The 66,686-nt window shown below is 36.9% G+C and overlaps 1 protein-coding gene across 4 annotated transcripts; it reads right to left on the bottom strand.

Moving 5' to 3' along the window:
* Nucleotides 1–12,744: 12,744 nt before the first annotated feature.
* C1QTNF1 (C1q and TNF related 1) lies at nt 12,745–56,889 on the bottom strand. Of its 4 annotated transcripts, none has more exons than XM_074260292.1 (5): nt 56,716–56,881; nt 56,453–56,590; nt 26,114–26,306; nt 22,635–22,780; nt 12,745–21,784 (listed from the first exon to the last, which is right to left on the bottom strand). In XM_074260292.1, exons 3-5 carry the CDS (start codon nt 26,293–26,295, stop codon nt 21,234–21,236), a joined length of 879 nt encoding a protein of 292 aa, XP_074116393.1. In that variant the 5' UTR covers nt 26,296–26,306; nt 56,453–56,590; nt 56,716–56,881; the 3' UTR covers nt 12,745–21,233. The 4 variants fall into 4 exon arrangements, with proteins under 4 accessions (XP_074116393.1, XP_074116394.1, XP_074116395.1 ...); XM_074260293.1 differs by lacking the exon at nt 56,716–56,881 and adding an exon at nt 41,436–41,622 and having other exon boundaries at nt 56,453–56,700; XM_074260294.1 differs by lacking the exon at nt 56,453–56,590 and having other exon boundaries at nt 56,716–56,889.
* Nucleotides 56,890–66,686: the final 9,797 nt, after the last annotated feature.

Genomic DNA, 66,686 nt, shown 5'->3' with positions numbered 1-66,686 from the left:
GATGTATTCTGATGGAAGTGGAAATCTTCAACATAAAGAAGATCCAACTCACTTCCAGTTGATCAATGATGGACAGAGGTAGCTACACCCAGAGAAGAAACACTGGGAAGTGAATGTAAATTGTTATCACTAATATCTGTCTGCCCAGGTTGCATGTACCTTCGGAATCTAAAGTTTATTGTGCAACAAGAAAATGATATTCACACACATGTATTGTACCTAGACTATATTGTAACACATGTAAAATGTATGGGATTGCCTGTCATCGGGGGGAGGGAATAAAGGGAGGGGGGGATAATTTGGAAAAATGAATACAAGGGATAATATTATAAAAAAATATATATAATAAAAAATTAAAAAAAAAAAGATTTTTAGCAAAAACCTCTAAGAATCTCTACAAGTAAACTTAGATTGCTGTCTTCAGAACTTTTTGGAAAACAGGACTTTTCAGCAAGTCAAAAGGAGAAATTCTCAGGAAAAATCATAAGACTTATCAAGAAGAGATTTTTTTTCAGAAACCAGATGTCTACATCAGACATCTAAGCTCTAAGATATGATGTGTTGATGACATGTACATTGGGAAAAGTTACTAAGAAAGAAATTTGAAGGTTCACTCTTAACCTCCCATTCCTTTCCCATGTGCCTGCTGTCTCTGTAAGGTTGCTAGTTAGTGCCTTCAGGTTTTGTTTTGTTTTTTTTTTTTTGTATCCTGGTGAGTCAGGAAAAAGGATAAATTTGATGTCATTTGATAATTGACTATTGGCTAGTAATTTACTGAGGAAATTAAAGGGGGAATTGAAAAGATCAAAATTAATATGACCTCTGGTTTCTACTCTATTTTCTTTATGCTGTATTAATTTTTATAATTGAATTAGTATTTGTGAACTTACCTTGCTCAGAAATGCAGTTTTCTCTCCAAGTTAGTTTAAAGGTATAAATGGAAGAGAATATTATCACTCACACCATTAGCCCTAGAGGAACATCTGTTTATTGTATGTAAGATCCAACCAGGTTAAGTTGGTACCATCCTCCAAAGACTTATTGTTTGTCCTTAATTGTCTTTATGCAATTGTTGATCTTCCCCCAGCATACTTTGTGATACTGATTTCTTAACCAAGATTACAAGAGACAGATGAGTCCCTAATTGTCAGAGAGGCATGTGATTAGCTGTACCTGAATGCCAACCTACTTTTCCTAATATAACTAATTTTTTCCCTCCATTGCTATATATAAACAACAGGGGTCTCCCCATCTTCTCATTGGGGTTGGTGGACTTACTGAGATGGCCAGTCTGACCTGCTTTGTATGTCATTGTTAATAAACTGCTTATGCTCAGATTCTGTACTTTTATTGTATTTACTCATCACATTCTGAAAGCAATATGATGAAACTCCTGACCTACAAGAACTTACTCTTTCTCCACCTTCTGTTTTGAAAGTTCAGGGTTAGGATGTGACTTCAGCTCTCCAATTACTGGAGCTCTCACTTGCATGTGAGTAATTGATTAAGAGACCAGTTGATTTCAGGACTATTTATGGGAATAAGTGATGACTTCTCTAGAGTGGTTCTTATCCCAGATACTACCAGCTTTGGGCAATTTTATTATAAGTTGCACAAGTTTCCCTGAGATAGATGATCTCTCTCCCAGTCTCCATTGGCTTCTAGAGTCTTTTTAGGCAGTTCTGAAATGGATGAAAGAAATTTCTCTGTGGTTACTCTTAATTCAATTTTAATTCCTTTTCATATATTTGCTAGTATCCAAGTGGGACAATTGGATTCCTCTATAACTTTTAATGTCACTAGGGGTTCTCAAATTATGGCCCGAGGGCCAGATGCAGCCTGCTGAGGATGTTTATGCGGCCCACCAGATTATGGCAAATGGGCTGAGGGGTGGAGACAGAGTGTGAGTTTTTGTTTTTACTACAGTCCGGCCCTCCAACAGTCTGAGGGACAGTGAACTGGCCCCCTATTTAAAAAAAGTTTGAGGACCACTGTACTATACCAAGTAATTTCATCTTAGAAAATTGGCCACCTTCTGTGTAAAGGCAAGAGTTATATTTTCTTTTCTTAGTTCCTTTAAGTCATCCTTTTCTATCCTTGTTTCTTTATTAATGAAACAAATAATCCTATTTCTCACCACTAATAATAGCTTTTTCATCTATGATGAAATGTGTATTAGCCAACCTACAAGAATACTGTTAATAAAAACTATTATTCTTAAGAATATATATGGTTGATTTACTCAGTTCCAACCTATTTAAAATAAGTAAGAAGGTGCCCAATCATTCATAGTCCTCAGACTAAGTATGAAAAAAAATTTTGACACTATTTGATCAAATGAAATAATAATACCAGATAAGAGGCCTGTTCCAGTATTCTGAGGGATTTCATTATACTCTCTGAGTTCTGTATAAAGGCATTAAGTTTGCTAGAATTGGGAAGTTCCATGAGTAATAAGTTACAAAGGAGAAAATATTTCAATAGAGATAGAACAGAGTTGGATCAGAGAAGAAAGAAAGAGCGCCAATAGATATCTGAGAGCAGAAAGGAAAGTCGCTCCAAAAAGGTTTTTGGTTTTTTTTCATAATTCCTCCTAGTGCCTATCTATTCATAGATATTATAACATAACCTGGTATTTCATTACCATTTTCAGGAAACTTTGTGGAAACCACAAAGAGAACAGCAGTTAACTAGAGATAGACATAAATGTAAATTTAGGCAGAGATCTACCTACCTCTGTTTTATTTTTAGGAATTTTCCTAACATTGTTGGCAGCTTAGAGTAGTTGTGATTGAATTCAAAATTTGTTTAAAATAAATTTCCAGAAGTCAAAAGTAAGGCCTTTAGAGACCAATATATAGCCCCTGAACTTAAAACAATTCAAGTAATATAGTAGTTTGTTACATAAAATTTCTCCTTTAGAGAAGAAACAGGGCTACTTTCTTAAAGGAATTTCCCCATATTTTTATATGCATCTGTGTTTTTCTGAGTTCCTTCAATAAGGTTTCTAATGGTCAAAAAATTGTGGTCCTTGAGAAAAAGGAACAGAAAGCCAAAGAGACTGAAAAAGAGAAAGCATTTTGTTTACAGGTGCCAGGAATGTATGCATTGGAAAATACAAATAAAAGCAAGATTATTATTTCCTTCAAATATCTTGCATTTTAATGGATATAGAGAGCAAGCACAAAAAGAGGAGCCAAAAAGGTGAAGGAAGCAGTAGAGTACAAATAGCATGGCAGGTGTCCTTAAGTGGAGGATAAGTACTGATCAAGATAAGGCCAAATGTGGCCTACCAAAATCTAGAAATTTTTTTTTTTTTTTTGCATAGAGACTACTGGAAGATAATCTTAAAGGAAAAAAAAAATCTGTTTATTCAACTTCATTGAACTATCCTGGTATGGCTTAACTATATAAATTTGCAATATCTATACCCAAAGAGAATGTATATATGTTGCATCTTCCCATTGTAACTGATTTATGATTTTTTTTTTTGTTAGTCTGGTCTCTCTCATCTGTGAAGTGCTCTTCCAATGGCCAAAATTTATCTCCAGTAGGAATTCTCACAAGTTGAACCTCTCTTTAGCAAAGTAATCTGTGAATTATGTCAGGAGGATTTTGACTTGAGAGTTCACAATGGTTGGGTTTGATAACAGGTAGAAATGGCACTTCTGCTTCTGTGTCCTGAATAGCTTCTCTTTTTCTTTTCTAGTTACCTATGAAGGGAAAAATCCATGTCTCCTTTTAATTTCTCATTTCTGACCTTCAGTCATGTGAAAATTGACCCAAGGACTAGTAGAGCCTTACTGAAAGTTAATGATGTCCCTGTGATGGGGGTTGAGGTCCCTTTAAGATTTCCTCTCTGATTCCTCAACCCCCATGGCTGACCTTTGATTCACAAATCCTGGTCAAAAAGCACCCTTTTGAATATCCGGGCCCAGCCCCCACCAGATCTGAGCTGGCTTGGGTTTTTCAGCCCCCACTATCTACTCAGGTTTCCCCAACCCCCCACAAACAGTTTCTTCCTTATCTGAAAAGCCCACTAAGAACTTAGGGTATTGCCCACAAGCCCCTTTTAGGTATAAAAGAGCCAAGCTGGAGCTCTCTCTTTGCAGGAGCCCTTCCCCCCCAAACATGGGGGGCCCTTCTGGCCATGTAAGGGTTCCTCCCTGCCCAATGACCACCTTTGGCCCTGGCGTCTTTCTACCTTAAACTTACTTCTAAATTCCTACAATAAACCTTTTTATCAATCTAGGTTTTCAGGCCTATAAATTCATTTGCAGGGGACACTGCGCCGTCACGGTCTTTGTGCTGACTAAAATGGGATTCCCCCTTTCCTATCTCTCATCATTTGGTGGCCTGTATGAGGATCCCGAAAATTGTTACCCCTAAAACTAACCTTAACCTTTTCAGTTCTCTCAGAACCAATCTTCGTCCTTAGCAGTTCGCACAGCTTCCGGGAAGAATATCTGTGTTCCTTCACTTGTCTCACTCTATCTCTAAAACATAGTGGGCACCCAGATCAAGTTTGGGCTGCAAGCAAAAGTCTCCCGTGGAGACTACTTGCATTTCAGGAAAAAGTCCTTTTGTCACACTCTATTTTTAGAGATAGCAGGACCAAGGAAGCCAGGACTCTGGACAAAAAATGCTCCCAGAGATAAAAGACCTTCTTTTCCAAGGCATTTCTAATCCCTTTATTTCTCCAGAAAACTGGCCTGAGGGCCGGAACTCTGAGACACACCAAAGAAAGTGTCTCTTCTTCACCCCTCCCCCCTCCCCTCTCCCCAACGTGGCCATTCTGAGGATCCCATACCTCTTGGGTCCCAGGCCAGCAGTCTCCTTCATCTGTTCTGGGTGAGAAATCTGTGTTTGAGCCCCTCTCGCACTTCACTGTAGTGATCAGGCTGTAGCCACGAGGAGAAAAAAGTCTCTGGATCGGAGTGAACTTGGAGCTATGTCTCTACCCAACCTCGTGAGCCATCATCGCCACCAGAGAAGCACTGGGGTAAGAAAACATCTCTCCCTTCCCCCATCCTCTCTTTTTTTTGAACCTCTCCCATGTGGCTTGGCAACCTGTCATTTAAATGTTCCCATCCTGTCTCCTTCTTAGGGTACAGTGGGGAGATTGGGGACTCAATCTTTTCAAGATCTCTACAAAAGTTTCCTATTAACTTTAAAAAAAAAAAAAAGGTACTTTGCCACAACTCTGTACACCCCTCCCATAGCTTTTACCTGGCTCTTAAAGGAGCCAAGGCTTTCAGCCCTCTCAGAGAACTAGCTTGCTCCATACATTTTAAAACAGGACTCGGTTTCCCTGATTTAGTCATCCTGTATTAGAACAGAGCCTCTAGGGAAATGAGTGTAAACTGTTAGCATTTTTTGTTTTTCTCCACAGGTTATTTTTACCTTTCGAATCCAATTCTTCCTTTGCAACAACAACAACAACAACAACAACAACAAAATTCGCTTCTGCACATATATATTGTATCTAGGATATACTATAACATAGTTAATATATATGGGAATGCCTGCCATCTAGCAGAGGGGATGGAAGGAAGGAGGGGAAAATTCAGAACAGAAGGGAGCACAAGGGATAATGTTGTAAAAAAAAATTACCTATGTATATGTGCTGTCAAAAAAATGTTATAATTATAAAATTAAAAAAAAAAAAAGAGAGAACAGAGCCTTTAGTCACAGCTTTTCATTGTAGCAGCCTTTCATTACTAGATTTTTCCATGATTTTTAAACTGCCCATTTTTTTCTAAGCCCAGGGCACACTTACCTGCTCTCGAACAGATAAAGCCTAGACAGAGAATTTAAACAGCTCAGCCTTTCTCTGTCTCAGTAACCTTGCAGGTGGGACACTCCTGACTTCTTTCTCTCCGTCCAGGACTTTTAGCTCCTAACACACTCTTCTATTTTTCTCGATTGGCATTCTATGCCTCCTGAAAACAATTAAAGATTCCCTTTCTAGTTTTAATCCTGGCCAGACTAGAACTTCAGAAAGGAGATCTTTGTAATTTGTAAAATTCCGAATCCAAGGCAAATTGTTAAGAGAGTGAGGATAGTTTCTTTTGTTTTTTTTTTCTCTCTCTCTCTCTTTTTTTTTTTTTTTCCTCATCCCTACTGCAGGCCGGAAGTGAATTAAAAGAAAGATTGAAACTATTTAAAAAACACTCCTTAACTACTTTTAATTTGGTGCCTCTCTAGAATCTTTCTCTGTTCTGATGTGCTACAGTTCTCTTTTTTATTGCCTCAGTTTCCTTAAACTGATCTCTTTCTTACCTTAACTTCTCTGGTATTTCAGTCAAGAAAGCCCAGGGACTATAGAATAAGAATAGATTCTCCTTCAAGCTGCCTTTTAGAGAATGACTTAATTAACACCTGAATTCTATGTAGAATTCCATCTCTCTCTCTACTCAACCAATCTCCACTTTCTTTTTAGGCATCGTGTATCTCCAATTAGGGTAAATGCTCCAAATGCCCCTACACCCTACTCACTAAAGGATGGGTGGGGTAGGACCTGAACAACTATTCTCTGCATAAGTACCTCATAGCCTGAGGTAAATGCTAGCTGCCTTCCCCTCCCTCTGCCTCTTCTAACAGAGTAGAGAGGGGCCACGTGGGATTTCTCCACACCCACCTTCTGCAGAGAGGCTTGGCTTTGTAAAAGGCTCTTTGAGATAGGCCCACCTTAAAATTAATTGATCTATTTTTTAAAGACTCATTAAAACTGGGGGACTTGCTAAAACTGTTTGACTATTGCTCTGTATGAAAGAAACTGTTTAACTATTGCTGTATAAAACTGACTATTGATCTGTATGAAAGAAACTGTTTAACTATTGCTGTATAAAACTGACTATTGCTCTGTATGAAAGAAACTGTTTAACTATTGCTGCATAAAACTATTTAACCATTGCTGTATAAAACTGACTATTGCTGTTTCAGGAAATTTACTAGTCTGTTATATATGATCTGATAATTTCTGCAAACAGGGGAGGGAGGAAACTGAAATTTCAGCTGGTTAGGAAATTGGGAAAACTGATGTATCATTTCATTAAGTTCAGGCTGAATTGGAAACTATTTTACTCCTTGTTTAAAATTTACTAGACTATGATTTTCTGGGTTAGGTTTTAACTTTGAAATCCCTTATTCAGTCTTTGGGATTATTCTTTAGAAACAACCAAAAACCAGACACCTGTCCTTGGACTGGCAGCCTCTCTGATCTGTTTCTCCCTTCCTGTTATCCCAGTTCCTTAATTATTATTTCAGCATTTCCATATCAGGACTCTAATAGTTTGGGGTTGTCTGTCTTGGTCTAACTGCATAATTTGGTCAGAAATCTGTCTCTTGGTACCAGCTCCTGTCCAATAGAGAAGAGAGTGGAGTTCCTCGAAACCTCACTTCTTCCCTCTCTTTAGGGTGCCCCTCCTAGGGCAGCAGGACTGCGTAGAGCATTGCTACTCAACAGAGGCTGAGTTAAATGCACAAATGACCACAGACCTAAAGACTGTCCATCTCTGGCTGAGATGCACCCCAACTGCAGAGATTCGAACATGGAGGCTTGTGTGTCTCCCTGAATGAGGAGTGCTGTTTGATGCTAATAATTCTGGGGTTATCGGGGAGAAACTGGTCCTTGCTACAAGTCCTTGCATTTTCTAGTTTTAGTCTGGTTTATTTGTTTTATTGTCCTGACTCAGTTTCCCTAATTATCCTGCCTCAGTTTCCCTGCTTCTTAGTTCTGCAAAACCTCCCCCTTTTATCAGAATACTTGATAAGGGTAAAAGATCTTATGTTTCAGAATAGCAGAATGTCTCTCCCATCCCAAGCTATCGAAATGTCTTATCAAGATGCTGTCTCCACTGATTATTTCATCTCTCTAGAGACCTACTCCAATAGTCTGATTGCTCTTGCCTCTATTTCAAGTCTTCCTGATTTACTGTTCATGAGGTAACATAAACCCCCACCTCTATCAGCAAGGTGGACAGCTCAATTTCCCAGGACTTGATTGATGCTGTCTGGAGCTCAAAACACTCAGCTGGATATTTCAATTATAAATATCTCTGCAGAATAGAGACAAAAATTAAAAGTTTTTGTCGAATCTCTCTCTCTTAGGGACGCCTAAAGGGAATGAAAGCTATAGAGTTGGGGTCCGGTTACTGCCTCTCAATAAACTCCACTGAACGATTAACTAATCTATCTCCACCCACCTTGACAGGGCTTCCCTGCTGCTACACCCACCAAAGCTAACAAGGTTGGGAAAGAGCAATAAAATTCAAAAATTAGCCTGGGTTTCTGTGAATGTCATCCATACTTCGTTAGGATTTATTTCTAAAAGTTTAACTGCTAACTTCTTGAATTCTCTTATGTGGAATTGGACATTCTGTATAAGTTAAAATTGAATGTATGATTGTATTGCATTGGATATTTTAAAAGCAAACTGATTTGTATGAATAATGTTCACTTATGAAACATCTACTTGGATATGAACTTATTGGGACAAATTCCTTACTGCTATCAATATAAGGTTATGATAAATATTTGTTTAGAATTTATGTTCTTGCATTTTTTTTGTTCTGTAACTGATTTCTAAGATCAGAGCAATTGTCAATAGAAATTGTTAATGTAGTTCAATTATGTCATACCTTGCTGTTTCCAGCGTGATTATATGTAATCATTGTATCCTAAATACTTGAGCAAATAAGTATTTAGCCTGGTCATCTGTCTGTTACTATACAACTAATAGAGATCTGTAAGACCAAAACTGATTTCTAACACCTGTTGGTTTCCCTTTATCTCGCTAACCTCAGACTCTCAGTTCTTCTCTTCTCAGGGCAACTTCTGCCTCCAGACACTCAGAAGCCAGAGGTGCCCTTTTAATGCAAATCTCTTCTAGACTTAAGCCTTAGAAGACCTCAGTCTCTGTCCTGAATTTGAGCAGGAGGAACTGCCTTCTCACCACCACAGCAAACACCACAAGGGCTGAACTGTCCCCCAGCATCCTGCTTCCTGGTAGGAATTTAAGGTTTGGCCCTGTTTCCCTATATCTCAGGACAGCCCGAACACCTCAAGGGCCGGTAAGCTGGGTAGGCTATGTTGATACTGTGCACCCCCTCTTACTCCTTTCACCCCTCCCCTATAAAGAGTGGGGAAACTAGGAAGGAAAAGATTCAGGATCTTTGCTTATTGAGGAACCAACTCTCTTCTTTAAAAAAACAAGAACAAAAACAAAAACAGTACAGTTTTTCCAACATTTCCAAGACCTTAAACTGCATTCTTATCTTGATCTGCAGCCCTGACAACAGGGGATACACCCATCCCTAGACCCTTACAAAAAAGCAGTGGTTCATTAAATCTACTAGATATTAAGGTCTCTTGCCTCCTCTGACTTCTGAGTCCATACCCTTTAATCCCAACCCCAGGAGGAATTAGCTTTCCTGGAAATTAAGGATGAAATAGCTAGGCTACAAATAATCTTTTCTCTCAGCATTTTCTCCTATTTCTCTTGATAATTAGATGGGCCATCAGACAAGCAGCCCACAGAAGGGACCTGATGCATTTCTTGCTAAAGGCCCCATTCTCCTGAATGTCACCATCTCCACCCTGGATGCCACCCCACTTTTAATCTGTTCCCAAGATCTGTTTTCTCTAGGCTTCAAACTTTGGATTCTCAGGCGCCCTTCAGCCTGGAGAACATTAACTGGACAAATGACTGGGAACAACTGACCGGGACACTCCCTAGATGCCCTGCTGCCATCCTCCACACCTCACACCTCACCTCCTGGCATGAAACCCCAAATCTCTACCACCCTTGTCAGCTCAAAGCAGTTAAGAGGAGATCGATGCCCCTTTTCCCACATGCATCTGGAGGTGATGGTTTGAGGGAGGAACAAGACAAGGGGACCCCCCCCCCCGCTACTCTGAAGATCTTTGGAGAAAAATCTTCAACCTTGCCTTAAATGAAGGACACTGACCCAAATTTTTTTTTAAATGAATTTAAGTCTTAACTGTTTAAGGGGGGAAATGATGGGGGTTGAGGTTTCCTTTCTGATTCCCCAACTCCCATGGCTGACCTTTAATTCACAAATCCTGGTCAAAAAGCACCCTTTTGAATATCCAGGCCCAGCCCCCACCAGATCTGAGCTGGCTTGGGTTTTTCAGCCCCCACTATCTACTCATGTTTCCCCAGTCCCCCACAAACAGTTTCTTCCTTATCTGAAAAGCCCACCAAGAACTTGGGGCATTGCCCACAAGCCCCTTTTAGATATAAAAGAGCCAAGTTGGAGTTCTCTTTTTGCAGGAGCCCTTCCCCCCAAACATGGTATCCTTCTGGCCATGTAAGGGTTCCTGCCTGCCCAGAGACCATCTTTGGCCTTGGTGTCTTTCTACCTTAAACTTACTTCTAAATTCCTACAATAAACCTTTTTATCAATCTAGGTTTTCGGGCCTGTATATTCATTTACAGGGGACACTGCGCCATCGCAATCTTTGCGCCGACTAAAATGGGATTCCCCCTTTCCTATCTCTCATCACCTGCAAGTCTGGAAGTCCTTACATTGTACTACTTTGCCTATTTAATGAATTTGTGAGGGGGACTTATATGTTTAAGTAAGTTGCCCTAACTTTCATATTTATGTTTTTACTAAGTTCTAGTTCCAGTGTCTATATAATTCAGCTATTTCTCACAATTTTAAGTTTTCTAGACAAGCAGGTTTGATAGGAAGTATCGTCTAAAAATAAAACAAATTTCTTAACCAAGAGCTTATAAAATTTAGAGTATTTAGCAACCTAAAAGTGAAATTGAAAAATGAATCAGAGAAATTGACTGCTCCTTCAAATTCATCTTTCTAATGATCCATCCAAAAGTAGATACTGAGGTTCAAAGTTTCACTAGAACAACAAAATAAACTTCAAGCAAATTTAAATGATTTAGCTTTTGAGAGAAAGCTTAATCTATTTTAACTAGCTTTGAAAATAAAACAAAACCCCAACAGAGTAAGATTTTGATTTAGTAGGGGAGTCTCAAAACCTGGCATGGATCTCTGGAAAAGAATGCTTGCTGGGTTAGCAAGTTTGCCAGTAAAAATATATGGATTGTCTTTTTGTGTGTATTTGTTTATGTTATGTTACCAGTTCAGTGAAAATGCTACAGAATTTTTAGCTTAGGTGTGGTCAGTTATGGAAAGAGCAAAGTAGTACTTATTGAGCTCAATCTTGAATAATATAATTTTCACTTTCTGTTTTGAACTGGTCAAGCAGAACAAAATCAGGGTGGGAATGGGAGGGATAAAACATAAATAGGGAATGCCTCCCTTTTCTTCCAAGAATTATTTCAAATTATACTTTTTTTTGTATGAAAAGGGGAGAATATTATAGCCTCAAGCAAATTAAATAGTTTAAATAAGTGTTTAAAAATGGGAAACATATTTCTCTTACTATAAATATTTATGTTAATGTGAGAAATACTGAAAAGTTAGGTTTCCACAGAATGTAATGTAAGATACCAACTGTAAGTACCACTGACCAATGAGTTTTCAGAATGTGAGAAATTGAGGAAAGTTACATTTCCACAAAACAATTAAGTTTCAGTCTCTCACAAGCTTTGAGTAAACAAGGAATTGAGGAACTAGGAAGGCACAGATGGACTCAACCAATCAGAAAGAGTCTTGTAGTTTTGAGAAAATCACAAGCTTAAGATAATAGCTGATCCAGCTCAAATTGGTTGGGGTCAATGACCTGATGACCAAATCGCTATTGCACTTGCTTATAATAGGTTAATTGAATATTAACACACCCCATTAGAGGAACTTTCTGCCATTTTTGAACATGGGATGTATGATGAGGAAGGGGAGACATATTTAGAGGAAAACATACAATGGGCATATCAGAAGGACTGTAACCAAGAAGGTAACAGACCAATCAGGTCTCTGAGGGGAGGGACTGTGCCCAAGCTAAATAAAGATTCTTTCACTTCTGTGCTCAGGACTTACTCTTCCTAAAGAGGAGCAGAGCCACTTCTGGCCAGCCACTTCTGGCCAGAAACATTAAGACGATTTCTTAAGATTCTTTAATAAATTATCCTTGATATCTGGTTTTTAGTGTCAAGTGTGTTTCTAACATTGAGAATTAAAAACTTAAATATTTGTGGTCAGTTCTTTTGGATTGATTCCTACTAAGGAAAATTGCTTTTATTTCTTTATGGATGTTTGCCTATTCATCATAACTAATGTTTTCCTAATATAACTGAGATGTTTTGCATTTGAAAAATTTTGCATTTTAATGCCTAAAAGATAAGCCTTGTAAAATTTAAACTATATGTGACTTGAAAAATTTCAAATAAAATTTTAAATAAAAATGCTTCATTTATAACTTTGAAATTGGAAATAAGTCATGACTAGAAGTAAGCTGGAATAATGTATGACTTAGGAGTAAATAAAAGTTGTTTATCTAAAACCAAGCTTCAAGGAGATAAGAAAACACTAAAAATTCCCACTCCATCTTTTGTAGCTCTTCTAGGAAAATAGGTTTTAGTCTTGAGAATTACATTTACACAAATAACAAAGTTCCCCCAAAACCTTAAGATATTTGCTTTAAAAACATTTAGCTATAAACAAAATGGCCTTTCATTTTGGAAAATGATTATTTAATATTTACACATGTGTAACTTGGTGAACTGCTGATAAGACACCTGAAAAAAGGGAGAAAAGATATCAGTATCTGTAGGAATGAGTTTGGGGACAAGAAACATTTTTGTGAATCTTTTACTTGAGAACATGGACCATGACATGTAAAAATTTAATTTGAAGTTTCAGTTTAATATCTACATTATAAAATGATACATGAATTTTTAACAAATTATATATTTAAATATGAACCTATTCAAATAATTCCCCACCAGATGAAACTAAGACAACTTCCTCTTTACATCAGACTGAATCAGAGTGGCAGGCTGGAGAAAGTTATTGGTCATTTAGTTCAGAGGGCTTCTTAAACTTTTCTTACTCCCAACTCATTTTTGCCAGAGAATTTTTATATGATCCTAGATATATAGGTATATAAATCAGACATTTACTGATAGTAAGTCATAATTTTGCAATTCCCACATTCAATTATGATACTCCATTCTGGACCATGACCCACAATTTAAAAAGCTGGGATTTAAGAATAATGTAGTTCAAACGAGCTGGGACTAATTATAACATAAATTGTACACAGATTGATAATACAGTATATGTGAGAAACTTGATCACTTGTGTACAAAAGGTAGTTAATTGTTTTTCTTTGTCAGTATCTATATTCCTGCAGAAACATATTCCTTTACAAGTAAGCACACTAAGGTTTTAGGTTACTGGGTTTGTTTGGTTTGGAGGGGAGGGGGAGCAGGATGGAGAGCAAGCGCAAGGTTTTTTTTTTTTTTTAATTATTATTCTAAAGTAACCAGAAGGTGTCACTGTGAAACAAAGTTGCACAAAAACACTCTTCCATTCTTATTCCCAAACAAGAAAAAGAGGGAGGAGCTGATTTCCCCCCGCCCCCCAGACTACACCGTTCTCCTGCCATTAGACTACCCGGAGGCATAATTTTTCTTCGGATCTCATTTTATTCCCTATTCCGGGCACTTCCAAAGAAAGTCCAAACTTTGGCTGATAGTCCTCTAGTTTGAGCAGTCACACCCCATATGGCAATAATTGAGCTGACTTTCTAATCCAGGAACAAATAATACTCTTTCTCCTTTGATCCCTTTCTCTGCCAAATTAGGGAATTTCTATAAGAGAAAAGGTTGTTAATAAAATAACAGCGCAGAGCCCCCATTTAGGAAAATATTTAATTTCAGGTAAAGGTTTAGATCTCTGATCTATTTAAATTGTATGTTTTTCCAGCTAATCTCTGATTTGATCAATTGCCCTTTACTTAATATATACTAAGCTTAAAGATATGAAATACACAGAATTCATAATTGAACATGGAATTTTATATGAAATAAGGATCAGGATAAAAACAGCAGTTAGTATATATAAATACCTGTTAATAAACAGGTTCCCAGGAACAGGGAAGAGAATTTATGGAGAGAAAAACTTTTTGGAGCTTTCCTTTTTTAAAGTGGTGGTTGTAAGCTGCCAGCAGCATCATTTTGAATACATTGTTTCAAGAGGGATGCAGGGATCTGAAAGGTAATTTGCAATTGCTTCCTTAGCTGTCAACCACTCTTCTTTCTGCCACAGCTCAGTCCACTACTCTACTCTTCCTGATCACCCATCATGATCACCCCTCTGCTGTCAGCTCCTTGATTCTCTCTCAGTTCTGTCACAGACAAGACAATGTTTCTAATAATTTTCCAGCTGACTTCAGGGAGACTTTCTCATCTGCCTGGGAATAGGCAGTCTACTCTTCAAAACTCTCAGACTAAAACTAGTCTGCCCACTTCTAGCAACTAAAAGATCACAATAGCATAGTCTTATCAGAATCATACATATACATATGTGAATAGATGATATATAAAGTATTGCCCTTAACTTCATCCCTGACCAACCTGAAAATATACATAATTTCAACTAGAAAAAATGAAATTTAACTTTATGAAGATATTAGACCTTGGTTTATTTCTATTTTTTGGTTTTTTTTGGTAATGTATGGTTCCACAACAAGGAAAGAAGTACACAGCAGCTATGCTACAGTTGTTCTATGCAAAGAACTTAAGAAAACAGAAATAAGGAATTTAGTACAAGTTGAGGTTTTACAGAAACCATCATTGTTTTAATTCTTATAATATTTATAATATTTTTAATATCAAAACTTTCATCTAGGAGCATAGATGAACTTCCTAGAACTTCCAATTCATTCTTTATTTACTCAAATGTATTTTCTAATCCTCCAAAGAGAGGATTATTGATTATAGATTGTAAGTTATCAAATTTAGATTGTTGACTTTGAACGATTATTGAAATGGAATTATTGAATTATCATTGAAATCATTATTAAATATTATTCCTACCACTATATATTTATTGAAACTGCATAATTATTCAACACTTATTTTTCCTCATAGACAATTATTTTCCTTATGGTATAATACAAATTGTAAACTAAATGCCATTTTCCAAAGTTTCTTGCTCTATCAGTTAATCATAATGTTGAGAAAAAGAGGAAAAATAAAGGAACAGCAAAATACATGTATACTTTTGTGGATGAAAAGTTGTTTTAAATTGTTGTAAAACATTATTATTTTATTTTAAAGACTTTCATTCCCAAGCTTAAAGTCTCCATGACAAACATTAAGGAGAGGAATCCTCCCCACTTGAAACTTTTTGGAAAAGAATCTCATTAGGTGATCAAATTATCAGAAATGCTACTAAATGATATAACTTTCTCCTTTCTATCCATGAATCCCACTTTAAAAATTCTGTTCTCTACAGAGGTTAATATGAATACATAAGAGCAGAGTGCTTGTTATAATAAATTTTTCCCTATCCGAGGAGAGGGGGAAAAATATAGACCTGACAATCTCAAAGCCATCAAAAACATTCTTGCTAAGCTTAACAGATCCTTTTCTGGTTTGGTGATCACCTATTACTTCTTTGTGAAATCTCATAGTCATTGTTTTATTTTTTACAAATATTAATTTGAATATTTGCTTTGAAATATTATTATGCTTTATGTAATATGAATATAGAATAATACTAATTGCACAAAGGAAAAACTTTTAAAGCATTTAAAAACTTAATGTGATCAATTTTCAATATTATATTATCACATTATATTGCAATTATAAAACAATCCTAAACTCTTCCTCAGTGTTACCATATGGCTCCTATTTATCTTTCAGATATTACTGTTAGTAACTTAGTAATCATATCTTTGAATTCTTTCAATACCCAAAATTTAAGACCAGGTGACTTGAATTCATCACAGGCAATTAGGTGCTTTCTTACTATTTCTGCTTATCTTGGAAGCCTTGTTAGCCATTTTTGCTCTGCCATTTCCTCTACAGAGACCATTGCCCTTGGCAGAGAGAACTAGAAAAATATGAACTCAACAGCACTTCCTGTACTATTTTCAATTATCATCATCCATCCCAAGCAGAAATCCTATCCTTTCTTTGATCTTTCTATTTTTTCCAATATAACTTAAAAAACAAACAAACCAAAAAAAAATTAAAAAAAAACAAAAAAAACCCCAAAAAACAAAAAACAAAAACCCTTATTTGTTATCCTTAAATTCCCTTACTAGCCTTAGCTCATTCTGAACTTCAGCTCTCTTGACATTGTTTTTATAGGACTGTTCCACATTCTTATAATTATCCTCGTTCCCCTGGACTTGCTTCCATCTTTTGTACATTTCTCATTAAATTTAAGTTAGTTTGTGAGGTCCTGTTGCATCCACATACATTTTTTTCTTCATATATTTCTAATTTTTTCTTTTTTCCTTAGAATTATTTTCCCCTGTGTCTTCAGAATTTTATTCTTGAATAAAGCCCCTCCAGGATTGACTTCTCCTTGTAGAATTCCCCTGTAGTCTCTGGGGATTCTATCTATCCTTCCTTTGAATTGTTCGAAATCTGCTTTCCCAAAATCTAGGATATATGTCACCTTATATCTGAATTTCCTTGTCTTCCATATAACTAACTCTAGGAGGGAAAGATTACTTCCTCCTCTGGTTCCTACAATTTTTTTTTCACTAACAAACAGAGGAATTGGTTTCTGGGAGTAAAAGTTATCACTAAAGCAAGTCAAAATGTTTTCAGCACAGAGAAAGCTTCAGCAGATATCTGCAGGATTAGTTTCCTAAACTTAATAAAATAATTGGAATTATGTGATAATTTTTACTTCTCTGGTGCTTTGGAAGGGGATTGCTTCTGGCAAGCCTTCCATGTAGAGGAACTCAGGAATGGATTCAAAGACTGGATACAGGACCTTGACAGCCTCAGTAAGTCCAAGAGCTTGAGCAAATTTCAAATTAAAGATCTCTTCCACCTGCTTACTTATCCATATGTTAATAGTAAAATGCAATGTGTCCTCTTTTATTTTAAGATCCTTTGCAGGCAAAGATTGACGATATTTGATCATACTGTAGGCATGAATTGACCATTTTGTCCCAGATTTCACTAGTCTGAAACAGTATACTTTAGTAAATCTAACTTAACATGAGCATTATCTTATATTGCTAGTAATATCACCCTACACCTCCTCCAGTGGAAGACTTCAGTCAGAGCTATCTTTCAATAGATCCCTACTCCACACTCACATGATATGATTAGAGACATTAGGAAAGCTCCTCAACCCCAATTGGAACCATTTCGTTCAGTCTATCCAGAGAGAGTACACAAAGCTCAATAAACTTGCCCTAGGGCTACTTGGTTCAAGTGCCCATATTTCATTTATAAGCTATATGATCTGGGGAAGTCATTTGACTTCTCTGACACTCTACTTCTCATCTGTAAAATGGGATAACAGCCTTTTCCCTACTCACCTCTTGGAAACTGCAGTAAAAAACACATGAACATGTTATGAGCATAACATAGCTTTATACATGTAAATCATTGTTAACCTAAGAAAATCGTTCTTTTGATTAGGGAGGCAGTACAAGGGAAAGAAAAATGGATTTGAGTTAGGGAATAAAGTCTTGACTCTACCCCCTTATTACCTGGAAAAGTAATTTAATCTTTATGGGTCTCAGTTTCCTCATTTGTAAAATGAAGGATTGGAATTGAACCTCAAGATTCTAGCTCTAAATCTATAGTCCTGTGTTTAAAGAATTAGAATCTTCAAAAGTTATTGGTTAAAACACACTGACCATACATTAAAACTCACTCTGTTAACTGAGAAATTTAAGAGGCATGTAAGAGTTCACCGAAGAGAGGGCTAATATGATCTAGAGCTATGATCAACTATTAACCCTGAGTAGAAAAGACACCTTATTCATTTGTGTATTTTTTGTTGTGCCTTGCACAATTATTTATCCTGAGGGTTTTTTAAATTATATGTTGAGCATATACATGCAAGGCACTGTGAAAGGTATTCAGGATATAAGAATAAAGAGATATGGTCCCTTCCTTCAAAGAGCTTAATGGGAAAAAAGAAGAATGTTGTTTAATGAATGATTTTTTTGGTTCATTCAGTTCAGCAAACATTCAATAAATGAATGATATCCTTTCTAGGGACAACTAGGCAAGAGCTATATAGAAATAAAAATATTGTCATATTGTCAAATATATGTCATAGATAATGTTGATTTGGGAAGAGAGGAGAAGGGAAAAAGATAAATCCTGAGCTTGGAGCACCTTTGTAGGAGTCACAGCTAGCCAAGGAGTAGCACCAAATGCAATAGTAGGGGAGTAAGGCATAAAACAGGAGAGGGATGTTGAAAGGAGTGTGTGAGGTTTCTTAGCCTATTTAATGTGATCCAAGGGTCAGTCTAGTATTTAGCATTTTCTTCTTGAAGCTGCTTCCATCCCTAGAGAGAGGGTGGAAGACAGGCACTTAGACAAAGTCTGACTCACTCTTTTTTGGGGGAAAAAATACAACAACAACAACCAAAAAAAAAAAAAAGCCCAAGTGGCAGGTTTTCCCATGATCTGATTCCAGCTAAGTGTAAACAAATAACAAGCTCCTACATCCAGTGGCTATAAACTGTGGGAGGAAAAGAACAGGTGTCCACTAGCACCAGAGAGCAGTATCACAGCTGCCTGCCCATGCCATGGCTCCAGGAATGTATATACCAGCAGCCTACTTGCCCACGGGCAATAGGCAAAGCTAAAAACAAAACAACAACAACAACAAAAAAAAAAAAAACCCAACCAAACAAACAAACAAAAAGCAGCTGTTGGCCAACCTGCTGGTGCCAGAGGGAATGAAGCAGTTTCTTTATAAACTGTTGGCAGTTGGGGTAAAGGATAGCTGGATACTTATCCTCATTGGCAAAGGGCATAGAGAAGGAAAATACAAAAAGCAGCTGTACCTCCTGGATTTGGTACAATGATGACTTTTGATGGGCAAGAAACTGCCCTCATTAATCCAACCAAGCAGGGTACAGACAAGGTACACCCTGTGCCCAGATTATCTCCTTCCAGGTTGTTTTAGAGGAAGGCTGCCTGGTGCCCTTTTGATGGTAGATGCTATTTCCAAAGAAAAGAAACTAGAGAAACTGCATAATAGACCAGTAGGCTCATATTATGTTGACCCTGTAATGGGCTTCTCTGAATTTATCAGATCAGTCAGCTTTTCAGAAATGACATGTCCCTAGCTAAATTCATGAAATTGCTCTTATATCCAGGGATGAAGAGATCTAAGTCATTGCCATTCTTTCTCTATCCAAAAGGATGAAAGACAAGAAAGTTAGTTCTGAACACACAAATAATTCACCAGACAAGTTCTATATAGTAAGAAAAATTTGTTTCTAATGTTCAATTACGTTTTAAAGTTAATACTTAGGGATAACCAAGAAGCCAACTAACTCTCTGCTCACTAGTTGTTTTGAGAAAAACAATTTAAAACTTGACTTCCAAGTACTGACCCTGACCTCAAGGATCCAGTGCTGATACCTGGAAAGCACAGAGGATCAAACTATAGCTAAGGCTTAAGGTAAAAAAAAAAAAACAAGGTGAGGAGAAAGAGTGCCCATCCTCCAGAGTATAGGCTCTGGAAGACCAAGACACGTGAAATATGTAACTTGACTATGCTTTCCTGTTCACTGAGACCTCAACATGGCTTTCATCAGTTAGAATAAAGCCATATTCATCTTTTAATTCTCTGGCCCAATCCTTTTCCTGGTACCTTACAAAGGTCTGCTTGCCACAGGTAATAGGATTGAAGTCAATATATAAGGAAAACTCTGATGATCTGATAAGCAAAAAGACATTCTTTCCCCTTCGATACACCTAGCCCTGATATTAATCCACATTACCGTTTGTCTCATGTGATCATCTTGCCTTCTGGTTACTGAGAAAATCACTGAACACAGATATCCCACTTCCCTTTCCACCCAGTACCAAGCAACAGGGAGAAAAGCATAATCAGGCACAATATTTCCTGCACCCATGTTTGTCTTGTTTCCACAACAATGATAAGGGTAAGAGGCATCCAGGGAACATCTGTTTTCTTAATTCCAACCCACTCAACTAGCCACTAGGTTCCTGAGACATGAGTGATAAGAGTATATAGAAGAGCTATCTTGTACTATGTCCATAAGTAGTTGTAATATATTCCACAAAGTGGGTGAGAAGTCCAGCAGGAAATCATGGGGACTGCAGGCTTATCTCTAAAATGGTCGCACATATCAGTAAACAACCAGGAAGGCAACTAAAATGACTTAGCTTGTTTCTTTTTGAAGTTACTCATGAGTTCCTACATTCATCTGCCCCAAGTAAAGAGAAGCAAAGTCAGACTTTGCTTGGTTCTTTTAATAACAAGCTATTCTAGATGAGAGTTAGGCAAAGGGATAGCTGCCACCATGTGTTAGATGAGCAGGCAATATTGGAGGGACTTTCCTACCTACACATTCCTCATAGCAGACAAGGTTCAGTGGGTACTCTCTGGACATAACCTTTTTACTTTCACAGTGACATTTTCTATCTTGGCAGAGTCCTGAAAAGGGTATAAGAAGGCAAGAAGTCAATACAGTTAATTCATAAGGAAGGCTTGGTAATGGAGCCAGTAGAAATTGATCTATCCTTATAACAACTCTTTCCCCAACTTTCCTATGATCCAAATACCAGTAGTCCTGGGAGCTGTAAAGAATTTTTCTAGAACTATGTGCTAAAAGCAATTTTTTTCTGGGGTAGAACTTCATTCAGTGGGAAGACAAAATGACTACTTCTCTTATTTTCCATGATTTACTTTGCTCTGTTTAGTAACCCTTTAAATGTTTCCTAATTAGTTCCAGGAATGGGAATGGAAATTTTTTTTCTGGGAAATTCAGCTATATTACTAAGCTATTAAAGGATTTATATATTGTTAGAAGCAGGATATCCCCAGTCCTTCCTTCTCACATGTTCCCTTCCCTGATAATTGAATAAATTTCCAAAGTTACACAAAAGGGCATTGCAAAATTTAGGAATAGATAACATTTTTCATTTAATGAGAATCCTGTGGAATGTAGATGGAGTGGAAGCAGCGATCCAGGAGGAGAGTGGTATTTCAAGAAGGAATTCAGACTGGTGCTTGGATATCAAAGAAGGAAGGTGCTGGTCATGGAAATATAAGATTATAGTCATCTTCTGGAGCTGAGAAAGAAGCTGAGGCTTATGGCTCAGCATTGTGTTTGATCAGATACCCATTAAAAGTGATGTAGGTATCAAACTCATCACTGAAGATGGCATTCTCCCGCTCCCCCTTGAAGAGCCGTACCCAGACTTCATCCTGTTCCTGAAGCTCCAACATCAAGCTTTGGCTCTGCATGATGCTTCGGTCGCTCACCTGGGCATAGAGTATCACCACTTCAGCATCATTCTTCATGATGTGGAGATAGGTCTCCTTCTGGTTCCAGGTGTGTACATTGAGGCTGAAGAAGTAGATTCCAGGCACATAGCAGTAGAATTTACCTGTGAACATGTTGAAGTGACTGTAGAGGTTGACAAATTCCATGTCAAAAATCAGCGTCTGGTAATAATCATTGCTGTGCAAGGGCTTCTTCCGTCCCACTGAGAAGGCAGCATAGTGGTTCTTACATCGGTCACCAGGAGCCCCCATTGTGCCCTTTTGTCCCTTTGGTCCAACATGGCCCCTGGCACCTATTGATCCTGTTTTGCCAAATTTCCCTTGGAGGCCTCTCTCTCCTCTGTCACCCTTTTCACCTAAAAGGGATATAAAAAAAAACATGGTAGTAAGTGGTTTACCCTTCTGTTGTCATCCCAGGAAACAGACTTCACTCTGTCTTCCCTCATACTTTCAGCATCCAGGTTCCCAGATTAATTCTTCAATCCTAACTTCTACTCTGGCTATCCCGTTTTTATTTTTCATATCCTGAGCACAGGGATGATTTGATTCCCAAACAATCCATCAACCCCAAGGAACTTTCTATTTTGATCCAGAACCAACAATTTTTTTTTCTTGAAAGCCCTGGCAAGGAAAAAGGGATCATATGGGTTTGTCCAAAAGCAGCAGTTTCAGTGACCAAGCCCATGGCTCACTTTAAGCGAATTAATTGCAGATGTCGGAGCTCCAGGATCCAGCCTCCTCACCACAAAATCCAGGTCACATGTGTTCCCAGTTAGATTTTGCAGTGTTGTGCAAGGTTATCTGATGCTCGCAGTATTGTGGCGTTCAGGTGGCATTTCAGAAAACAGGCTGGGGAGCACCAAACCTCAAAACAAAGAACAAAGAAACTTGCAGTCAAGAATGCAAGTATAGGTAGAAGGGATCCAAACTGTCTCTATACCTTGCTGTTCTGATCTATATTATTCTGAGGATTCATCTCCTGACCCACATCCTAAAAAAGTATTCACAACCTTGTCTAGAATCTCAAAAGGTAGGAGAAGTTTCCTTCTTTCTCTTCTAGGCAAAAAATCACTATGGCCTTGTAGTCCAAACTGCCCCAGAAGAATTTATTTCCCTTCTAAATTGAATATTCATTTTTAGATATGGGGAGTAATCCCTCCTATACTCAGTTTTGAAGCATTCAAGGAACAAGACCATCTCCCTGACCTTTTAAGATAGTGATATTGATCTGGGGCATTGGCATTGGCATTGGCTGGTACATGGGGATGCCTGAGTCACAACAGCGGAAACACTGAGAGGCAGAGGACTGTTCTTCCAAGCTGGGATTGTTCTTTTCATGGTGATCTTCAATCCTGAATGAAAAAAGGAGTACAGAAAAGAAAATAAGACCTTCTAACAAAGGAATAATCTCTTTTAATCATTCTACTGAATAACTCCCCCAAGAATGGGGAAGGAGAACTGGCTTTTGAGTCAGAGAATCTGGGATCACATCCTAGCTTTGCCTAGTTTAACTTTCACTTAATTTCTCAGGACCTTGATTTCTTCTGCTATGAAAAAGAGAGAGTTGAATTAGATGACTCTAAGATCCTTTTCAGCTCTAAATCTGTGAGCTTTTAAAATATGATGCCAACAGCTGTTCACTCTCTTAGTTTCCATGCTGAAGCAGTACCAAATTCTATGCACACCACCCTGCTTTCCCTCAATACTTCCCCCAAATGTTCAGAAGGGAGCTTTTACCCTTTTTAACCAAACACATTCAACAAATGATCATCAAGTATCTATTTATTACCATGCAAGATATTGTCCTAAACTTTGTTAATTAGAAGATAATGAATGAAAGATGCAAGGTTGTCTGGGGGTTATTTACACCAATGACGGGTCAGCATGTAAAGAGATTGGGTCTCATCAGCTCATCTATAATCATTCATTAAGTATCTAATTTTGTCAGGCACTTTTCTAGGTGATATAACTAGAAAGATGAAAATGAATCTGTTTGGAACTGGAGAAAGTTTTAAGGGATGATCTAGTACAACCTCCTCATTTTAAGGATGAGGAAACTGAGTCCTTGAGAGATAAGGTGGCTGATCTAAGGTCAAAGAGATAGTGAGTAGCAGTTTGGATGTTGAAACCAGGGATTTTGACTTGACATCTGGTGCTCTTACCACTATACCACACTATTGACAGCATAATAACAATCATTATGAACATGGCCATTAATAAGGACTTGTGAACTTGTCCAAGCACCAGCACGTATCACATCCCATGTATAACTTAAAGCTTATCAGATTCATTGCAACTACATTCAGCCTGACTATTGTTGTTGAATTGTTTCAATCACATCTAACTCTTTGCAACCAGATTTAGGGTTTTCTTGGCAATACTGGAGTAGTTTGACATTACTTCTCCAGTTCATTTTACAGATGAGAGAAATAAGGCAAAAAGAGGTAAGTGACTTGTCCAGAGTCAGATAGCTAGTATATGTCTGCAGTTGGATTTGAACTTAGGTCTAAGTAAATCCAGACCAAGTCTCTATCTACTGTGCCACCTAGCTGCCAACAGTCTAGCTGGAGTTACATAAGGCTCAGTTAGATAGTTTCAGAAGCTGTATCTTAAATCCTGTTTTTTCTGATTCTAACTTAATCTGTTATAATACACTGCATTTCATTAACATGATAAACCTAAGTTGAATAGAACACCTTGTATTTGGTTTATTTATATGGAAATAGTTATAATCAAATATAAAATAAAATACATCCTTGACTTGGTTTCTCATATATCCCATAAGAAGATAGTTTCTTGTTTAATTATCAATTTAATTTATAATATTATATATATACATATATTATATATATATATTCTATTGTAATGTTTAAATCTTGAGCCAGAAAATCACTAGGATCACCAAAAGACAACAGTTTCATGCTACCACCTAGTGGTTTCCTATTGAATTGCACAGATTTCTTGAGTCAAGAACGGTATTTGACTAGGAGCTCTGAATCTAAGCTGATTTTACACAGACCGGGATGTTCTCATTAGGCTTAAAATTTTAGACTAGAATTACATAAGACTCATTCAAATGAAGTGATCTGCCTATAATTACCCAGCTTGTAAGATGCATTGCATTTAAAGACTCAGCCTCTCTTAATTCCAAAAAAATTTTTAGATAGAAAATTAAATCCAGAGGTTGCCCATATAGTTCTATTCGCTACTTCACTCTGAACTCAGCTCACATCCCTTTCCTATGACCTCAGAACAGAGCTAAGAAACAAGTGAGCTCAGTTCTCAACATAATTAAGAGGTAAAAGAAATGAGGTGACAATTTCCACATAGGCTTTTTTTTTTTCTTACAAGGAACTCAATGTACTTTATCACAGAGAGGCTGAACTCTACACATCCAACATAAGTGGCAGTAAATCCTAAGTTTTTCCATGGAACAGCCTTTTCTGATCTTGCTGTCTTAATAGGAAGATAGAAGGCATAAGAGAATAAGAGGAAACAATGTGGTGGGGAAAAACCCCCCACAAGATTTGGAGTAAGAGGACTTGGCTTCTAAATTTCTCCTCCCTCCACACTACTTGTGCAAAATTAGGCAAGTAACTCTTTGGACCTTAATTTTCTCATCTGCAAAATGAAAGTGTTGGGCCAGAACTGCTAGTCCTAAATATATAATTCTACGATGTATGCTATGATCCTTTTCCACTTGAATCATAGCATTCAGAACTAAAAGAGACCTTAAAGGTCAATAAACCCTCTCTGCAGGGGAGGAAACTGACCAAAGTCACACAAATAAATTAGTGAGTCTCTGCCTGGTCCTTGTGAAGGTGCTGCTCACACCAGATGTATCACACCAGATGAAAATCAGGATTAATCTCATTCCTTTATATGTAGAGGGAGACTAGGAAGGAGACCTTTCACTTTTTTTTTTTTTTTAAATGAACTAAACCATTTGTTAAGTCCCTGTAGTAGACAGGCACTGAAAATATAAATAAGGCAAAGTTCTTGCTCTCAATGAGCTTACCCTCCAAGAGTAGAGAAAGACATGCACTTATATAGATAATTATAATACAATGAAATCAGAAAGCCCTATGTTCAAATCTGACACAGAAAATCTGGGCAAGTCATTTAACATCTTAGTATCTCTGGCAATTCTAAGAAAACATGATGATCTTCATCAAGAGAAATTTCTGTACTGGGAAATAGCTGTTTGTCCAGACTAAAGGATTATTCATTTTCAAGATAAGGAAATTGAGTCATTAAGCAGAATGTTCTGAAGATTGCAATCTAGCAGAAAAGCTAGGCTTAGAATCCAAAAATCCTGTCTTTTTAGCCAAGGACTTTAGACATAATCATTCAGTGATAAGCCTGTGAAGCTGGGAGATCCAGCATCAAGCTCATTAAAATCAGTGATTAAGGGCTCATGTTCATAAAATCATAGGATTTTTAAATTATAAGAGCTCATATAGATCAATACAGTTCAATTCCTCTTATTTTACAAAGGAAGAAAGTGAGATTCCTAGAGAATAAATAACTCCCAAAATTACAAGGTAGGCAGTAAGAAAGTCAGGATTTGAATCTAGGTCCACTGATTACAAATACAGAACTTTTTTCATTATATCACACCAGCAAGACAAATGGCTCACATAACCCAATTCCCATGCTTTATACCAGTGCCTTAAATATCTCACTTTTCAATGTGATCTGGCAATGGTGATGGTGAACCTTCCACCTTAAACTCTTCCTGAGTCTCCTCCTGGTCCTTCTGAGGTTGCTGCTTTTGTGATACCCTGCCCAATGCTGTGTCACACCAGATGAGAGTCAGCAGCAGACAGGATCCAAAAATGAATCCAAATTTGTAGGAACCAATCATTTTTTCTCACTCTAGGGTAGAAAGAGACATACAAGAAAAGTTAAGAGAGTCAAACCATAACAGATGAAACAATAACTGAGATGCCCCCCCCCCCTTATCTACAGCTTTGGGGAAATGTCTCTGCCAGAACTTATTTTGATCTTATAAACTATAATGATAGGAACCATAACCTGGGACTTGAGCCCATCTGTTTGAGGCTTGAGAGATGAGAGCTAACTGGCTAATTTCTTAAAGTAACAGTCACTGCCCCAGCACAAGAACAGTGGCTTTTCCAAGACCTTGAAGAATGAAACATATGGAAATTCATATTTAGAATTCCATTAACCATTGTTATTCTAATTATTAGACAATTAGTTGTTTAGAGGAAGCCAGAAATGATGGAATGAACACTAAATCAGAAGCCAAATAGTTTAGATTTTAAACATTGCTCCATGAGTCACTAGTTGCATGAAGAGCAAACTAGTTCAACTTTCTGAGCTATGGTTTCCTTATCTGTAAAATGAAGATAACAATTCTTGCTTCACCAACTCAAAGGGCTGTGAATATAAAGAGGAGTAACAAAAGAACCCTCCAATTTGTTGAACTGGGACTGGGCATGCATGGCTCTATGGACAGACATGTTCTTGTCCACTGCTGAAGGATATGGTTAACAAGTAGTTCCTAGTAGTCTTTATGTGTCCCGTGATTGAATGATGATTGACATCTGATCCAGGAATAGTTGTCCTCACTAGAACTTTAAGAGCAATTTTTAAAAAAAATTCTGCCTTCTGCTCTTTTTGGCTATCCCTTGTATTTTCATCAGAGAGAGGTTCCCTCCCTTCCCCATGGAGTGAAATGATAACAGCACATAGTAGTAAGAGCATGGGCTTGTTTAGATGAGCCTGAAATTGGACGTGATGTTTCTAGCTGCCTCTTCCTTTTTGTATTTCTTTCTCTGAGCCTAGGTCACTAAAGGGCAATCTTGAGAAAGGGTCATTTCCAGTCCTGTCAGTAACCTTGGGAATCTGAGAATTTTGGATTTGACAATGTAGTAGATTGTGATTCCCCCTACATATTCTCAGAGGAAAAAATTATAGCTACCAAGAAAATTCTGTAGTCAAAAAGACTAAACATATTGAAGCCATGCCATATTTTGTCAGGAAGTATGGAGGCTCAGACTCAAACCTAAAGTGAATGTGAAATATCTTTTGAGTAGTTTTACAAAGTTGCCTTTAACTCTCAGGAACAATATAATAGATAATAGGTTATTCTTTCATGTTTTATTTTTGTTAATGTGGTTTTTGAATTTTAAGCATTTATTTTGTGGAAAAAGAAATAAATGTTATCCTATATCTGATATCTATTTTATATATTGTGTATTTCTTCTAGAAGGGATCCAATTCATTTCTTTAATTTAATAGAGACTCTAGACATGAGCCATACATAAGTTTTATTTAAGAGATTTTCTGTGACACTCTGGGATGAGTGCAAGGAGCCAGAGAATGTGAGAAAAGCCTTCTCTCTTAAGTCCTTGTGAATCCAAAGCCACAGTTGTTATGGAAAGGAGGGCTCTCCCCAGACCAAGGTAATACAAAGTGTTATGTGAGTTATTCTGGACTATATAAATGTGAACTGTTATTACTGGACCCACTTAGAAAAGGAGAAAACTCCCAAGCGATTTTGTAGTCATTGAAGTGGCTAAATCATCCCTTGATTGCACTCTATGTGATACTGGATTATTTTCTCCCATTGTCCCTCCCCGGTAAATAAGGTGGTTAAGAAAGTAGGTACATTAACTACAATAGTCCTCTAGGGAATTATTTAATATGCCTCCTGAAACATCTAATTTAGAAAGAGTATTCCTGCCCCCTTCAGATGATACCACTCTAATCCAATTTTTATTTCCCTCTCATATCTGCTTTCTTAAAAAGCATTAGACCTTAAAATCCTTAACAAACTCTCAAAATACTCATTTTTGAAAGAAGCTGTAGAACATTTGCTGAATTATCAGTGACAGGGCAATTTAAAATAAGAAAAATTTCATATATCTCTTCATCATTTGAAACTGGGCACTTCAAGGCTCTTTGGACAATGTCAACTTGGATAGAATTCTATGGTATGAAGCTAAAACCCTGATGCTTGTATACACTAAGCCTTAGGATTAGTATCTCACAGTGGTCAGAATGACTTGTCATCTCTGATGAATTCCAGTTTATCAGAATTAGCTTTACTTATAAATTCCTAAATTCCTACAGCTGGAAGGGACATTAATTGCTAACTTCATTGTTTTAAGGGTATAGAAATTGAAGTCTAGAAAATGATTTGCCCAAAGTCACAAAACCAATTACTGTGGAGTAAAAGTTAACTGCGACAAAGCAAAATGATTAAATTATTTACTTTTACAACAAATCTTATAATATTTTTACATCTTTAAAAAACTTTTGATATGCAATATATTCGGCTTTTGCTGCAGTCTCTTGTTTTACACAATTGGGTATTGAGTTCACAAGTTTATGACATATTTTTTGTCACAAGACTATAATACATTCCTTTGAATATTAAGCATACCTTTGATGAACAGTCTGTTTTCTCAAGTCTAGCTTTAATTATAGGCCAAAGGTTTTGTGGTGGGAGTTATATCCTAACCCCTTACCTTCATACAAGTTAAACAAGTTTTTTTTTTTTTTCCTCAAAAGATATTGAAACTATTCTTTAGACAAAATTCTCAGAAAACTAAAGATTTGGGCTGTTAACAACACTTGTAGGTTGCCTGAGTACAAAATAACTCCAAGGAACGCCAGGTACTTTCTAATGTTTGGTTAGTGGACCACCATGAGCAAATTAGAGACAGGGTACCTTCACTCAGATGAATCAATTTGTGGTATCCTCAAAGTATATTCTTGTTGAATATCCTTGTCCTGCTGTGGCTAAGTAATTCTCCTTTTGCTAACTGTTGAATGGTGTCTCATTCCACTCTAATATCAGATTGAAAATACAAGGGAACTCTCTTGAGCCAGGCTCTGTCCATACAAATTTTTTAAAAATAGTTTTTATTTACCAAATACATGCATGGGTAATTTTACAACATTGACAATTGCCAAACCTTTTGTTCTAATTTTTCCCCTCCTTCCCCCCAACCCCAGATGGCAGGTTGACTAATACATGTTAAATATGTTAAAGTATAAATTAAATACAATATATGTATGCATGTCCAAACAGTTATTTTGCTGTACAAAAAAAGAATCGGACTTTGAAATAGTGTACAATTAAATTAGCTTGTGAAGAAAATCCAAAATGCAGTTAGACAAAATTAGAGGGATTGGGAATTCTATGTAGTGGTTCATAGACATCTCCTAGAGTTCTTTCGCTGGGTGTAGCTGGTTCAGTTCATTACTGCTCTATTGGAACTGATTTGATTCATCTCATTGTTGAAGAGGGCCACATCCATCAGAATTGATCATCATATAGTATTGTTGTTGATACAATGATCTCCTGGTCCTACCCATTTCACTCAGCATCAGTTCATGTAAGTCTCTTCAGGCCTTTCTCAAATCATCCTGTTGGTCATTTCTTACAGAATGATAATATTCCATAATATTCATAAACCACAATTTATTCAGTCATTCTCCAATTGATGGGCATCCACGTAGATTCCAGTTTCTGGCCACTAGAAAGAGGGCTGCCACAAACATTCTTGCACATACAGGTCCCCTTCCCTTCTTTAAGATCTCTTTGGAGTATAAGCCCAGTAGTAACACTGCTAGGTCAAAGGGTAACAGTTTGATAACTTTTTGAGCATACTTCCAAATTGCTCTCCAGAAATAAGAGTAGTTAATGAGGAAATCAAACTGTCACTCTTTGCAGATGATATGATGGTATACTTAGAAAACTCCAGAGATTCTAATAAAAAGTTATTAGAAATAATTCGCAACTTTAGCAAAGTTGCTGGGTATAAAATAAATCCACATAAATCCTCAGAATTTTTATATATCACCAACAAATTGCAACAGCAAGAGATACAAAGAGAAATTCCATTCAAAACAAATATCGAGAGCATAAAATATTTGGGAATCCATCTACCAAAGAAAAGTCAGGAATTATATGAGCAAAATTACAAGGCACTTGCCACAAAAATAAAGTCAGATTTAAATAATTGGAAAGACATCCAGTGCTCGTGGATAGGCCGAGTGAATATAATAAAGATGACAATACTCCCCAAACTAATCTATTTATTTAGTGCTATACCAATCAGACTCCCAAGAAACTATTTTAGTGACCTAGAAAAAATAACAACAAAGTTCATATGGAAGAATAAAAGGTCGAGAATTTCAAGGGAATTAATGAAAAAAAAAGTCAGATGAAGGTGGTCTAGGTATACCTGATCTAAAGCTATATTATATAGCAGCAGTCCCCAAAACCATTTGGTACTGGCTAAGAAACAGACCAGTTAATCAGTGGAACAGATTAGGTACAAAGGGCAAAAAAGGGTACAACTATAGCAATCTAGTGTTTGATAAACCCAAAGATACCAACATTAGGGATAAAAATTCATTATTTGAAAAAAACTGTTGGGAAAACTGGAAATTAGTATAGCAGAAATTAGATATAGATCCACACTTAACACCATATACCAAGATAAGATCAAAATGGGTCCATGATTTAGGCATAAAGAATGAGATCATAAATAGATTAGAGGAACAGAGAATAGTCTATCTCTCAAACCTGTGAAGGAGGAAGGAATTTATGACTAGAGGAGAACTAGAGAGCATTATTGATCACAAAATAGAAGATTTTGATTACATCAAACTAAAAAGTTTCTGTACAAACAATACTAATTCAAACAAGATTAGAAGGGAAGTAACAAATTGGGAAAATATTTTTACAGTTAAAGGTTCTGATAAAAGTCTCATTTCCAAAATATATAGAGAATTGATCCTAATTTATAAGAAATCAAACCATTTTCCATTGATAAATGATCAAAGGATATGAACAGACAATTCTCAGATGATGAAATTGAAACTATATATATATATATATATATATATATATATATATATATATATATATATATATCCACTCATATGAAAGTGTTCCAAATCACTACTGATCAGAGAAATGCAAATTAAGACAACTCTGAGATACCACTACACACCTGTCAGATTGACTAAGATGCCAGGAACAAATAATGGTGAATGTTGGAGGGGATGTGGGAAAACTGGGACACTAATACATTGTTGGGGGAGTTGTGAAAGAATCTGGCCATTCTGGAGAGCAATTTGGAATAATGCCCAAAAAGTTATCAAAATGTGCATATCTTTTGATCCAGCAGTGTTACTACTGGGCTTATATCCCAAAGAAATACTAAAGAGCGGAAAGGGACCTGTATGTGCCAAAATGTTTGTAGCAGCTCTTTTTGAAGTGGCTAGAAACTGGAAGATGAATGGATGCCCATCAATTGGAGAATGGTTGGGTAAATTATGGTATATGAATGTTATGGAATATTATTGCTCTGTAAGAAATAAACAGCAGGATGAATTCAGAAAGGTTTGGAGAGACTTGCATGAACTGATGCTGAGTGAAACAAGCAGAATCAGAAGATCACTTCAACAACAATACTGTATGAGGACGTATTCCTGATTGAAGTGGATATCTTCAACATAAAGAAGATCCAACTCACTTCCAGCTGATCAATGATGGACAGAAACAACTACACCCAGAGAAGGAACACTGGGAATTGAATGTAAAATATTAGCAATACTGTCTATCTACCCAGGTTACTTATACCTTTGGAATCCAATACTTAAAGTGCAACAAGAAAATTGGATTTACACACATATATTGTATCTAGGTTATACTGTAACACATGTAAAATGTATGGGATTGCCTGTCATCTTGGGGAAGGAGTAGAGGGAGGGAGGGGAAATTTGGAAAAATGAATACAAGGGATAATGTTATTTAAAAATTACTCATGCATATATACTGTCAAAAAATTTTTATAATTATAAAATTAATAAAAAAAAATAAAAAAACCAAATTGCTCTCCAGAATGGCTGGATGTATTCACAATTCCACCAACAATGTATCAATGTCCCTGTATTCCCACATCCCCTCCAACATTGCGCATTATCTTTCCCTGTCATTGTAGCCAATCTGACAGGTGTGCCCATACAAATTTTAATGCAATTTAAATGAGGTGAGTTCCCATATCAATGAAGCAAATTTCTCTTCTATCTTCTTTCTGTCTCTGTCTATGTCTGTGTCTGTCTCTGTTTGTCTCTCTCTCCTTTTAATTTCTTAACCTTTTTGTGGCATGGTGCAAAAATGTGTTCTGTAGTACTTTTTCTCTTTAGGGGAATTCCTATAATTCTACAACAATTATTTTATTCAATATATCAATATATTTATCAGTTCATCATTTCCTCAGTGAGGACAAGACTGATAAGACCATTGGAAATAAAAACTCACCCATTTTGGGGGTGAATGTCTAATAAAGTCACTTAAACTGTACAGGGTCATCTAGATTACTTCTGGTTTTCATATGATATTCAATGAAAAAGTGAGTTCTATCAGTAAAAAATTACATTTGAGAAGCATCAATATCCCATTTTTGGTATCATCTTTTCCATAATAAGCAATCCTTTCTGTTAGGTTCTTACTAAGTGCTAATGAGATAATGAGATATTAGGTTCTTACTAAGTGCTAAGTTGGTACTTAACAATTCTCTAGTTCCGTCCTTTAAGGGGAGTTTTACCCCTTTGAACTTCTGGGGAGGAGCTTACATGCTTAAGAGGAGCAAATTCATTGGTTGAAGTATTTTTTCCCAGAAGCCCCTGAGTTATTCCACACCCATTCTGTGGGAGGATAAAAGAAGCAACATTGAGCAAGGGAGAGAAGTCTCTACTCTAGGTCGGAGTAGGGGGCTCTCTACAGGAAGAAGAATCTGGCTGAGAGATTGAGTTGAGACAGCAGATCTCCTCCCAGAGAATGATCGGCAGTTTCTGGAGACAACAGAACATTACAATTTGGCGCCCAATGTGGGGGCCAATCCCGTACTTTTGGAGGGGAAGGCTCCAGAATCCTTCCAAGAAACCTGCTCACAGAGGAAAAGATTATACAGAAAAGAAACCTCCTCCCAGAGAAGGATTATAACTTAGAGACCACAAAACTTTACACCTTTTTTCATAGCAATAGTAGTTTATCCATCATTTTTGAAGAGGACCAATGACATCGCAGGTGTTATCTTGACTCATGAGTGAATTGGATTTAAGTAAGACAGAGTTGTACTTTTCAGCCTCTTGGTCTCTTCTAAAGTCATAAAGTCTAATGGCAAGATAAAAAGTCAGAATGACTGCCGATGGCTGAGAATGTTGTGAATTATGCTCACATCTTCAATGTCTGATCAGAATTTAAGTGCTTCACAGTGCCTATTTCAGCCTCCTTCATGGCTGTTGAAATAACTTGTTTTTGGCATTCTCATTGTTTTTCCAACTTCAAGAAATCTAAATCTCACTGCAGATGAATCAATAACAATCCCTCAAGGTTCTAAGTAACCTCCTAAGGTCTTTATTTCTTTCCTGAAGATGAATTAGACTATTTCACCTAATAATAGCTTGTTGGGTTCTTGGCACTATTTTTGTTGTTAATTGCTTTGTTTGTGCTTTGATATAATTGATCTTATTTCATTGTGTGCTTGATTGATCCTAGAAACACTAATAGTCATTGCAATACATCTAACAGTCATGAATTTTGCTCTTTAAGAACTATAGCCATTACATCCTTTGAATAATACTAATTCTTTAAAACTTCAGAACTAAAAACACAACAAATGAAATGCATCTGTATGGAAGTAAGTCCCAGCAATCAACTGGCAGAGCACTCACTAAAAATGGGGAAACCAGCTAAATCCAGTTGGATCTAATAAAAGTTTATAATAAAAAGTATATACATATATATATATATATATGTATATATATATATATACAATTATGTTAAATCTATTTCCACATTTGTCTTGTTGTGATAGAAGACTCAGAACAACAAGAAAGAACAAAACAAAAACAATTAAAAAGTGAAAATAGTATCTTCAATCTGCATTCAGCTGCCATAGTTCTTTCTCTTTCTCTTTTTCATCTTCCCATATTGAGTCTCTTGGAATTATCTTGAATCATCAAATTGCTGAGAAGAGTTAAGTCTCTCATAGTTGATCTTTGCACAATGTTGCTGTTGTTGTATACACTGTTCTCTGGTTCTGTTCACTTCAGTCAGCATCAGTTCATATAAGTCTTTCTAGGTTTTTCTGAAATCCACCTGCTCATCATTTCTTATAAAACAATAGTATTTTGTTAAATTAAAATACTACAATTTGTTTAGCCATTCCCCAATTGATAGATATTCCCTCAATTTCCAGTTCTTTGTCAACACAAAAAGAGTTGCTATAAAGATTTTTGTATATATAGATCCTTTCCCTTTTTAATGAGCTCTTTGGGTATAGACTTAATAGTGGTATTTCTGGATCAAAGAGTATACTCAGTTTTATAGCCCTTTGGGCATAAATCCAAATTGCCCTCCAGAATGGTTTTTATCAGTTCACAATTCTACCAACAATGTATCAGTATTCCAATTTCCCCTACAGCTTCTTCAATGTTTATCTTTTCCCTTTTCTGTCCTATTAGCCAATCTGATAAGTATGAGGTGGTATCTCAGAATTGTTTTAATTAGTATTTCTCTAATAAGTAGTGATTTAGAGCATTTTTTCACCTGATTAAAGATAGCTTTAATTTCTTCATGCATGATTTTAAAAAAAAATCATTTTATTGTATCATTTGCTGTATCACTATACAACCAGAAGATTGTTTCCTTCAGTTTTTTTTCTTTTTTTAAAATTAATTTTATAATTATGATTTTTTTTGATAGTACATATGCATGAGTAATTTTTTTTACAACATTATCCCTTGTATTCATTTTTCCAAATTTTCCCCTCCCTCCCTCTGCTCCCTCCCCTAGATGACAGGCAATCCCATACATATTAAATGTGTTAACAGTATAACCTAGATACAATATATGTGTGTAAATCCAATTTTCTTGTTGCACTTTAAGAATTGGATTCCGAAGGTATAAGTAACCTGGGTAGAAAGACAGTAGTGCTAACAGTTTACATTCAATTCCCAGTGTTCCTTCTCTGGGTGTAGCTGTTTCTGTCCATCATTGATCAATTGGAAGTGAGTTGGATCTTCTTTATGTTGAAGATATCCACTTCAATCAGGAATACGTCCTCATACAGTATTGTTGTTGAAGTGCACAGTGATCTCCTGGTTCTGCTCATTTCACTCAGCATCAGTTCATGCAAAGTCTCTCCAAACCTCTCTGTATTCATCCTGCTGGTCATTTCTCATAGAGCAATAATATTCCATAACATTCATATACCATAATTTACCCAACCAGTCTCCAATTGATGGGCATCCATTCATCTTCCAGTTTCTAGCCACTTCAAAAAGAGCTGCTACAAACATTTTGGCACATACAGGTCCCTTTCCGCTCTTTAGTATTTCTTTGGGATATAAGCCCAGTAGTAGCACTGCTGGATCAAAGGGTATGCACAGTTTGATAACTTTTGGGGCATAATTCCAGATTGTTCTACAGAGTGGTTGGATTCTTTCACAACTCCCTCAATGTATTAGTGTCCCAGTTTTCCCACATCCCCTCCAACATTCATCATTATTTGTTCCTGGCATCTTAGCTAATCTGACATTTGTGTAGTGGTATCTCAGAGTTATCTTAATTTGCATTTCTCTGATCTGTAGTGATTTGGAACACTCTTTCATGTGAGTGGATATAGTTTCAATTTCATCATCTGAAAATTGTCTGTTCATATCCTTTGACCATTTATCAATTGGAAAATGTTTCCATCAGTTTATACAAATGAATTGTATTTTCCAGAGTTTTTATTTTTCCAATAATTCTGACCTTAGTTCTGACATTTTAAAATATTGTGTAAGAAGGATTCTCTGATTGTTAGAAGTTACTTCCATTATATATGTAAAGAAATTAATAAGATTATAGAAGATCACTTCCTTGGGGATACTTGAGCAATGAATGAGACAAAGGCAGCTTAGAGCATTGGGTAAAACTGGCTACTTCAGCTGAGAAAGGATTGACCCTTCACTGAGCTCAGGATGAGTTTTTGTTTTACAAATAAGGCAATGTCCCTCAATAAGAAACAACTTAATGGATATAATATTGTACTTTTCTCATGCATTTATCATTTTCTTATGTATTTATCATTTGTAAGTAAGGAAAAAGGATACTCTTTTACCCACTCCAATTCATCCTCCATTCAGCCACTAAAGTGATTTTCCCAAGTCCCATTGATGCAGGTGTAGCCCCCTTTAAGATTCCTTGTCTGATCTACCTTTGGGACTGATCTTTGATTTATAAGATCTGGTCAAAACCCCAAGGGGAGAGATCAGTATCTGAGTCAGTTTGGGCTTGTACCCAACCTCCAACTATCTGCTCAGGTTTCCCCAAAACAGTTTCTTCCTTATCTGAAAAGCCCGCCAAAAATCTGGCCTTCCAGGAATCAATCTGAGCTCCGCCCATATGCTTCTTCAAGCAGATAAAAACAGCAAAGGTAGAATCATCTTTTGTTAGAGAGTTGAAAGATGCCAGCCAAGATGCTTTGCATTAGAGACTCTCTGTCCCGCCACTTTTGGTGTATATCTTCCTCTGTCTAATGCCTTTTACTAATCAGACTTTAACCTTGCTTCCAAACCTTGCAATAAACCTTGTTTTTACCCATCTACGTTTTCCAGCCTGTAAATTCATTTATAGGGGACTCTTGCCTCCATTAGACCTGATTTAACTGTGTATCCTTGCGCTGAATCCTAAGGGGTTGCAGGGGAGTTCCATGTGACTCCCTGTACCCCAATCCTGCCACTAGACCTCAATTAATCCTATTGAGGTATATACCTCACCATTAGGTATTTACCTCAATTATTTGGTTCCCTGTTACCTCATCATGTTACCTCATCACCATCATGTTGCACATACTTCTAATCGATAAAAGTCCAATGACTTCCAACTGTCTCCAGGAACAAATACAAAATGTTCTGTTTGGCATCAAAATCAAGCCTCCTTCTATATTTCCAGTTTTCTTGCAACTTACTCTCTGACATAATCTTAGTTTTGGTGACACTGACTTCCTGGCAGTTCCATGAAGAAGGCACTCCCTTCTTTTGGTTTGGAGTGTTCTCTCTGGCTATTCCTCATGCCTGAAAAAGTCTCCTTCCATTCCAACTACTGAGTCCTTTAAGTTCCCACTAAACTTTTCTACAAAAAGCCTTCTCTAACTCCTCTTAATTCTCACAACTTTTCCCTGTTAAGTATTTCCTATTTATTCTATAAACAACAGCAGACATCACAATTCTGATCAATATAGTGACCAATTGTGACTTCATTCTTTTAATGGGGTGGCACTATTTTGAATTACCTCTGAGATCAGGTTATTGGACAAGTAGTTGCCCTGTCTTCCACCTGGCTTTGGTAGAAGTGAGCTCATAGCTACCTCTGTCTTTTTGTTTGTTCTTTCCTGATCTTAAGTAAAAGAACATTGCAAAATGGAATTGTCCACAGGCCTTGTGTGTTTGGGAAATCCAGGGGTCCAGTATAAATGGTAGCAGTAGCATTGTCCACTAATGACTGACAGCAGTGGTATGTACAAAAAATAGCAACATCCCCAAGGATGGCAGCAGCTTCAAGGAATATAGCTTTTCATTGTAGAGAGAAGTTCCAGCTATGGTTTCTAGAAAGTCACTAATCCTGGGAATCTAACAGAGAGTTACACTTAAGAGAAACTTCATGAGAACTCAACAAGGGTAGAAAAGGACTTCTAGGGCCAGAAGTTGGGAGGTACCTCATCATTACATGTGTTGTCCACATGTGTGCCTCATTTTGATTATGCTTTAAGACTGAGTCAACTTTCCCCATGGACATTATGTGCATTTATGGGAAAGTGTGTCCCAATGTTTGGGGAAAATATTTTGTATCAACTCTACTTGTTCTAACTTCTCAGTGAAGATATTTGCTAATAGCTAATTAGGTCTTGTTGACTAGATATAATTGGAGGATGCACAAGTGGGAGGGTTTGACTAAATAACAACAGTGCTAGCTGCACAGTCCTTGAGAGTTAACCCTAGAATCCTGAGCAAGTAATAGCAATCGCCTCCAAACTGTGTTTCAGTGTAAGGTGATAGAGTGAGGCATAGAAAGAATGCTGCAAGTCCTTTGGAGTTGCTTGGTCATTAAATTGATTTGAATTCAGATATATTTTAAGCCTATTATTCTTTATATTATTGCAGTTATTATATTTATTATTCTTTTGGTTCTACTTATTTCACTTTGTATTAGTTCATTCAAGTTTTTCCAGGTTTCTTTGAATTCCTCATATTTGTTGTTTCTTTTTACATAATCATTCTATTAAATTTACATTCAATATTTGTTTAGCCATTCCATAATTGTTGGCATCTACTTTGTTTTTAGTTTTTTTGACTACCACAAAAAATGTCGCAATGTTTTTCTATTGTTTTGTTTTGTTTTTTCTCTTAATCTCTGAGCTATGGGCCCAATAGCTGGACCAAAGAGTACAAATAATTTTGTCATATTTCTCACAGGATTCCAGATTGTTTTCTGGAATGTCACAACTTCACTAACTACTTATCCATGTGCCTGTCTTCCCATAGCCCCTCTAACTATTCTACTATTTCCATATTGTATTATCATTGCCTATTTGCTGGTATAAAATGAAATTTCTGAATGTTCTTTCTACTATTCATTATAGTTTCTCCAAATACAACTTCAAAAGATATAGGTTTGTCATTAGAAAAATACAAAAAAGAATTTTCCACAGACTCTCAAGATTTTTTCAAAAGGAATGCTCCCATGGGGTTTGGATCCATTCCAATTCATTGGATACTCATCCTTCCAAAGTAACAACACACCTTTGGATGTATGAATATGTACAAAGAAGAGAACATTATATCATCATTTTCAAAAATATGATCCTTCTCCAGTGAAGGACGTGGTCACTAAGTGGTTGTTTTCTTTTAGTGGCATGTAGTTTTAAATTTTGAATGGGCAAACATTTAACTGATGCTAACACAAAAATAGAATTGGCATATACACAGTAGGTAAGGATACCTACTTTACTAACTTTACTAACTCTGGATATCTCTCTTTTTTTTTTTTTTTCCTGAGGTTGGAGTTAAGTAACTTGCCCAGGGTCACATAGCTAGGAAGTGTTAAGTGTCTGAGACCAGATTTGAACTCGGGTCCTCCTGAATTCAGGGCTGGTGCTCTATCCACTGCGCCACCTAGCTGCCCCAGATATCTCCTTGATATGTAACTATCCAGTAAATTTTGCACTAATGAAACTCTGGTTAACTCAACAAACCTTAGTCCCTAAGTCTACCCACCTAACTTGAACATTAATGAAAATTCCCACACTAAAAATCTACCTTTCCTTATGCTTGAATTCAGATTTGAGGGAAAGAGAAAAGGTAACTTCAATGGTTAAGGAACAACTACATTGTTATACTCTAACATTAAGGGAAGGGAAATCTTTCAGTAGTTCTTTCATTAATCACACTAATTGTTCATTTGCCAAACTGAAGGTGAAGAAAGAGCAGCTTTTATTTGATGAATGATATTTATTCATCTCTCCAGAAAACCATTTAATATTTAGTTCTGCTGCTATATAACAATATATATTACATATAATATGTATGTATTACATATAATATATAACTATATATAACTCTTGAGTTATTCTAAAGGGCTTGGTCATGGAATTAGGGGGCCAGAAACAGAGAGGGTTTTTTTGTCATTACTTTATTTTGTTTTTATCATTATGGTTTCCTAAGCTCTGAAGAGCTTTTGATTTAACTTACGGGTAGACTACCCCACTAAAGCTGACCTTCCTGGAAAGGACTTTTGGATGGATGAAAATGAAAGCCACAGCAAATAGAAGGAATGCAGGTGAATAGAATGAAGAAGGAAGTTGCCACAAGAAGAGAAATATATTTGACCTGTCCAAGAGATACCAATAAAAAGAGTGTTATCAGAACTTGTAGACTTAGAAAGATGAGAGCTTGCTGGTTGGTCAGAATTATCCCTTTTACCTTTCTAGTCCAATTATTTATCTTTTTTTCTAGTACAAGTACATTGTTGTTTGTTTCATATCTATTATTTCCAGTTTAGACTTTATTTATCTACCTTTTTTTTTTACCTACCTACCCTGTTGAACAGTAGAAATGTTAACCTCACTATGTGTTTTATTTAATGAATACAAAAGAGACTATAAAGGGAAATATTCTCTCCTTTAAAATGACAAATCTTTGATTCAAACATGTGGATAATAGACATAGGGACAGAACCAGTAAGGTAAAATGTGAGGTTTTTAACAACTAGTTCTCTGAGGGAATGTACAAGGGACACACTTTTAAATTTAACTTAACATTTTCTCCATCACTTTCTTAAGTCTAGATAATCAATCGAACAATAACTGAAATCCAGATTGATAGCATTTGCTTATTTCTGAAATATAAATGCTCACACTAAAAATTTAACAAGATTTGGCTCCAGCACACCCTTGATGGAGACTTAGAAATAGACTGCTGGAAGCCTGACAAAGACTGATAGTTTAAAAATGTATGCTGATGCTAATCCCAAGCTGTGAGTGAGAAAAATACAGGCATTCCCCCCCCCCTTTTTTTTTTCTTGGCAGCAGATATTTGGCACATGGAGTTGAAAATTAAGCATGATCCCACAAATTACTTAGGAGGAGAAAGCTAGGTCCTGAGGGGAAAAATAAGCAGTAGGAAAGGTCCACAAACAGGAAAGGAGGGGAATGATTTGCCTGAGCATACCCAGAGAGCTCTTTTAGCTCAGGAGATGATTGACAACTCAGTATGTCTTGCTCACCAGTGCCATCTGGTGACTCCGATAAACATAAATACAAACACATACATATATAACACATATTCATACATGTACATATATCTACATTTTGTGTGTGTGTGTGTGTGTGTGTGTGTGTGCATGTGTTCCTGGTTTCACCAATAAGTTCCTGATTCACCAATAAAGCCGAGACTCTGAGGTTTTGAAGTTACCTTCACTCTCTGAATCTTTCTCTCACTGTTGTTGTTGTTTTCCCTGAGGCAATTGGAGTTAAGTGACTTGTCCAGGGTCACACAACTAGGAAGTGTTAAGTGTCTGAGACCAGATTTGAACTCAGGTCCTCCTGACTTCAGGGCTGGTGCTCTAGCCACTGCGCCATCTAGCTGCCCCTTCTTCTCACTGTTTCAAAAAAAAAAGTTCTCCATCTTTAGAAAAGGAATGATTAGTTGAGATGAGAAGGACAAGAGTTTCTTTTATTAGAACTATTCATTATAAGACTAAGTAAGAAGATACTCTTGAGCTGATTGCTAGTTTGTCGAACAGTGGCTTCCTTCCTTTTGGTCTATACCAAACATGAAAGAGAGAAAAGGTGACCTTGTATAAAAATACTCAATAGACTCAAAAGAGTCTAAACAAAAATTCTTCTTGTCTTATGAAAGTCACCACTTTATCCTATTGAAATTTCATGTTCTTGGAATTAAAAACCTTTTTAGAGCACTGAAGAGAATCTGGACAGCCTGGAAGTCTAAGGACCAAGACTGATCTCACTCTTTGAGTGAGCTCTGCCAGCTCTGCAGACCAGTTTGGCTTCCTATCCTATTATTCCATCCCAGTAGAAACACCAATCACCAATTTTCTCTGGTAAAAAAGATGTCCTCACATTACCTCCTAGCATTAAGCTCTCAAGCAGTAGCCTTACTTTTTATCAGAGAAACCCATATGTTAGAGATAGGATAGGGAAAAGAAGATTTCTGATGAGACTTTTTTGTTAGAGACAATGTAAATTTTTGTTATGTTTATTTATGATTTATACCCTCCCTCAGTAGCTGGTGACACTTGACACTTGATAGCTCCCAAACTGAAGGGTAGTAAAGGGCTTAATTATTTATGTGACTTTATGTCTCTAGAATTTAATTAAAATTATTGATTGATTAACTGATTGATACCAGGAACAAAAATAGCTTTGACCAGCTCTTCCAATACTTTGGACCCTTTCCCCAAACTTTATTAGTCCTCAGTCCTCCAACCACCATCAAGTGAAGCTAGAATTTTATTCTATTTCCAACTGCAGATAAGACAAATTGAATATTCACCATAACCACATAACAAAACCAGTTAATAGTATTTATTTCTTATCTTTCTACTAAAAGCCATGGATCATTGTCAATGCAGCAGAATAATCAATAACAAAGATTCAATTTAAAATTACCAGGTTTGGCCTTAGACTCCCAACTTCTTGACTTTTGAGAATATGGCAGTTAAGTTTGCTCTTAATCCTATTGAGGATAGAGGAAGCATGACTAAATTAGCTCATGGAGGCAGGTATGTGGCACAGTGGATGGAAAGTTTGGCCTGGACTCAGGAATATCTGACTTCAAATCCAGCCTCAGAAACTTAATTAGCTTTGTGACCCTGGGCAGATCACTTAATCTCTATTTGCCTCATCTGCTTTCTCATCTAAAAAATAAGGATAATAATAGTACAACAGGGTTATAAGATTCAAATGAAATAATAGTTATAATAATTTAAAAATTATAAATTTATTACAGTGCCTTGCACATAGTAGGTGTTTCTAAATGCTTATTTCCTTCCTTCCTCTTGTTTTCATTCTACCTGTTCTATTTGGTTTGGAACTATAATGTCCTGTTCTTCACTAGACTTTTCTTTTCTTTTCTTTTCCCATATATCACTCAAGCCTCTATGAACTAAATAGAACATTTTAATTCCTTGGTTATAACAATCCTCTGTTCCTCTTGTCCTTTTTGCACAATCAATAAGCAGAAAATAGATCTATTTAATAAGCTTGGGAGCTAGTGATGGGCACCATTTGGTCTTTGGGTCAAATCATTATCTAAAGATGATGCAGGAACATAAATAAATACCAACCAGGAATTCAAAACAGCAATCCCCATAGGTACACATATACCCATCCCTCTAAATATCTCTGCATTTCTAAATCTACTTAGCTGAAGGAAAAGTGAAGGAAGAGATACAATGTATCTAGGATACATTATAAGCTCTGAGGTTGCTGGAGCAGGATAAGCAATCAGGATAGTGAAAGGCCGTAAAATCATGTTTTAAGAAAATATTCTGAAGAAATTGGGAGTAGAATGGAAGAAAAAAATAAATACTCATTAATTTAAATATTTAAAAAATCTATTTTTAAAAAGAACAGAGGCTACTGCCAGAGAAGGCCCTGTAAAAAGAAGTTCATTGAAGGCAAAAATTGTTTTTCATTTTTTCCTTTATATTCCATTCCCTAATATCTTGCATATAGTATATATAGTATATATTTTTTAAAAGATGCAAATGAGTTGAGTGCTATAACATGAAGGGAGGTGAGGAAGATGATAAAAGGGTAGAAAGTAAAGCAAAGAAAGCAGAGAAATGACAAGATAAACTTCATAATTTTTATAGGGCTAGTTCACTTTTAAAGAGCACAATAATCCCCCAGATGAGGATAGCTGCTTTTATTGAACACCTATTGTATTTGAAGCTGCATCCTCTCAGTCACTTATTAGCAGTGTAATTTTGGTCAAGTTAATAAACTCTGTAGTAAAAGCAATATTATCCCTTGCTATAGGTAGGACTTGTTTTTCCTCAAAAGTCAAGGAAACTTCCTCTGAGCCATGACTGATCTATAGGACTAGGGTTAGAGTCACTAACATGACTTTGCAATTGCCCAACACATAAGAAAGCCCCCCAACAAGGAGTCAATGTTCGTCAAACTTGATGGTCTACTGCCATGTAAGTCAAAATCCCTTTCTGACCCAATACATGCTCTGACCAGAGGTATTTCTCTATGAATCAAGAAGGATTATGCTACTGAACCGGTATTATATCCTTGCTAAGTATCCTCTACATTCTATTGTGAAATAAACTTCTTTTTGGTTAAGTGTCTGATGGCCTATGAGTTTCCCACTTCCTTCCAATTCTTAGCCTGAACAGCTGAACCCACCTCAGCCAACTCCAGCCCAGGACATCAATTTCCTCATCTGTAAAACAGAGGTAATAAAATCTGAGCTATCTCATATGAATACTGTGTAGTAAGTGCTTCATAAACTTTAAAGTACTAGATAGTTGGTTTTATTATTATTGTTATTATTATTATTATTATTATTAAAAGAGCATTGTCTTCAGTCTTGCAGAAATCATTTTCTAGAACAGGGATGGAGAACCTTTTTTTCTGCCAAGCTCCATTTGCATATTTATAACATCATTCCCAGGTCATATAATATTATCAACTTTAAAAAGTCAAACAGTGGGAGATTGTTATCATCTATGTTTGTCTTAGCAGGGTCAAACCAAATGATTTCACCAACTTTATATGATCCAGGTCAAATGTTCCCTATATCATTTCTAGAAGAATAACACCAGAATGAAGAATATCTAGCTATTATCCCCAAGAATACCTGAGTCCATATATTACATTTTTTCTTCTCAGAATGTACATTAGATCTTTTCATATTAAAGACCCAATATGACCTAGATTAGAGAGCACTAGGCTTGGAGACAGGGAAAATCAGGTTAAAGTTCTACTTCAACTATGTGATTATATGTAATGTGTGGGCTAGGTCAATCTCATTAACTATTTTTTGATGTTCATGAGTCAATTGCTATACACATTGGGTTAACAGCCATGTTTTTTCAGAGGCACATGTAGCCAGAGATGGAACCATCAGATGTTTCTTGAGTCTTTTCCTTTGTTTCAAGGGTCTTTTCCACCTCTTTCCAATGGACAAGGTGAATACGTCTCATTGGCACCTATCTGATTCCTTCTCCATCTATAGTGATACAAGCAAACCATCTCCTTCAAGCAGTTAACCTATCTGGTCCCTTCCATTCACCATTTTCTTGATCTCTCCACATCACCTGGTGATTATTTAAAGATAGTGGAGCTGCTCTCACTGGACACTTCCCTTCCAATGGGTTATAAAACCTGTCTGTCAAAGCCAGGGCATCTTTATCAAAAATCAAAAAATTAATAGTGTATAGAGCTAAATTTAAAAGTTCTCTAGGGTTACCTGTGGCTCCCCCTTTCTTTTGTTTTTGGAGGAGCATCTTGATGTCTCTGTTTCTCCTCTCTATTATTGCCTGTCCTTGAGGATTAAAAGATATACTAGTGGTGTGTAAAATCTGATACTATGCACAAAAATGTACAAAATGTTTAGAAGTATAAGCAGGTCCATTATCTGTTTTTATTACTTGTGGCACATCCATAATTGCAAAAGCTTGTATAAGGAATTCAGTGACCAATTGGAAATCCTGAAAAGGTATCTACTACAACATGGATAAAAGACAGACAGCCAAAAATTTTATAATGGGTCATATCCATTTGCCAAATTTCATTTGGTCTGAAACCATGAGGGTTCTTCCCTGGAGGGAGTGTAGGAGTGTGGAAAGGAAGGCAAGCTGTATTGGCATTTACTATACTCCTAGCTTCCTCTTTTGTTATTCCAAATTGCAAATGTAAAGCTTAAGCAGCCTGGTGATATTTAGAATGAGATTCTTGGGCTGTTTGAATAAAGGAGTATTGGCTAACATGGTTAGAAGGCTCTCTGTCTTTAAATTTCCATAAAAAAATAGGACCTGGAAGTCCACTATGAGATATAACTCTTACCTGGATGCTTTCTCACTTGTTCTTGAAGTTCCTTAAAGAACTGATATACATTAGAAGCTACAAATTTTGTTTGAGTTGTGGCAATTCTTTGTACCATACCTACTGAATAGGCTGAATCAGATATTATATTTACACCTCCTGGATAATAAGTAAAAGCTAGCATGATTGCATACAATTCATTCTGCTGAGTGGACTGAAAAAGAGTTTCTGACTGCTCTATAGTTGTCACAAGAGTATAAAGCACAAATATTATGTTTTGATGCATCTGTAAAGATAGTTGGACCTTTAAGAGGAACCTTAGAAACCTTTTCTTCAAAAATCCATTGTCAATTATGTAATAGCCAGGTTATCTTTAATGGAGACCCATGTGTAAAATTTGGAGCCGTAGCCAATAAAATTTGCCACTCTGGGATGGTTTCACAGTATTCATTAATTTGTGCATTGGGATAAAAGGGGTATATCTTGTCAGGTCTTATCCCAGATAATTGTACTACTCGTTTAATGGCTTTTAATAAAATTCTAGCCACAAGCACTGGGTTAAGGAGTGAGTCTTTGGTCTGGTTGTGCTGGAAGATTCACCCACTCGATCACACTGTGTCCTTGATGGACTGTTGGTGGTGCCTCTTTTGTAGCAAAAACTGATATTTTCAAGGTTTTTGAATAACTCTTTCAACCACATTGGATAAAGCCAGTTCAACTTCTCTTAAAGCCTCTTGAGGTTTTTTGTAAGCTGGTTTATAGCATTGTCTTCCCTTAAAATATCATAAAATGGTTATAATTGATAGGTAGTTAAGATGTATCCATTGTATATCTCCTATCAATTTCTGAAAGTCATTTAAGGTGTTCAATTTCTCTGTTCTTAAAGAAAGCTTTTGTACTGTAAGCACCTTAGGATATACTTCATATCCTAAATATTGAAAAGGAGCATGTCTTTGAATTTTTTCTGTAGCTATATGCAGTTTTTGTACTTTAGTGTTTCCATGGTCTTTTGTAAACATGCTTCTAACATTTGTTCCTCAGGTGCACATCCCAAAATATCATCCATATAATGTAACAATATTACTTTTGGAAAGGCTTTTCTTCCTGGAGCAAGAGCAGCAGCAACATACATTTGGCACATAGTTGGGCTGTTTTTCATTCCCTGTGGCAAAACTGTCCATTCATATCTTTTATAAGGCTCAGCTAAGTTTACGCTGGGCACTGAAAAGGCAAATCTTTTCATATCCTCCTTATCTAGAGGGATAGAATAGAAACAATCCTTAATGTCTATAAACCAAAGAGGCCATTCTCTTGGTAACTGAGTAGAAGATGGAAGTCCAGGCTGAAGAGTTCCCATAGTTTCCATCTGTTCATTTACTTTTCTCAAATCAGCAAACATCCTTCATTTCCCAGATTTCTTTTTTTTACAACAAATACAGGGAATTCCAAGGACTTAGAGAAGGTTATAAGTGTTCTTGGCCAAGTTGCTCCTTTACTATATCTAATAAGGCCTGAATTTTTTTCACTTGTTAAGGGCCACTGTTCCACCCATACTGTTGTATCAGTTTTCCATTGAATGGGAACAGGGGAGAGTACAGGCAGGCCTTCTATAACAGCCTTGCCTAAAAAGTCAAAGTAATTGTAATCCTAACTGTTGTAAGATATCTCTTCCCCATAGATTGATGGGGATTTTATTTACTACAAAAGGAGTAAAAACTCCTGTTTCACCTTCAAATATCAATCTCAAAGGGGTAGCACTAATTTCAGCTGTTACTGATCCTCCTATGCCAGACATATAGGTGTCTGTCTTAATCTTAGGCCAATGACTGGGCCAATTGGCACCTCTAATAACTGTACGATCTTGCACCTGTGTCTACTGATGCTTTCAATGGTATGCCATTTACATAGATAGTGAACATAGGATGGTCAGCTGTAATAGCTGCAATCCAGAATATTCCTTGATTCTGTTGTTGGGAGTTAGACTCTGGATAAATAACATCAAATTACCTATCAGGAGTGTATATCAGTAAACCTGATGCTACTACTTCTCTGAGTAATAGATCACACATTGTCTATCTGTATTAGTGACTGGGATGTTAGCTATATATTCCCCAGTTTCTCAAGTCAGTGTATGGATAAACACTGTTTTGTAAGCATTCTTAGGAGGCGAAATGGTCAAACCTACTGTGCATGAAGGTAAGGGATCTATAGGCCAGAGGGACATATTTCACTTTTCCAGGGGATATCTCAGTACTCCCAGCTGCATACTACTCTATTCTCCCCAATTGCAATCCCTTTTCCCCATCAGGTTGCTTCTTGGTTGATTGATCATGTTGGAGTACTGAACTTTTAAAGACTCTCTGGGTGTAACATCAGCTGCCATCATGCCCTACCTATTTTTTTGCCTCGGGCCCTGGAGCCAAGCCTGGATGCTCAATGGAAGCCTTTGTTGTATTTTGGACATGGGGTTTTGTATCTTTTTCTCCCACCCTGTTTTTTTTCACTTTATCTTTATGCCAACATTGAGCTTTCAAATGTTCTATTTTACCACAATGAAAGCATTGCCAAAAGGGACCTAGTCTTCCCATGTTCAGATCTTGAAAAGTCTGCATCATAGCCTGGGTATAAAAGGCATTTGTGCCCACTGTGGCATAGCATCTTATGATCTCCTCTAAAGGAGCATCCTTGTGTAGTCCTAGTATAATTCTACAATCCTCATTAGCATTTCCCTTAGCAAGTTGTCTTATCATAATTTCTGTTGCTACATTTTCACCAATAAATTCATGACAGCTGTCTGCAGATGTCCCATGAAATCACCAAAGGGTTCATTTGGACCTTGTGCTATTTTCGTGAAGGCTTCCCCTCTATCTTATCTTCCTAGGAGGGTGCCCCATGCTTTGATAGCAGCAGGAGCAATTTGCTCATATGCTGTCAAAGGATAATTAATCTGCACTAGTGTCTACATAATGACCTACACCTGTTAGTTGGTCAAAGGTGACTGGTATATTAACTCCAGGTTGCTTATTTTGTTGGGCTTGCATTCTACAGAGTTCACTATATTCAGAAAGCCACAACAAGTTTTGTCCAGATTCTAAGCATGTCTTTGCTATAGATTTCCAAACACTAGGGGTTAAAATTTCATAAGCCAAATTCTCCAATACCATCTTATTATTATAAGATGATGTAGACCCAAAAAGAGTACAAGTGTTTTTCAGATCGTTGATAATTTCCAGATTAAAAGGAGTGTATCTTCTCCTGGCTTGACCTGAAGAGTCAAACTCTTCAATCACAAGGTATACTTTTATCCTCAAATCAGATGTATCCCATCCTTCCTCTTGAGCTTTAACTAATGCCTTTTGTAATCTTGTCATAGGGGGTGGAAAAAACTTCTGCATTGGTGGTGCTTATGGTATCATTGCCCTTCCCACTCTTCCTCCTCCCTCTGCCCACGAAAGCAAAATTGGGGGAGGAGGGTCAGGAGATGGGGAATGCCTTAAGGACACTTGCTTGGGTATAGGTTGAAGTGAAACTGAGCTGTGAAAGTGAGCTCTTTAATCTCATCAGCACTGTACTTAATTCTTTTCTCATCCAACTCTCCATGCTTTTCAGCTGCTTTGTCAGTACCATCTCCTCCTGTTCTTTCTTCTCACTCTTCCTTTTCTGGCTGTTCTCATTAAAATCTTTCCTTGTTTTAGAATTTGTGGGCTCTTTTAAAGCCAATTATATTATGTTATACATAAGGAACATTTCCTCAGGAAGTGAATCAAGATCCTTAGCTTCATAATATTTAATTACTTGCTCTCCCATTAGTTTCCACATATCTGGCTCTAATTTTTCTTCCTTAGAGATCCAAAGAGACTCTAATATATTTAAGAGTCCAGTGATCTGCTTTCAAGTTACCAACAAACCTTGCTTCTTTATTAACCTAACTATGCATGCTACACACTACCCTCTGGGTGAGGAAGGCCCTTTTCTTACTATTTACCCCATTTCAGCTTAAAAAATGAAAGTGACTAGTTTAGCCCTTACCAAAGTTTCCTGCTTGTCTACTTTTGTACTCACCCTATTTCAAGATCACAGAGACTTCTCCACTGAGCTTCGTGTCAGTCAAACTGGTGACTATAGGGCCTCATGTGGAGAACTTCATAATGTAGTGTGCTTCTTTCAGTGCCCCATGTTGGGTGCCAAAATGTAATGTCTGGGCTAACTTTCTCAAGGGTCTTTGGATGAGTCTTGGTCTTAGATGGAGAAGTGATGAAGGCAGGAGAGCCACCACAAGGATGGTCAAGGACAGAGTCTGGAGTCTCCTCTGTGTCTGTGTATGACTCTCTGAGTCTGAGATCAAGCTTGAGCACACACTCTCTCCTCTCCAGTCCTCTCAGCCTTTAAATACCTTAGTACAAATACATCACTACAGCACACTGAGTATGTGCCAACTGTAGAACCATTATATCACCATATCACACTAAGTATATGTGAACTAGAGAACCATTATCTCATCAGTCACACTGAGTAAACACCATGCTGTAAGTATCCTTGCTTAAAGTAGAACACAAGTGGCCATGCCCTCCTTGACTTCTCAGGAAAAGGTGTGAACACCAAAAGGAGATAGGGAGCCAAACCAGATATTGTCAGTAGGTTTCCTCTGGGCTAAAAGAATCTTTTACCTTACCCAGAGTTCCCCCACTATCTGCAGCTCTCTACAATTATAGTAACGTCACTTTAACTCTTTTAGTTTTATATATATGTATATATAAATGTATATATATATATATATGCATAGTTAGTTATACAATTATATATATGTGTGTATATATATAGTTATAGTTTGATACCTATAAAATGAAAGCATCTTCATTATAACTCCAAAAATATACAGGACAACAGGAATGACATATACCATGTCCTAATTTCTACATGATTTTTATCTCCTCTGCTAGATCTCTATAGTTTGAAGATTTTTGTTCTAGGACGTTTGGAAATTATAGGTATTTGGCATATATAAAAAATACAAAAATATTGTTCTCGAGTTTTTATGGATCAATGTTATGGTGGGTGATTATAGGTAAAAGAGTAGTTTCTGATTTCAGCCCAGTTTTTTATTGATTTTTTCAGATTTTTGATGTTTGGAGCTATAGTATGGGAATTTGTTACACCAAAGTGGTAGGTACATGAGGAAAGAGAAGGAGTTAGAATGTGTGATATGTTATACAAGATTTGGAAACAGAATATGTAGAATAAGGGGGAATGAAACACCAACACCAAGATTAACATTGCTGTTATGGACCTAAAAAACTGAGTGTATAAGTATAAATCTCTTAAGTCAACCTTAGCCTTCTTGAAATTTTTTGCTCAATGTATCCTGCCTAGAGAAGGACAAGGTATTTGTAGGGATTATCTTCATCCAATTCAATGTGATCTCCAGATTCAATCTGGAAGTCTCTTTAGCATCAAAGCCAAATCCAAATAACATTTTTATGTATGTATGTGTATATTAATGAGGTCATATATACTGATGTTAGTTACATACATCAAATAATAAGATGATTTGATTTTACTTCCTCTTTAATTTAGAAGTCATATTTAACTATTTTAAGGAAAATGGATATTAGATTAGCTAAATCATATTGAGCTTACACTGTCTTCCTGAAAAATGGCATGTTTTATATAAATTTTCTTGGCATGATTATGATGGTAGCATGTTTTAAATAGAGAACAATTTTCCATATGGACAAAAAACATAAAATATTCCAGTATTTTTACTACATTATACTTGTTTCTATTTTATGTACAATATTACATTACATAAATAAGCCATGAGTATGGAACTGAATCCAAAGCTTTGAAATAAATCACAATAGCTATCATCATCATCATTACATGTAGACCAAGAGAAAAATTCTGTGTGTTACAAAGAACTAAATCTGGAGAACAGACCCAAAAACCTTTAGGATAGAGTCTATAATTTGAGTGTCTTATGATTAAGAGTCTATATGCCTCTTGCCCAAGCACCTCAGAAAGATGTCAGGCCTAGATGGCTTTCATAAATTTGAATTGTTGGGAAATATAGTCTGTTTCTTCAAAGTTGTTTCTCCTGTGCTTAGTAGCTAAATATACCACAAGGGAGGCTAGCAACCAAAGCAAAAAGGGCTTACTTGAAGGATGCAAAAATTAGAACTTTGCCTTTGGCCAACAACAATATTTGAACTATCCTTCCCTCCTCTCTCTCTCTCTCTCTCCCCTTTCTTTCTCTTTTTTCCATCTGTCTTTCTGCTTGCCTCTTGTTCTGTTCCATTTTATTTCAAGGAAAATTCCTGTAGGAGCCAGAGAGATGGTCACAAACTTTGAGTACATCCTGTTCTGCAGCTGTTCTGCTATAGTGCAGTTCAGTGCCTTCAAACCCTCAACACCAGCCCTGCAGAAGGAAAAAGTAGGGTCTGGGAACAAAATAACTTTTCTGCATCCAGCTCATCATACAGAATACTTGTTGGGTATTATTTCAGAGGCACTATATCTGACCCCAAAAGCTTTTCTGCTGTTATGGACAAACCTGTACAAATCTCAACCCCACTCTTTAAAGCTAGACTATGCAAGCAGGAATGCCAAGCCCAGTTAGAAAAAGCAAGCATGAACAAGAATACAGAAATTTAACCATATTATAAAATACTTGAGAGGACTACTTATCTAGACTGGTTAATAAGCATAATTTAGTTAGTGTTGTAAAGGGGAGTCTGAGATATGTTTTCTTTTTGTAAAGGCACTAGTGTTCTCTTTTCTCCCTCTCCCCTTCTTTCATCTCTCTCTCTCTCTCTCTCTCTCTCTCTCTCTCTCTCTCTCTCTCTCTCTCTCTCTCTCTCTCACACACACACACACACACACACACACACACACACACACACACATCGTACTCTCACCCCAGAGAAGCAAGAAGGAACAGGATGAGGCAAGATCAAAGAGATATGTTCAATTAGTGAAAGTCCCAACATTTCATTTTAGGGATCAGAGAAAAGGGAAAACTCCAAACATTCACTTTTCACTTCCGTGTTTATGGTCAAACCTTCACTGCCACATTAAGAGGGCAGACACAGAAATGTGAGGTAAGAACTAAGGAAGAAAGAAGTGAATTATACAATAAAATAGCACATTTTGTAGTCCTGCGCCCAGTAGCCTGCAAAAGTAGACAAGGAGAAAAGAAAAATCATTTATTAAGCACTTTACTATGTGTCAGGTGCTGTGCTAAGAACTTTACAAACATTCCATTTCATCTTCATAACAATCCTGGGAGATGGAGCTATTATTATCATCCTCATGTTACAGACCAGGAACCTGCAGTAACTAGAAGTTAAGTGACTCTCAAAGGGTAACACAGTTAAGTATCTAAGATCAGAATTGAACTCATATCTTCCTAAGTCCAGATCTAGCATTTTATCCCAAAACAACTTAAATGGCTTGGCTGCAGACAAGAGGAACAGAACAAAATCCTTAAGTTTTGGAAAGGTCTTTCAAAAGTTAACATCCAAAGAATGCAAATGATTTCTTGCATTGAGAGAAACATCTCAATATCCCTGAGTGATCAGCTCTTTCATTTCACATTCAGTATAAGGATAATACTACAGGTCTAAGCAGAAAGAAACCTAGAGCCAAAAGTATATATTCCCAAACTTCCTTATTAGAAGGATGAACTTCTGGTGCCAGATCTTTTCCTTTTAAAATTTCATGGAATTCTTCAGACCGTCAAGACTGTGTATTTCAAAAGGGATGAATTTAGATGGGTGGACAAACATGTGAGTTTGTCAAAGTGGTTTATCCTTTATGCAAATTACAAAATAAAACAGCTGTGAGGAAACATTTCTTTGACCTTTCCACCCTCCCAGTTCTTCTCATCATTACACTCACCCCTTTGGTATAGGCCCAGCACATGGCCCAGCTGGTCCCTAGAACCATAGCTACCATCATCCCAAATAATAGAGAGACACACCAGGTACTGGCAATAGAGGACAAGATAAACATCATCGAGTGTGTAGTATAGACACTTGGCAGTATGATTGTGCCTACAAAATTCTTTTCATCTTTGTTTTGATGGACAAAGTTCAATGCCAGAATATTTGGTTTATGAGTCATACTAATTACAGCTGAGGGAGAGAGGAGGGAACCAAGAACAAAAACCAAGCATGTTTAGAAAAAAAAAATGTTCCATACTTATTAGATTGGATAGGGAAGCTACAACCTAGGAATTAAGAGGGCCAGATGTTCCCTTCTTATGAGAGTATTGGATTGGGTCACTCCCAGTGGGCATCAATGATCCTTAGCAGCTGTATGTACCTGTCATACTAACTATATCATCAGGATAGAGAACTTTTACTTTGGTAGCAAGAGAGAACTTTAATCTAAAATTCATATGCCCAAGTATCTAGTAGTTCTGCCTCTCACTCATAGCTCCCTCTTTTTAAACTGCAAAGATAATCTTTCAGATTGCACATCCTCTAATCTTTTGCAAGATAGGGGTGAGAGACAAGTCCCAGTACTACCACTAACTTACTGAGTCATCTTGGGAAATCATTTAATTTCTCTGAGTCTCAATTTCTTCAACTTCAAAAATGAAGAGATAAAGCTAAACAATTTCTAAGTTTTCTTATTGCTCTAAAGCTCTATATTTCCATAGGCAAATGGGAGAAGGCAAAGATGATGCTCTTCTTCCTGGGCCACTAAGCAGATTTGCTGAAGAATTCCCTAACTTTCTGTCCTCAGATCCAGTTGTTGTGGTATCAAGGCCACTATCAGTAGCTATAATTGTACAAATATAGACAGAAATGCACACCCAGGAATAAGCACATTTATTTACAAAGATGCCATGTGTGCCTTGGCAGATCATTGGAAGAGCTTATGTTTTTTTGCTCTGTAAAAAAAAAAAAAAAAAAAAAAAGTAGGAATAAAGCAACTTCCAAGGAGGTCACACAGTTCCCACTGGGACCTGTGGTATATCTAGCCTTTGGGAAAATTCATTTTCTCAGAGAACTTTACATTTTAGTTTAGATTATTAAATAAGGACACTCTCTTCTACACAAAATTCCTCACTTTCTAAAACATGGAACAGGAGAAGAGAGAAAAGGAGAGGAGGGGAGGGGGGAAGAGAGGAAGAAGGAGGGAAGGAGGGACGGAGAGAGAGGGAGGGAAAGAGAGAGGGAGAGGAAGAGGGAGAAAGGGAAGGAGGGACAGAAAACAGAGTAAGAAAGAGAGGAAGGGGAAAGAAAGAAAAAGAGATCAGAGAACCAAAATGCTTTCTCATACCAAGTGGAAGAATTACTAAGTAGAGTCACTCAAGGTAACCGGCAGAGGAAGACACATGGTAAGGGATTAGGAAAATCTACAAAGAAACCCGGAACCAGGATAGACGCTCTCTTTGGAAAAAGAAGTGCACAAATGGCAAGGATCTCCCCCTCCTTCCCTCTCCTACATAACGACAAAAAATCACAAGCGTGCACAGAGAAACATTTATGGTGACTAGACCTTCCCCCGCAGATCCTACATAAATATAAAACAAAAGTCCTGAGTCAACGTGTGGGCACAAGTTGTGTGTTGTGTTGTGTGTTACAGAGCAAAGATGCGGAGTTTATACAATATGTTGTGTCTCCGGTATCACAAATGTACCACACAAAGACTCATACCCTCCCGGGGCATGAGCAGCAGCCCTAAAGCCCCTCAAGTGAGCCTGGTGAAGTGACATTGTTTTTTCCTGTCCAAGCTGGATTCCCTCCAGGAACATCTCAGTTATTTAAACGCAGAAGCTGACAGTCAATGCTTCCGGTAATGTTTGTGGAGACAGTTGGGATAAATCTTGACACTCCAATCATAAACGAAGCTACCCACGGTGGGTAGCTGTTTCCTACCAAGCATATTCAGAGAGTGGGTCCCATCTTTCTTTTCTCAGGAAAGCCCAAGGGAAAAAAACATGAAGAAGAAAAAAAAGATATCTCAAGAAGAACAAAAAGAGGCATATGTTTAGTCCTGAGAATGTTTACTATTAAAAGTCTTCGGAAGAAGTTCCCGAGCACTCATTCCCTTTCCATAACCAGAGTGTAAGGCCCTAAATTGCAGCCCTTGGGTATGTCTATGGAGTGAATGACATCAAGGAACAAACGGACACGGAACGGATCCTTTCCCTTTTTTGTACGCCTATCAGCAGCCCAGAAATTCTCAGCCTTCATCTGTAAGAATACGCCTGCTGCAAAGTTCTGATACTTTTGCTGTGTTTTGATAAAGAATTGTTCTGGGGTCAAGGAAGCAAAATCCAGATCAGCGCCTGGTTCCCCTCTCTACTGTCACCCTCTCCTCAGAACCTTTTAGCTCCCCTTCCTCTCCCAGCTCCCCCCCACCCCCCAACACAACCTAGCCCCGGCCGGTTCAGCCTACCTTGCTGTTAACTTCCCGGGTTCAGGGTTTTGTTTTCTACCTCGTCTGTCTTTCCACCAACAACTGCCTTGTTGCCTAAGCAGAGGCTCGCTCTTTTAGAGCATCTCCTGGGGGCTGGAATCTCCTCCCCAGCCAGGTCTGAGGGAAAGCACAGACTTGTTTGAAAGGAGAGACAGCAAGGGGGGAAAAGTCCCGAGGGAAGGAAAAAAGCAAGGAGTGGGGGTAGGGGAGCAGTGCAAGCAACAGCCAGTCCCTCCCAGCACCTTTATCTCCACAGCTCCACGATTTCTTTGGCCAGAAGCGGAAATGCGGTTTCTCGAAGTCAGGGAAGAGAGGAAGAAACCAGGACAAACACGTAAAGAGAAAACCCCAGCCAGATGTGAGGCGCAGTGGAGCCTTGAATGGCTCCCATTGCGTTTTATATAAACGGCAGCAGTTAAGTATTAACTCTGTATGTGCCCGGGTTGGCAGGGAAAATCAACCTCTGCTGTTCCCCGCCACCCCTTGGGAGCCAGCCCAGACTGGAGAATCAGACTTGCAACATCAGAGTATTGAAAGTCAATCCAGATGTTAGCCTATTGTGCCTTTGAGAGCTAGGAGGCAGTGGCATCAGGAACCCAGACCAAGGGTATTCAGGGCCAGGTTCAGGAGCATTAGGGGTCAGAGACATCAAGTTATGAGATAAGAGCTATTGGTGCTCAGAAATGTCTGAGACCAAACCGTGGATCTTAAGCTTCCATTCAAGTACTAACCTAAATGGACCCTGGAAGTTTAAGACATCTGAGTGAAGAGAGAATTTGATGCCCCAACTCCATTCCTCCTCATTAAACCTAACAGCCAAGCTAGGGAAGGATAACAAGAAGAGAGATCTGACCAGAAAAACGTTTTCTGCTCTGGCAATGAGTCTTTTGTCTCTCTTCTCACCTCTCTTTCCCTCCAATTCCTGTGTGAAAAGTGTCTGGTCTGGGCAGAGTACTTTTACTTTAGGGAACCTCTCCAATGTATATTCCCTTTGGCTGTATCTGGACAGGCAATAAGGCAATATGGTATACTGGCACTGGGTTCCCAGGGGAAAGATGCTTTCCCTTGCTCTGGTATTTCCTTCTTGGATCTCTCCACATATTTTTTCTTAGAATGCCAAGTGCAAACATCTGGGGGTGGAGTAGGGAGGAAATTTTTTTTTTGAATGAAGGAATAGCTACCATACTTGATACACATCTGACACAGGTAATGTTACCCCAAAGGTGGGAGTCAGGAAGGAAGCCAGCTATGGATGATGATGGAAGAACAAAAGGAGATTGATGGCAGATGAGCAACAATGTCTCCATACCATTCAGATTATGAGCAAAATGAGCTGATGACAGTGCTAACATCATACCGTAGGAGCTAGAATTCTGCCAAATACTTATATGAATCAAAAACTTTGTCAATTTCTTTTAAGTAGTTTTTTAAAAATAGTATCTAAAACTAATCTATTTGTGATAAAGCAAAACTTAAATTTCAAGAAATTCTGAATATAGGGAAGGTCAGTTTATTTTTAAGAGACATTTTTAAAAGATTAAAAGTGTTTTGGTTTCCAGCTAATTATAAAAATAAGGTCAGAAATCTCACATTTTGTAGGATTTAAGTCTAAGCCTGGCAAATTCACATCTCTTATAGCGTATCAATGCAGGAAATTTCAGAGATAAATTTGTTGTCATTACTGTAAGTAACTTAAGGAAGTTCAGGAATGAATAAGGGCATGAGCCCAACAAACTGATTATAGCTACTTTGTCCTCAGATGGCCTTCCCAACACTGATATCACAGGAAAATTCCACCATGATATTTTAATAATAACATTTTATTTTAAAAATACATGCAAAAAAGTGTTTGTGGCAGCCCTTTTCCTAGTAGCTAGAAACTGGAAATTGAATGGATGCCCATCAATTGGAGAATAGCTGAGTAAATTGTGGTATATGAATGTTATGGAATATTATTGTTCTGTAAGAAATGACCAGCAGATGACACAGAGATGCTTGAAGAGATTTACATGAACTGATGTTAATGAAATGAACAGAACCAGGAGATCAACAACAATACTATATGAGGACCAATTCTGATCAATTGGATCAGTGATGAACGGAACCAGCTACACCCAGTAAAAGAACACTGGGAAATGAGTATGGACCATAACATAGCATTTGCACTCTTTCTGTTGTTGTTTGCTTGCATTTTCATTTTTCTTCCCAAGTTATTTTTACCTTCTTTCTAAATCTGATTTTTCTTGTGCAACAGGATAACTGTATAAATATGTTTATATATATTGTGTTTAACATATACTTTAACATGTTTAACATGTATGGGACTGCCTGCCATCTAGAGGAGGAGGTAGAGGGAAGGAGGGGAAAAGTTGGAACAGAAGTTTTTGCAAGGGTCAATGTTAAAAAATTACCCGTGCATATGTTTTGTCAATAAAAAGCTATAATAATAATAATAATTAATAAATAAACAAAAATGCATGCAAAGATAGTTTTCAACATTCAACCTTGCCAAATCTTGTGTTCCAAATTTTTCTCTCTTCCCTCCTCTCACTTCTTCCTCTAGACAGCAAGTAATGTATGCTAACCATGTGAAATATTATATACATATTTCCACATTATCAAGCTGCACAAAAAATTCAGATCAAAAAGAAAAAAATGAGAAAAAAAGCAAAAAAACAACAAAAAAGTGAAAGTACTATGTTGTGACCCACATTCAGTTCCCATAGTCCTCTTTCTGAACATTGATAGCTCTCTCCATCACACATCTATTGGAATTGGTCTAAATCACCTCGTTGAAAAGAGCCATGTTCAACAGAGTTGATCACCACATAATTTTGTTGTTGCTGTATGCATTGTTCTCATAGTTCTGCTCACTTCACTCAGCATCAGTTTATGTAATCTTTCCAGGTTTTTCTGAAATCATCCTGTTCATCATTTCTTATAGAATAGCAATATTCCAATACATTTATATATTCATCCATTCCCCAATTGATGGAATATCCATTCATTTTCCAGTTATTTGCCACTACAAATGTTTTTGCACTTTTGGGTCCTTCACTTTTTTATGATCTCATTGGGATACAATAGAGACACTGCTGGATCAAAGGGTATGCCCAGTTTGATAGCCCTTTGGGCATAGTTTCAAATTGTTTTCCAGAATGGTTGGATCATTTCACAATTCCACCAACAATATATGTGTCCCAGTTTTTTCACACACCCCCAACATTTATCATTATCTTTTCCTGTCATCTTAATCAATCTTAGAGGTATGTAGTAGTATCTCAGAGTTATCTTAATTTGTAGTTCTCTAATCAATAGTGATTTAGAGCGTGTTTTCATATGAATAGAAATAGTTTTAATTCCAAATCCTTAAATCTTGTTATGATTCCAAATTACCTACCAAAATGTTCAGACTAATTCATACCTCTATCAACAGTGTGTTAATGTGCCTGTCTTCCTCAGCCCCTCCAGTTAATGGAATTCCCATCTTTTGCCATCTTAATATTATGATTTTATCCAAACAAACAAAAAACTAAGCATTCGGACAAAAAGCAAAGTCTTGGTGAAATTAAAATTTTTAAATGCTTTATTTTTTATCCTCTAAAAAATATTATAGTGAAAAATCCATCATGAGAGAGATAACAGGTGATTTCATTGCCAAAGTATCATAAGAAAAAGGCAAAACTAGAAGTTGTTGGGGTGTTTTTAAATTTGAGACAAAAATGGTTAGAGAAGGGTGCAGTCAGAACACACATAGAGGCAAGTAACTCAAGCTTCTAATATTACAAGACTACTAGTATCTCCAGATGATCTCATTATATTGTTTTCCCTTGGTCTGTAGAATCCCTATCATATTATCAACAAACTTCCTTTCAATTTGGACTCTTTTTCTTTTTTTTTTCTTCCAGCTTCTAGTATTCATAAAGATGTGGCTTCTCCCAGAACATCTCTAGTCATACTTTCCAGTACTGGTCATACCTTTCCTCATACTCCCTGATATCCTGGAGCTTATTGGCATATTTCTTATTCCTCTTTGCCACTTTGAGATTCTCCTTTTGCTATTGTCACTCAGCAACTTATCCTTTTTTTTAAATAGCTTTTTATTTACAAAACATATGCATGGGTAATTTTTCAACACTGACCCTTGCAAAACCTTCTGTTCCAAATTTTCCCCTCCTTTCTCCCACTCTCTCCCCTAGATGGCAGGTAGTCCAATACATGTTATATAATATATTAAATCCAATATAAGTATACATATCTTACTGCACAAGAAAAAACAGCTCTAGAAAGAAAAAAAAAACCTGAGAAGGAAAACAAAAAGGCAACCAAAATAATAGAAAGAGTGAAAATGCTATGTTGTGATCCACACTCATTTCCCATAGTCCTCTCTCTGGATGCAGATGACTCTATTCATTACAGAACAATTGGAACTTGTTTGAATCATCTCGTGATTGAAGAGAGCCACATCCATCAGAATTGAACTTATTCTTTTTTTGACTTCTATCATCTATTTCAGAATCTGGTGGCATATCTACTGGATATTTTTCTTAATGAGTTCAGCATCTGGTTTTCATTCAAAAAAGTTTGTCAAAAGACAGATACAAAATAAGTTGATGGTTTTCTTTTGAAAAGTTGATCATGGTTGTATACTTCAACAACAATACTATATGATGATCAATTCTGATGGATGTGGCCATTTTCAACAATGAGATGAACCAAATCAGTTCCAATAGAGCAGTAATGAACTGAACCAGCTATACCCGGCAAAAGAACTCTGGGAGATGACTATGAACCACTACATAGAATTCCCAATCCCTCTATTTTTGTCTACCTGCATTTTGGATTTCCTTCACAGGCTAATTTAATTGTACACTATTTTTGTTGCACGGGAAGAATTGGATTCAGAAGGTAAAAATAACAGTTTACACTCATTTCCCAGTGTTCCTTTTCTGGATGTAGCTGATTCTGTCCATCATTAATCAGTTGGAATTGGATTAGCTCTTCTCTATGTTGAAGAAATCCACTTCCATCAGCATACATCCTCGTACAGTATCATTGTTGAAGTGTATAGTGATCTTCTGGTTCTGCTCGTTTCACTCAGCATCAGTTGATGTAAGTCTCTCCAAGCCTCTCTGTTTTTCTCCTGTTGGTCATTTCTTATAGAACAATAATATTCCATAACATTTATATACCATAGTTTACCCAACCATTCTCCAAGTGATGGACATCCCTTCATTTTCCAGGTTCTAGCCACTATAAAAAGGGCTGCCACAAACATTTTGGCACATACAGGTCCCTTTCCCTTCTTTAGTAGTTCCTTGGGGTATAAGCCCAGTAGTAGTATGGCTGGGTCAAAGGGTATGCACATTTTGATAACTTTTTGGGCATAATTCCAGATTGCTCTCCAGAATGGTTGGATTCTTTCACAACTCCACCAACAATGCATCAGTGTCCCAGTTTTCCCACAGCCCCTCCAACATTCATCGTTATTTGTTCCTGTCATCTTAGCCAATCTGACAGGTGTGTAATGATAACCTCAGAGTTGTCTTAATTTGCATTTCTCTGATCAATAGTGATTTGGAACACTCTTTCATATGAGTGGAAATAGTTTTAATTTCATCATCTGAAAATTGTCTGTTCATATCCTTTGACCATTTATCAATTGGAGAATGGCTTGATTTCTTATAAATTAAAGTCAATTCTCTGTATATTTTGGAGATGAGGCCTTTATCAGAACCTTTAACTGTAAAAATATTTTCCCAATTTGTTACTTCCCTTCTAATCTTGTTTGCATTAGTTTTGTTTGTGCAGAAACTTTTTAATTTGGTGTAATCAAAATGTTCTATTTTGTGATCAATAATGGTCTCTAGTTCTCCCTTGGACACAAACTCCTTCCTCCTCCACAAGTCTGAGAGGTAAACCATCCCATGTTCCTCCAATTTATTTATGATTTCGTTCTTTATGCCTAAATCTTGGACCCATTTTGATCTAATCTTAGTATGTGGTGTTAAATGTGGGTCCATGCCTAGTTTCTGCCATACTAATTTCCAGTTTTCCCAGCAGTTTTTGTCAAATAATGAATTCTTATCCCAAAATTTGGGATCTTTGGGTTTGTCAAAGATTAGATTGCTATTTTTATTCACTATCTTGCCCTGTGAACCTAACCTATGCCACTGATCAACTAGTCTATTTCTTAGCCAATACCAAATGGTTTTGGTGACTGTTGCTTTATAATATAGCTTTAAATCAGGTACACTTAGACCACCTTCCTCTGACTTTTTTTTTCACTAGTTCCCTTGCAATTCTCGACCTTTTATTCTTCCATATGAATTTTGTTGTTATTTTTTCTAGGTCATTAAAATAGTTTCTTGGGAGTCTGATTGGTATAGCACTAAATAAATAGATTAGTTTGGGGAGTATTGTCATCTTTATTATATTCGCTCGGCCTATCCAAGAACACTGAATGTCTTTCCAATTATTTAAATCTGACTTTTTTTTTGTGGCAAGTGTTTGTAATTTTGCTCATATAATTCCTGACTCTCTTTTGGTAGATATATTCCCAAATATTTTATACTATCGACTGTTATTTTGAATGGAATTTCAAAAGATAACATTTTCATTTGTTGTTGGTTTTTTGTTTGTTTTTTCTTGTGTTTTTTTTTTTTTCCTTTTGATCAGATTTTTCTTGCACAACATGACAGATATGGACATATGTTTAAAAAAATTTGCACATGTTTAACCTACATAAGAGTGCTTGCTGTTTTGGGGAGGGTAGAGGGAGGGAGAAAGGGAGAATAATTTGGAACACAAAGTATTGCAAAGATGAATATTGAAAACTGTCTTTGGAGGAGGATTCTGGGAAGATGACAGAGTAGGTTGGTAAATTTTAAGCTCTTCAGATTTCCCCCACAAACAGAACAAATTTGTGCCTCAGGGAAAATATAAACTGGTGTTTCCAGTTTATTCCAAACAAGAAATCTTTGGAGAGAACAGGGGTCCTCCTGTTACAATGGAGACTATCCAAAGAAAAACCCTAGGTTGAAGATTAACAAGTATGATGTATAAAAACCTCCAGACTAGCTCCACAGAAACACCTTATGGGGACCCCTGGTGGCCCCATAGTTAGATTTGCTTGAGGCCAACAGGAACCACAGAAACTTTTATCTCTGGTCTGCATGCTGAATTGGGAGTCTGAATCCCAGAAGATTGAGTAAACCTCAGCTGATCAGGAATACCAGGCCAAGCTGTGATGTAGAGAAGGATCCTTGAATGAGAAGGAGCCAGCATATCCAATGAATGCAGAAGCAATGGAGCAGGGGTGCTGCTGGCTGTGGACACTTGCTGGAGGAGGAACTCTTGTTTTAGAGTTCCAGGTCAAGAAAGAAACCCTGAGGTGAAGCTGGAGGTAGCACCCCCTACCACCGCACAATTAGAGGTGCTTACACTAATACTTCTCATTTCGAAAAGAATATAACAACCTGACAAAGAAGAAATAACACATCATAGAAATTTACTATGCGAACATGGAAAACTGGGATTCAAGGACAGTGATGTTAAAAAAAAAAAAAAAAAAAAAAAAAAAAAAGCTTCATCTATCCCAAAGAGTAATGTTAAATGGCTTCCTGCCCAGAGAGAATTTATAGAAGAATTCAAAAAATATTTTAATAAAACAATAGACATTGAAGAAAAATAAGATTATATAAAAAAGTTAACCAATGAGAAAAGGTGATAATTCTTTTTTTTTTTTTAGATACAGAATCTTAAAGACAAAAATAACTCTTTGAAAATTAGAATTGGATAAGGGGAAACCAGTGACAATATAAGAGAACAAAACAGAATATAAAAAATGAAAAAATAGAACAGAATATGAAATATCTTATGTTTCTGTATCTGTAGAACATATTAATAAGAGAAAATGTAAGAGTAATTGTACTATGTGAAAGCTGTAATTAAAAAAAGAACCTTGACATGATAATGAAAGAAAAATTATCCTTGCATGTATTTGAAAAAATAAATACTATTTTTAAAAAAAGAACAACTGGTAAGTCACTAGAATAATGGTTTGCAAGGATATGGCTAGAAATCTCACAGGCAATCTTAAACTCTACATGTTCAAAATAAAGCTCATTATTTTTCCCTTTAAACCCTCCCCTTTCTTTTTACTTTCCCTATAATTATAGAGGATAATACTATCTTCCTAGTTCCTCAGACTCACAATCTAGGATTCAGCCTTCGATCCTCATTATCCCTCATCCTCTGATGCCCAAGCTGTTACCAAGGCCTTTCCATAACACCTTTGTAGCATCTCTCAAATCACCTTCTTCCTTGGATATTGCTATCACTTTGGTGTAGGCCCTCATGCCTGTATTAAGGCAATAACTTGATGAATCTCTCACCACTCTATTCAGTCTTTCATTTAACTGCCAAAATAATTGAATGTCTGACAAAATTTATTTTCATAAAGTCAAAGTGGCAATAGGCTTAGGCTATGTATCTCTTCTGCTACAACATATCCTTATATGGACAGAAAAACTAATGAAATTTGAGACAATATGTTAGTTTTGCCATTTGGAACATGGAACACTCAGGAGATAGCATATGGCATAGCACTTGCTCCCCTTCTCAGAGTGGAGAGTGATATTCTTTCCTTTTAAAAGTTTGGATAGAGTTCCTGAAACAAGAGATTGATAAGATCTATGGCCAGCACTTAGAGCAGTGGTCCTCTCACTGTCCCTCAGACTGTTGGAGTGCTTCACACTCAGTCTCCGCCGCCTCAGCCCAGTGCCGGAAGTATGCGTTGCTAACACAAGTTTAGGTCAAACATCACTTCTGGTCTGATTTGTCATAACCTGGCAGGCCGCATAAACGTACTCAGCAGGCTGCATCTGGCCCACGGGCCATAGTTTGAGGTCCCCTGACTTAGAGCAATGAAGACTATTTTGCTTGACCTAATATTAACTCATTCCCTAAATTCATTGCCCCAATTAAAAGTCCTGAGCTACACTAATCATTGCACTCAAACTTGAATGGCTTCCAGAATGAGTCTCTGCAGGTTAAAAACAAAAACAAAAACAAAACATTGATGCTAAAATCTTAAACAAGATATTAGCAAAAAGACTTCAGAAATCATCCTCAGGATAATACACTATGATCAAGTAGAATTTATACTAGGAATGCAGGGCTGGTTTAATGTTAGGAAAACTATTAGTATAATTGACCATATTAATAATCAAATTAATAAAAACCATATGATCATCTCAATAGACAGAAAAAGCATTTGATAAAATACAACATCCATTCCTACTAAAAACGCTTGAGAGTATAGGAATAAATGGACTATTCCTTAAAATAGTCAGGAGCATATATTTAAGACCGTCAGGAAGCATAATATGTAATGGAGATAAACTGAAACCTTTCCCAGTAAGATAAGGAGTGAAACAAGGTTCCCCACTATCATCATTACTATTCAATATTGTATTAGAATTTCTCAGCAATAAGAGTCGAGAAAGAGATTAAAGGAATAAGAGTAGGTAATGAGGAAATCAAACTGTCACTCTTTGCAGATGATATGATGGTATACTTAGAGAACTCCAGAGATTCTAATAAAAAGTTGTTAGAAATAATTCACAACTTTAGCAAAGTTGCTAGATACAAAATAAAACCACATAAATCCTAAGCATTTTTATACATCACCAACAAAATACAACAACAAGAGATACAAAGAGAAATTCCATTCAAAACAAATGTCGAGAGTATAAAATATTTGGTAATCCATCTACCAAAGAAAAGTCAGGAATTATGTGAGCAAAATTACAAAACACTTGCCACAAAAATAAAATCAGATTTAAATAATTGGAACGACATTCAGTGCTCTTGGATAGGCCGAGTGAATATAATAAAGATGACAATACTCCCCAAACTAATCTATTTATTTAGTGCTATACCAATCAGACTCCCAAGAAACTATTTTAGTGATCTAGAAAAAATAACAACAAAGTTCATATGGAAGAATAAAAGGTCGAAAATTTCAAGGGAAATTAATGAAAAAAAAGTCAGATGAAGGTGATCTAGGTATACCTGATCTAAAGCTATATTATAAAGCAGCAGTCACCAAAACCATTTGGTACTGTCTATCGATCAGTGGAACAGATTAGGTACACAGGACAAAATAGGGTACAACTATAGCAATCTAGTGTTTGACAAACCCAAAGAT

The sequence above is a fragment of the Sminthopsis crassicaudata genome, chromosome 4 (genome assembly GCF_048593235.1).
Source record: "Sminthopsis crassicaudata isolate SCR6 chromosome 4, ASM4859323v1, whole genome shotgun sequence".
Lineage (NCBI taxonomy): Eukaryota > Metazoa > Chordata > Mammalia > Dasyuromorphia > Dasyuridae > Sminthopsis > Sminthopsis crassicaudata.
Note: the sequence above shows the minus strand (reverse complement) of the source record. Positions and strands in the feature narration are given on the sequence as shown.

Coding starts and splice junctions, on each gene's coding strand:
- C1QTNF1 (XM_074260294.1), bottom strand. CDS start 26,295: ATGATTGGTTCCTACAAATTTGGATTCATTTTTGGATCCTGTCTGCTG. Junction 22,781..26,113: donor TTGCCAGATCACATTGAAAA/GTGAGATATTTA, acceptor TTTTTCATTCAG/GATTGAAGATCACCATGAAA. Junction 21,785..22,634: donor CAATATCACTATCTTAAAAG/GTCAGGGAGATG, acceptor TATCCCTTTTAG/GTGAAAAGGGTGACAGAGGA.